The sequence below is a fragment of the Equus przewalskii genome, chromosome 3, assembly GCF_037783145.1.
Source record: "Equus przewalskii isolate Varuska chromosome 3, EquPr2, whole genome shotgun sequence".
Taxonomy (NCBI): domain Eukaryota; kingdom Metazoa; phylum Chordata; class Mammalia; order Perissodactyla; family Equidae; genus Equus; species Equus przewalskii.
Window position 1 is genome coordinate 8,127,330 of NC_091833.1, and position 72,089 is coordinate 8,199,418.

At 43.5% G+C, this 72,089-nt stretch overlaps 1 pseudogene; it reads right to left on the reverse strand.

Moving 5' to 3' along the window:
• Positions 1–21,984: 21,984 nt before the first annotated feature.
• LOC103555393 (liver carboxylesterase-like) lies at positions 21,985–57,240 on the reverse strand (annotated as a pseudogene).
• Between the last annotated feature and the right edge of the window lie 14,849 nt (positions 57,241–72,089).

A 72,089-nucleotide genomic window follows, 5' to 3' on the forward strand; every position in this document is an offset into this window, starting at 1 on the left:
GTCCCTGAGCCAGCACAAGGGGAACCAGTGAAGCAGGAAGCAAAGGCCTAGAGCTGGCTGGGGGCTAGGGCTCCCAGTGCCAGGGTTGAGAGTTCAGTCCCTGGCAAAAGGTTTTCAAGTTTTTCGATTTTACAGAATGTCCAGGTTCTGCTTAGGTCCAGCCTGAACTTAACCTCCACTTGGTGACAACAGAGGAGGTGATGAACAAGACAGACAAAGAAAGGAAAAGAAGAGATCAGACCTCGCCCTCATGGCCTCTTCCAGAGGGTTATCAAGATAAGAGTCACACAGCAAATTGAATAGAGCTCATCAGAAATTGTACCTTCCGGAGGTAAAATACCACACATCTGTAACATACGTATAGACACACACATACAACAGACAGACACAACAAAGATTTTCCTTAGATTTCTGAGTTAGGTGTTCTCATAGCAGACCGCGGTGGGAAAACTTCTTTACCCAGTTCTTTCTTTTCTTTTTTTCCTCTTTCTCTCTTTCTTTCTTTTGGCCTTAGCAATCTGGCTTGGGATCCCCCTTTGTTAAGCAATTGCGGTCACAGCATGAAGCCAACCTGAGTCCAGAGGAGAGGCTGCCCATTCGGGAACTGATCGGGCTGTTTTAAGACCGATTTCCCCGCTTCTCTTTTAATTTTGTTTTGTTATAAAGTCCAGACAACTTGTAAGGACAGAGTAATGGATCGGAAAATGTGCTGCTTATGAGTGCTACTCCCTATAGAAAGGTCGTAAACACTCTCTTACGTGCCTCGGTTTCTCCCTCTGGCAATCTGACACCGCCGTGGGGGATCGGGGTGCCTGGTGACCAGCCCTTCTGTGCACATCCCCGATGAGCCTGTAATTAATTACCGTGAATGAGAGTGGAGTTCCCTATGGGACAACTACACATCGCAAGGATTGATCCTCTGACACTCCCACTGAGGTCCTTAGTCACCAAAGGATCCCTTTTGGTAAAGGCCAGCAGGAGCTAGTGCCCCTTTCCTTCGGAGCTGAACATGTTCAGTCTCTCATTTCTCTGTCAAGCAGTTTCTTCAGACTTCATAAACACAATTCTTTCCCATTTTAAAGCCAAATTTAAAAGGTAAGCCTTCCCCATTCACTCCCAAGGTCCTCTAGGCTCCTCTGTCCTGGGAAATTCCCTCTAGGCTCCTCTGGCCTAGGAAATTCCTCCTAGGTTCCTCTTACCTATGGTATGTACCAGTACCCCCTTAACCCACCTAGTCTTAAGACCTTAACCAGCTCATATAAACTCTTGGACTGTCAACTTAAAATAAGGAGGTCCGCACTTCAGGAGAACTCACGAGGGTCAGCTGAAGAATGCAGTGATCCGGGGGGCTCAATGGGCCCCTCTTGGTAGCGAATGCTGGTTCAGTGTAGATTCCAGGTGGTCCCTGGTGGGTTTCTCTGAAATCCTGCCGAGACTACACAAAGAAATGTTGACAAAAGTAATCCATAACCAATCTATAAATGAAAATTTGGGTGAGTTTATTCTGAGCTGAAATGTGAGGACCATGGCCTGGGGCCTTTCTTCCTGAAGGAAGAAAGGGCACCAAAGGAGTGGGGTGCACAGACTGCTTATATACCCCCAAACAGGATGTTTCACATAAGATTGAAATGCCCCTTTTACAATAGTCGTGAGACTGCTCTGTCGGCACAGCGATTGATGGACACAGCAGGTAAGTCTGCTGTTCGGTGGACACAGCAGGGTGGCAGGCCTGTTGTCTCCAACTGGGTGGTCACAGGTGAGCTGGGTGGTCAAAGGTGAGCACAGCAATCAGTTCCTAGCCTAAGGAAAGTTGCTTATCCTTAAGGAAATGCCAATGTGGGGGGAAGCTGCACCTTTATCTTAAGGCCATTTGTTTTTGCCATAGTAAATGTTGAAAGCAGATATACAATGCGTGCTCAATGGCCACGGTCAGGCCCTTTTGGAAAAAACAAAGTCAGGCCGAATTAGGTTTACACCAAATGGCTTCCTCATATACTCCAATATATCCTATTGCTTGCCATTTCTATTTGTCAAACCACAGATCATAAACATAGTACACCATCGGCATTTGATTGAATCCATGGATGTGGAACCCCCGGATATGGAGGGCTGACTGTGCTTAAAAGGGGAGAGTAAAAGGTACTCTCCACTGTCCTAGCTATTGTCTTTCTAGGAATAATCCTGAATGAGCCTAGAGATGCACATGTATCAGATGCTTCACCTCAGTGCTGTTGACAGTAGTGAGAACTATGAAATAACCTAGTGACCAACAACCTTAAATGGTTAAGTAATGTATTAACTATTCCTACTATGGGATGTAATGTAGCTGTCAAAGTAGATACGTATATAATATTGTTCCTAAATGTTCAGTAAGAATTCAGTTGGCCCTTTCCTACTAAAGAAGAAGGATTGGAATTTGCATTTATTTTCACTCTCTCCCCAAATTCATCTAGAGGGACAGTAAAATAAAGTCTTTAAAGGCACAACCCCACAGGGACAAACAGAATGGAATCATTTTGGAAGGTGGAAGCTGGACAGAGCAATGACAACCGCTTTCTGAGCAGGGAAAGTAACAGTCAAGGCACAGGGAGGAGGGAACCCACACACACGGATTCAAGGCGGAGGCAGCAGAAAACTCTCTGGATTGAGAGCTGCCAGGTACCTGTGGAAACAGGTGCAGGCATTCCTCACCTATGCACACAGTGAGGGCAGCTCTCCCCTCTGAGACCCACCCCAGGCCACAGTCCCCACAGGTGCTCTGCCTCTGCCAGTCCTGGAACAGGATTGAATCCTGGGAATCTGATCATCTGATCACGGCAGAGCATCTGAAGGGCCTTGGTAAAATCAACATAATTGATTTCTGTCCAGAGATCTGAGTGTCAAAAAGAAGGTCCCTGAAGTCTAAGGACATTGCTGCAGTGACAGTGACCCTTGAAGAAGCCAGTGCCTGGTCACCTACCTAGGAGTCATGATGGTGGACAAGGTTGTTTCTGCCCTTCTATTACTAACTAACCATCAATGGTCCACGTTTCCCATTCAGTAGCTTATTTTCAGGAATGCAATTATGTAAATCAGTTGTTGCCTACATTAAAACAAAGCCAAGAAATATACAGTAAATAATAAGACACAAAGTGTAGAATTCCTTCAGAAAAAAACAAGTGTTGACAATAATAGTGAACAGCTGGAAATCCCTTACTCTGCTGAGAGGAGGAGAAACTTGTACAACCACCTTGGAAATCTTTTTGGAGTTTCTACTATAAAGTTGGCATATATAACCCTTGTGACCAGCAAACCCACTTGTAAGTAAATATCCAAGAGAAATGCATGCACGTCGTCACTCAAAGACATGTTTTAGAACATTCAAGGGACCTCGATTCATAAAAACCAGAAACTGGAAACCATCCATGTGCCCAACACTAGAAGGGATATTCACACTAATAGTGACTATTCAGCAATGATAAAGAACAAACTACACCCACATACTGTATGGATGAGCTTCATAACATGATGTTGAAAGAAAGAAGCTAGATGAAAGCTTGCATGATTCTGTTTATATGAAGTACAACACCCAGGAAACTAAAATATGCTGCTAGAGGTCAGGATCGCGGTCACCAATGTGGGTGATGGTTAGGAAGAGGGATGGTGGGCGGGGCCTGGAACTGAGCTCAGAATGCAATCTGGGATGTTCATCATATTCTGCCTCTTGATCTGCATGCTGGTACACAGCCAGGATCACTTAGTGAAAATTCAAGACAATGTAGCTATATGCATACATATATAATTTACATATACTTATGCGCTTTTGTGTGTGCTAATTATATTCACTTTAAAAATTCAAAAATTTGTACCATGTCTTAAGAAGTTATATAACAGAGGAGACAAGATCGCTACAGATAAAATTATCAAGAACTATATATATTACAGAAATAGAATAGAATGCAAATAGTCAAATGCACAATTGATTTAATCAGGACTTTATAACATGTGATACATAAATCCTACTTAAACTTACCTAAAACCTATATTGAGTACATTGAGTCTTGCATATGAAAATTCTAGGAGGTCAACAGAGCTTCAAATGTATTCTATAAGGGGCCAAGATAGATAGATGCTAGATAGATGGATACATACATACATACATAGATGATAGATACATTGATGGATCGATGGACAGATAAGATAGATGATGGATGGATGGATAGATGATCGATGGATGGATGGCTGGATGGGTGGACGGATGGATGGACAGACAGCTAGACTGGTAGACAAATTCATCTTTTATCAATCATCCCCATATAAACAAAGAATTCTGTTTCCTACATATCAAGGTTTAAAAGCTGTTCCTCTTCACCTCCAGGGTATGTCCATATCCTTGCAAAACCAGCCACACTGCCAGCTGGGCTGGCCCCCTCACCACCACTGCACACTCACGGTCATGCTGCCACCACACCTCTCCTGGCCTTTAGCCTTCTATCCAGTCTTTCACCCCAAATTGGGCCCCCACCCATCCGCAGAGAACAGCAGTGTCTTTGCTGAGGAATTCTTTTGTATTTTGACAATCAAGTGACAAAGCTAGGTTTTTCTCTCCCTGCTCCCCCTTCCCTGGGACTAACATGAGGCACACCCTTAACACAAACTTTCAGCAGAGCACAAGGGCCATGACCCAGTGGGTCTGTCTGAGCTGGGGGAAGGGAGGCTCACCCTGTAGATTTGTTACCTGGGGCTGAGCCAGGCAGGGCAGCTTCCCAGGTGCGGGGTCTCAGCCCGCCTCCCTCCCTCCCCACCTCTGCCCAGGGGAAGCCCCTGACTTGCAGCCAGGGCTACAGGCTGAGAGGGAGGAGAAGTGGGCCTCGGGGTGGGGCAGGCAAATTAGGAAAGAAAAAGACTGCTGGCCCAACCTCTGTTCTGCCTGTGAGTCTAGTCATTTCAGTCAGAATTTTCAGGTGATGGATTGTACGTTTCACCTTTCCAGATGTTACAGCGACAAGGGACAATGATGAATGGTACCATTAGTTTGTAATTTAACTCTTTTCTGTGCTTTCTTTTCCTTCCAAGTTCTACAGCATCGCATCACCAGCACCCCAGGAGCCTCAGATGGAGGGGAATTTTTGTTCTCCTTTTGTAATGGCTGCCCTCTTTTGGATGTTAGGACAATCACAGGCAAAGACTGATTCAGGTCGTCTCCAAAATTTTGTTTTGGTTGATTTAGTGATTCAGGCCCAATATTGTTTGGGAAAAGAGAAAGAAAGAAAGAAAGAATTTTGTGTAAATAAGTAAAGTGTTTAATTTACTCTATAAAAGTAATTTAATACTTTATGTTTTACAATGATGGAAAAGCAGAGTTGACTGTGAAATACATGTACCTGTCTTGCTGAGGAGGATGAAATGATGTGACCCTTAAGGGAGGTGAATGTGTAGACACAAGGAGACAATTTTAAAAGGTCACAGACTTTGTCCCAGTCCATATTCTGCAATTCCAATGCCATAAATAATTTTTTTAACTTTTTAATAAGATTATGATAGTTTACAACCTTGTGAAATTTCAGTTGTACATTATTGTTAGTCATGTTGTAGGTGCACCACTTCACCCTTTGTGCCCTCCCCCCACTGCCCCTTTCCCCTGGTAACCACCAATTACTTCTCTTTGTCTCTATGTTTAACTTCCACCTATGAGTGAAGTCATACAGAGTTCCTCTTTCTCTGTCTGCCAATGCCATAAATAATTTTTAAAAGTAAAAGTACTCATTCCCAAAGTTGCCCATCAAATTATGCCCATAAACGTCCAGGAGTAGCTGGTGGCTAAAGAGATTGTGATGGTTCTTCATCAGGCAGATACAAAACCTGATTGTTTAAATATCCTCTAGCATCGTGGAAAATGCATATGTTAATACTCAACACTTCTTAATCAGGATGTGCATTGAAAGCCTAAAACCTGAAAATGTGGATTTAAGGATCCATCCCAGAAGAGTCTGCTTCAGTTGGACTGGGTAGGGGCCTTGGCATTGGAATTTAGAAAAGTCCTCCAAGTGAATCTTCTCTCACAGCCCATAGAAAACCCTGAGTTCAAGGAAAATAAGCAGGATGCCAAGTGGCATTGGTATTTCAACTTTAACTCAATAAAACTTCTGATTTCATGTGGACAGGAACAAGGATGGAAGTGGCCCCCATAAGAGGATGACTTCAAAATATTCTCCTTCTTGCAAGACACCTCTTTAAATTAGGCCCATATTTGAGGATGCTGGGACTATGAAAAGGATATACATAATATATGTAGCATCATTTAATATGATAGAAATTTTTAAGTGAGTTGAGAGGTGTTTTCTAGCTGTTAGTTTTTCCAAATATCAACGTAGACCTTAGCCTTCTGCAGCTGCAGAGGAAACTGAATTCCCAGCTTGCCTGCACTTGGTCTGGTCTCTCTTCCTAGAGCCTTACAGTGCCTCAAGCATCCCTGATCCACCCCTCCCACAGCCACCTAAGCCAGAGACAATCAACAGCTTTGGACCATCTGCTGAGGGAGGCAGGCAGCGCGGCAGGAAGAGTCCTGCTCTGGAGAAACAAGAGACTCAAGGTCTGGTCTGGACTTGCTGCTAACTCAGTGAGTGATGCTGGGTGACTCCCTTCACCATTCCACAGATTACTGTAAAATGAGAGGTCAGGGGTCCAAACTTAAATACCTTCAGGGATCAGGTAATATCAGTGAGTGGAATAGGCAAGGCACAAGACGAAAGGGAATAGTGAGGACTGTGGAAAATTGAGAGCTCATGCCTTTGTAAAGGGGGCAGACAATATTCAGTTCCTGCAGATTGTTCCATCAGGGTCACTGAGAATAGTTGTACAACTTGTGCACTGCACAAGGGTGCTACTTCACAGAAGGTGTCGGTCACGTCATAGATGTAGATGCTCATCAATGGCAGTTTCCTGGAAGATGTCTGTAGAGGGTTTAGAGGAAAACATGCCTTCTCATTGCACAAAGGTGCTCTACAGGCTGCCAGAAACCCTGGTTACCATCCGTGAATGCAACTCCAAGGTGGTCAGAGGTTTTTTTTTTTTTTTCCTGGAAAATCTGGAAATATGGCTGCTAATGTGACATTTCCCTAATTTAAATTTAGCTGGAAACTAATTCCAAAGCATTTTTGACGTTGTGTGGGCTAAACAAAACACTCCTGTGGGCCAGATTCAGGCTATGATTGGAGATCTCTGACCCAGATGACTCCAGGAAACCCTCCTCCTCTGTGCTCCTCATGTGTAATCTTGAGGCAATCACAAAGGAAAACTAATTACCCTGGTAAGTTCTGTGGACATAACATGGATGGTATGCATGTAATAGGGATTATATAGATATAATATAGATCAAATGGATATAATAGGGATTGTATGAATACTATGGGGATTATATGTTATAATGGGAATTATATGGATATAATATGGATTATATGAATCAAATGGATTTAATATGGATGATATGGATATAATGGGGATGATTTTGATATAATAGAGATTATATGGATAGAAAAGTAAAAGTGTATCCTTTGGGTAATGGTACATACAACAAATGTGTTTCCTCAACAAGATCACCCTATTCCACTCATTGCCCAAGGCCAAGAACTAGTGCCAGGTCTCAGCATGGCCTGAACAAGGAAATTTAGTCCCTCTTTGGGAGGAAATGGTTTTCTCACTGAATTAATAGCACGATGTGGTTAATGTGTCCCGGTAGGAGCTGAGAAAAACACGTGTGGGAGTGGATCTTCACGGTGGTGGACCTGAGGCATGAGGAAGAAGATAAGACTGGGCAGGAGAGAATTGATTACTACAAGAGCACATTTTCATGACTCAGAATTTGTTCTCCTGAAAGAATGCCTTGGGCTGGTCTAATAATCCTGCAAGAATGGCTCCTTGAAGCTTAAACATGATGACAGCCTACAGTAAGTGAGATGAAGATGCCAGGATTGCCATAGAAGAGTACCGATGAAGAGATCAGAAGGTTCGGGGATGTGGGTCTGTCAGCATAAATTTATTTCCGAGAATGAGGGAGCCCACAACTTGATAATGTTTATCAGGAGTGCCCAGAAGCTTTCTTCACTAGGGCAGTAAGGAATGCACTGGGTGCAGAGGGCAGCAACATCTTTGAGAAGCCCAATGGTGACAGTTCTTGTAAGGTTAGGGATGACAATAGGCAATGCTACCAGGAAAATAGGATTCATTCAGATTCAGCAAATGTGAATGACTCTGGAATAGAAGAGGCCAGTTGGTGCTATTTAAGCCTGAGAGAGCAGGTGGAAATAATTACCTTAATGGGCAGCAAAGACAGAGCAGCAACCAGGGTTCTTTGTCCACAAGATCCATGACAGTGGATAATGGACCATGGTATTCATAGAAGTAAGATAGGTGGGCAGCCAATTTGACCATTATTCGGCTTGGAAAACCAGGAAATGTCAAGAGCTGGTGAGCAAAAGTTTGATGTCAACCATAATGAAGAAAAACCAAAATTTCTTCCCAGATCTTTCTAAACCAGTTTTCAAAACTACTGAGACCATCGATTAAAGGATGCTGGGTCCCCCAAGGAAGAACTATGCAATGCCACTACAAATATATACAATAAACATTCCCCCATTCCTTCCCTAAAGTGATTTGTAGCCACGACCAATCTAATACTGGGAAGTTCCAGATGTGTGTTCACTTGGTGCCCATTGCCTGGCATTTCTTCTTTACCAGGACCCAGGAACATACCGGAAGATGCTTCTAACAGGGCATGTAATGCTCTGCTGCAGTTGGCATGGCCTTACTCCATACTTTCAGGACTTCTACCATGATTCTCCCACTGGAGCTTGCCATAAGCTCCACACTGTATCTTATCCTGCCCCTGACATCTCGACCATCATAGGGCCTGGCAGATCCTATCACTCAGACAGCGGGACTGATTGCTCCACAGTGCCATTCCTCTTCAGACCACATTCGACTCTGACAGCCTTTCGTGTCACTTGTTATTTAGGCCTTCTTTGTCACTTGTTTCCTATAGAACCCAGGAGGCCTTGCATCCTGCTTTTTGACAAGAATTGCAAGATGCATAAGTTTGTCTGTTCCTTTAGATGGGAGATCATAGTATGTGCCTAATTACAGGATTCCTAAAACCTTCCCTGGAGTGTCTACTCCCTGAATTTCTACAGGATATTTCTCCTACCCTCTGGAGCACAAGACATCCAGAATGCTAGCTGCCTCTTCCTCCTCATGTCCACTCAGCATAAAGTTGTAAATGTAATAGGTGAGTGTGTTGTCTTGTGGGACTCCTGGGAATCTAGATGTCTTTGGACTATATTAGACAGACAGTGGGAGTCTTAGTCCTGTAAATGAATATTATCCATCCCATGTGAATGTGAATTGTTTCTGATCTCCTTTTCTAACTGGAATGAAAAGACTGCATTTGTCAAACCAGTGGCTCCCTACCTTGTAGCTGAGGCCTTATTAGCCTGCTCAAGCAAGGATACCACACCTAGCACAGCTGTCATGATCAGGGTTACCACTTGGTTAAGTCTCTGGTAGTCTATAGTTATTCTCTAGGATCCATTAATTTTATGCAGGTGTCAGATTGGTGAATTAAATGAAGATGTGAGAGGGACCACCATCCCTGCATGTTTGAGGTCCTTGATGGTGGCACTAATCTCTGCCATACCTCTCCCCCAGCATACAATATTGCTTTTTAAATTGACTATCTTGGCCATAGGGTGAGGGCCTCTTGGATTCTGGCAGTTTCAGAGGTTTTCTTTTGACCTCCCATACTTGGACAGCTCTTGCTCCATACACAAAAGACCCCACGTGGGGGATTGCTCTAATGCCAAGCATATCTTTGGGAGCATACTCAGAAGAGACATGTAAAGACCCCAAGCTGTCACATATATATAACTTACAGGCTCTTCCAAGCAAACATGAAGGCTGAGACAGAACTGTAAACTGCTAACTGTTGAAGACATACCCCAACAAAAAGAGCACATCTGCAAAATCTAGGAGCTTCTGTTGTGGTAGTCAAGGTTGTTCTTGTTGCTGTCCCAGGAATTTAAAGAAATCTCTATCAAATCACTAGCTGACCACTAAGTTAAACAAAGATTTCAGTGGCCACACAAAACAAACAATACAGACTTTACAAAATTAGTCCCTAAAAGTCACTAAAACAAACAACATCAACCACAAGCAGCCACAACAATCCCTGGGGAGGAAGATGCATGTGATTTCCAGAGTTGCCACATTATAATATTCAAAAGCACCAGTTTTCAACAAAGAAACTGTGAGGCATGCAACAAAACAAGAAAGAATGAGCCATATACGGGGAGAAAAAAGCACTAATAAAAACAGTCCTGGGGCCAGCCCCGTGGCTGAGTGGTTAAGTTCACATGCTCCACTTCAGCAGCCCAGGACTTCACCAGTTTGGATACTGGGTGCAGACCTAGTACCACTCATCAAACCATGCTAAAGTGGTGTCCCACCTAGCAGAACCAGAAGGACCCACAATTAGAATATACAACTACCTGCAGGGGGCTTTCAAGAGAAGAAGAAGAAGAAAAAAAGATTGGCAACAGATGTTATCTCAGGTGCCAATCTTTAAGGAAAAAACTGTCCCTGAGGAAGTATAGACTTTTGATTTACTAGAAAAAGACTTTAAATAATTATTTTAAACATGCCAAAGAACTAAGGGAAACTATGTAAAATAAACCATGAGAATGATATTGCATAGAATAGCAATGAAGAAATAGAAACTTTTTAAAGGAACCTGATACAAATTCTGGTATTGAAAAGTATAATAACTGAAATGAAAAATTCACTAGAGAGGTTCAACATTAGATTTCAGTAGGCAAAAGAATAAGTGAACTTGAAGATAGATCAACTGAGATTACACAATTCAAGGTGCAGAAAGAAAAGAGAATGAAAAGCATAAAGTCTACCCTGTGGGATATCATTAAGCATCCCAACAGACAAAATATAAGAGGAGTCTCAGAAAGAGAGGAGAGAGAAAAATGTAGAAAGAATAGTTAAAGAAATAATGGCCAAGAACTTCCCAAATTTGAAGGAAGACATGAATCTCCACATCTAACAAATTCAACAAGCCCCAAAAAGTACTCACTCAAAACAAACACAAAGAGAGAATACTGAAAGCAACCAGAGAGAAGCAATTTGTCACATACAACCTATCTTCAATAGGATTAATAGCTGATTTCTTATCAGATAGCATGGAGGCAGTGGAGTGACACATTCCAAGTACTAAAGGAAAAAAACCCTTGTGAGCTAAGAATTATACATGTAACAAAGTTATGCTTTAAAAATGAGGGAGAAATTAAGACATTCCAAGAAAAACAGAAACTAAGATACCTTCTCACTAGTATATCTACCCTACGAGAAATGCGATAGCCTGAAAGGAAAGGGCAATAAATAGTATCTTGAATCTACAGGAAGAAATAAAAAACACTAGTAACAGTGAGTTTAAAACTCAATATTTATGTACTTTTGGTTTGTAATGGCTCTTTTTTAATATGATTTAAAATAAAACAATCTTTCAACGTCTGCAAATCTATCAACGTGATACTCCACATTAACAAAATGAAGAATAAAAATCACATGATCTCAATAGATGCAGAGAAAGCATTTGACAAGATTCAGCATCCATTTATGATAGAAACGCTAAATAAAATGGGTATAGAAGGAAAGTACCTCAACATAATAAAGGCCATATATGACAAACCTGCAGCAAATATCATGCTCAATGGAGAAAAGCTGAAAGTTATCCCTCTAAGAACAGGAACCAGACAAGGATGCTCACTCTCACTACTCTTATTTAACATAGTATTGGAAGTCCTAGCCAGAGCAATGAGGCAAGAAAAAGAAATAAAACGGATCCACATTGGAAAAGAAGAAGTGAAACGGTCACTCTTTGCAGATGACATGATTTTATATCTAGAAAACCCTAAAGAATCCACGAAAAAACTTTTAAAAACAATAAAGGAATACAGTCAAGTCGTGGGATACAAAATCAAGGTACAATAATCAGTTGCGTTTCTATACACTAATAATGAAGTAGCAGAAAGAGAAATTAAGAATAGAATCCCATTTACAATTGCAACAAAAAGAATAAAATACCTAGGAATAAACTTAACCAAAGAGGTGAAAGATCTGTACACCGAAAACTATAAAACATTGTTGAAAGAAATCGAAGAAGACACAAAGAAATGGAAAGATATTCCATGCTCTTGGATCGGAAGAATTAAAATCGTTAAAATGTCCATACTTCCTAAAGCAATCTATAGATTCAACGCAATCCCTATCCAAGTTCCAACAACATTTCTTACAGAAATAGAACAAAGAATCCTAAAATTTATACGAAACAACAAAATACCCCAAATAGCCAAAGGATTCCTGAGAAAAAAGAACAAAGCTGGAAGTATCACACTCCCTGATTTCAAAATATACTACGCAGCCAGAGTAACCAAAACAGCATGGTAATGGCACAAAAACAGACACACAGATCAATGGAACAGAATCGAGAGCCCAGAAGTAAACCCACACATTTATGGACAGCTAATATTTGACAAGAGAGCCAAGAGCACACAATGGAATAAGGAGTGTCTCTTCAATAAATGGTGTTGGGAAAACTAGACAGCCACATGCAAAACAATGAAAGTAGACCATTCCCTTACACCATGCACAAAAATCAACTCAAAATGGATTAAAGACTTGAATGTAAGACTCGAAACCTTGAAACTTCTAGAAGAAAACATAGACAGTATGCTCTTTGACATCAGTCTTAGCAGCATATTTTCAAGTACCACTGGGCAAGGGAAACAAAAGAAAAAATGAACAAATGGGACTACATCAAACTAAAAAGCTTCTGCACAACAAAGGAAACCATCAACAAAACAAAAAGACAACCTAACAATTGGAAGAAGATATTTGCCAACCATATATCAGATAAGGGGTTAATATCAAAAATATACAAAGAACTCACACAGTTCAACGACAAAAAAAACCAACAATTCAATTAAAAAATGGGCAAAGGATCTGAACAAAGATTTCTCCAAAGAAGATACACGGATGGCTAACAGGCATATGAAAAGATGCTCAATATCATTAGCTATCAGGGAAATGCAAATCAAAACCACAATGAGGTATTACTTCACTCCAGTCAGAATGGCTATATTAACAAGACAGGAAACAACAAGTGTTGGAGAGGATGTGGAGAGAAGGGAACCCTTGTACACTGCTGGTTGGAGTGCGAACTGGTGCAGCCACTATGAAAAGTTAAGAATAGATCTACCATATGATCCAGCTATCCCACTGCTGGATATTTACCCAAAGATATTGAAAATGCAAGAGCATAAAGATACTTGCACCCCTATGTTCATTGCAACATTATAAACAATAGCCAAGACTTGGAAGACACCTAGGTCATCAAGGGACGAGTGGATAAAGAAGATGTGGTATTTATACATGATGGAATACTACTGAGCCATAAGAAATGATGAAATCTGGCCATTTGTGACAACATGGATGGATCTGAGGGTATTATGCTGAGTGAAATAAGTCAAGGGGAGAAAGGAAAATACCGTATGATCACACTCATAAGTAGAAGATAAAAACAACGACAAACAAACACATAGCATTGGAGATTGGATTGGTGGCTACCATAGGGGTTGGGGGAGGGCAAAAGGGGTGATTAGGCTCACATATGAGGGGATGGACTCTGATTAGTTTTGGGGTCGTGAACATGATGTAATCTACCCAGAATTCGAAATATATTATGATGTACATCCGAAAGCTATATAATGTTATAATCCAATGTTACACCAATTAAAAAATAAATAAATAAAAAATAAAATAAAATAAAAGAATCATAATTGGTAGTGATGGGCACAAAATGTGTAATGATGCAATTTTTGACAAAAACAAAATAAAGAGAGGTGGAGTTATATCGTAGCAAAAGCTTCATATACTATTGGAACTAAATTAGTATTAATCCAAATTAGGTCATTATAAATTAAGATAAGTGTAATTTTCAAAAGAACCAGTAAAAAAATGGAAAAACATACAGGCATACCTCACTTTATTATGCTACGTGTTATTGCACTTTACAGCTATTCTGTTTTTTACAAAAGGAGGGTTCTAGCAACCCTGCATCGAGCAAGTCTATTGGCACAATTTTTCCAACAGCATTTGCTCACATCATGTCTCTGTGTCACATTTTAGTAATTCTCAAAATATTTCATTCTTTTTCATTATTATTATATTTATTGCGGTGATCTCTGATCAGTGATACTTGATGTTACTATTGTAATTGTTTGGGGGAACCACAAAGAACACCCATATAAGATAGTAAATTTAATCAATAGACGTTGTGTGTGTTTTGGCTGCTCCATTGACCAACTGTTCCCCATCTCAATTCCTCTCCCCAGCCTCCCCAGTTCCTGAAACACAACAATATGGAGATTAGGCCAAGAAATAACCCTGCAATGGCCTCTAAGTGTTCAACTGAAAGGAAGAGTAGTATATCTCTCTCTTTAAATCACAAGCTGGAAATGACTAAGTTTAGTGAGGAAGCCGTGTTGAAAGCCGAGATAGGCTGACACTAGGGTTCCTGCACCAAATAGTTAGGCAAGTAGAGAATGCAAGGGAAAGGATCTTGAAAGAAATTAACACTGCTGCTCAAGTGAACACATGAATGAAAAGAAAGTGAAACAGCCTTATTGCAGATATGGAGAAAGTTTTAGTGGTCTGGATTGAAGATCAAACCAGCCACAACATTCCCTTAAGCCAAAACCTAATCCAGAACGAGACTCTCTAACTCTCTTCAATCCTATGAAGACTAAGAGAGGTGACGAAGCTGCAGAAGAAAAATCTGAAGATAGCAGAGATTAGTTCATCAGGTGTAAGGAAATAAGCCATCTCTATAACATAAGAGAGCAAGGGAAAGCAGCAACTGCTGATGTAGAAGCTGCAGGAAGTTATCCAGAAGACCTCGCTAAGATAAGTAATGAAAGTGGTTACACCAACCAACAGATCTTCAATGTAGATGAAACAGCCTTATATCAGAAGAAGATGCCATCTAGGACTTTCATAGCTAGAAAGAAGCCAACACCCAGCTTCAAAGCTTCAAAGGACAGGCTGACTCTCTTGTTAGAGGTTAATGCAGCTGGTGACTTCAAAAGTTTTGAAGCCAATGCTCGTTGACCATTCCAAAATCCTAGGGCCCTTAAGAATTATGCTAAACCTACTCTGCCTGTGCTCTATAAATGGAATAACAAAGTCTGTGTGACAGCACATCTGTTTACAACATGGTTGACTGACTATCTTAAGCCCAGTGTTAAGACCTACTGCTTAGAAAAAAAGATTCCTTTCAAAATATTACTGCTTGTTAACAATGTACCCAGGCACCCAAGAGCTCTGATGGAGACGTACAACGAGATTATTGTTGTTTTCAAGCCTGCTAACACAATATCCATTCTGCAGCCCGGAGATCAAGGAGTAATTTTGACCTTCAAGTCTTAAGATTTAAGAAATACACTTTGTGAGGCTACGGCTGCCATAGATAGTGATTCTTCTGATGGATTTCGGCAAAGCAAATTGAAAACCTTCTGGAAAGGATTTACCATTCTATGCGCCATTAAGAATATTCATGATTCGTGGGAAGAGGTCAAATATCAACATTAACAAGAGTTTGGAAGAAACTGATTCCAAACCTCGTGGATAACTTTCAGTTTAAGACTTCAGTGGAGGAAGTAACTGCAGATGTGGTGGAAATAGCAAAAGAACTAGAATTAGAGGTGGAGCCTGAAGATGTCATGGAACTGCTGCCATCTCATGTCAAAACTCTAACGAATGAGAAGTCGCTTCTTACGAATGAGCTAAGAAAGTGGTTTCTTGAGATGGAATCTATTCCTGATGAAGATGCTATGAAGATTGTTGAAATGGCAACGAAAGATTTAAATATTACATAAGCTTAGTTGATAAGGCAGTGGCAGAGTTTGAGAGAATTGACTCCAATTTTGAAAGAAGTTCTACTGTGGGTAAAATGCTATCAAACAGCATTGTCTACTACAGAGAAATTGTTCAGGAAGGGAAGAGTCAATCGATAAGGAAAACTTCATTGTTGTCTTATTTTAAGAAATTGCCAGTCGCCCCAACCTTCAGCAACTACAACCTTGATCAGTCAGCAGCCATCAACATTGAGGCAAGACCCACTACCAGCAATAAAATTACAACTCACTGAAGGCTCAGATGATGGTTAGCACTTTTACCAATAAAGAAAGTTTTAATTAAGATAGGTACATTGCTTTTTAGACATAACATTATTGCACAAGTATTACACTACAGTATAGTGTAAACATAACTTTTTTTATCTTCTTTTTTTTTTTTAAAGATTGGCACCTGAGGTAACAACTGTTGCCAATCTTCTTTTTTTCCCTGCTTTTTTCTCCCCAAATCCCCCCAGTACATAGCTGTATATTTAGTGGTGGCTCTTTCTAGTTGTGGCATGTGGGACGCCGCCTCAACATGACCTAATTAGTGGTGCCATGTCTGTGCCCAGGATCCAAACCCTGGTGTCTAAAGCAGAGTGCGTGAACTTGACCACTCTGTTACGGGGCCCGCCCTCCAAACATATCTTTTATATGCAATAGGAAACCAAAAAATTTCTGTGACTTGCGTTATTGAGATATCCGCTTTACTACAGTGGTCTGGAAACAAACCCACAACATCTCTGAGGTATACCTCTACAGTAAAAATAATAAGAAGGGGAAAAAATGGTACTGTAATAATATCTCACACAAAAGAAGGCTGTAATGGAATAATAGAGCATCAAAAATATACAAGACATAGAGAAAGCAAATAGCAAAATGGCAGAAGTCAAACCTTCCTTATAAATTATTATATTAAATATAAATATATTACATTAAACACATTTAAATATATATTACATTATATAAAATATTAAATTCTGCAGTTAAAAGACAGAGATCAGCACAGTAGATAAAAATACATGATCCAACTGCATGCTGTCTACAAGAGACTCACTTTATAACCAGAGATACAAATGGGTTGAAAGTGAAAGCATGGAACAAGATACTCCATGGAAACAGTAACCAAAAGAGAGCTGGAGTGATTATACTAATATCAGACAAAATGGACTTTAAGACAAAAATCGTTACAATAGACCAAGAAGGACATTCTATAATAATGAAAGGGTCCACTCACCAAGAAGATGTAACAATTATAAACGTATTTGCACCTAACAAGAGATTTCCAAAATATATGAAGCAGGAACTCACAAGATTGAAGGGAGAAATAGAGTTTTTCGAAATAACAGTTGGACACTTCAGTACCCCACTTTCAATAATGGATGGAACATCTAAACAGAATATTGACAAGGAAATAAAAGATTTGAAAACACTGTAAACTAACTACACCCCACACCTATAGCACACTCTAACCAACAACAGCAGAATACACATTCTTCTCAGTGTACAGGGGACATTCTCTAAGGTATACCGTATGTTAGGCTACGAAACAAGTCTCAATAAATTTTGAAATCTTGAGATCATACAAAGTGTATGATCTTTTCCTACCATAGTGAGGTGAAAGTAGAAATCAATAACAAAAGGAAATTCAGAAAATTGACAAATATGTGGAATCTAAAAATGACACTCTTAACGAGTACGTCAAAGAAGAAATGAAAAGAGAAGCGAGAAATACTTTGAGGTAAATGAAATGGAAACACAACATGCTACAATTATGGGGTGCAGTGGAAGCAGTGCTCAGAGGGAGATTTATGGTTGTAAACGCCTACATTAGAGAAGAAGGAAGATCTCAAGTAAATAACCAAACCTTACACTTTAAGGAACTGTAAAACAAAGAGCAAACTAAATCCAAAACAAGCAGAAGAATGAAATCCACAAATATAAGAGTGGAGATAAACAAAATAAAGAACAGAAAAACAATAAAGAGAATCAATGAAACCAAAAACTGGTTGCTTGAAAAGATTAACCAAATGGAAAAAACTTTTTTCTAGATTGACCAAGGCAAAAAGAGAAAAGATTCAAAATACTAAAATCACTAATGAAGGTGGGAACATTACTACCAAACTTACAAGATATTCTTCAGGTGGAAGAAAATAACAAGTCAAATATAATGCAAGTGTACTATGGGGTTCTAAGATGCCCAGAAGGAAAATATATGGCAAAATAACACAAAAGGGGGTAAAGAGATTGATGTTATATTAAGTTTCTTGTATTATGTAGCTAAAAATCTCAATAGAAGAGACCAAAAGACAAATCATAAAAAATACGTAATCAACCTAAAAGAAAATAGGAAAGAGGAAACAACAAAAACAACAAAAGAACTGATGGGAAAAAAATTACAAAACCAATAGCCAGAAGGTAGATTTAAGCTGACCCATATTGGTAAACACTTTTAATGAAAATGGACTAAGCACGGCAATTTATGACAAAGATTTTCAGTACATTCAGTACAAGAGATTTCAAGGTAAGAAATATTACTGGAGATTAAGAGGATCATTTTTGAGTGATGAAAAGAAAATACCATGATCAGAAAGATATAAGAATACAAGTTGTCTATGTACCCAACCAACCACAGGGCCTCAGAGCATATGGACCAAAAATTGAACAAAAGAGGAAATCAAAAATAGCTGAGAAGTTTTAACATAGTTCTAACTATAATTAATTGACTAGACAGAAAAAAATCAGTAAACATATGTATTTGAACAGCAGTACTAATCAATTTGACCTAACTGACATATATAAAGCACTACCCTAACAACTGTAGATTATACCTTCTTTTCAAGGACACATGGAACATTTACAAACATAGACCATACGCTGGGCCCTAAAATAAGTTTGCATAAATCACAAAGTATTAAAATAACACAGAGTATATTCTCTGATCACAACATAGAAATCAATGACAAATAGATCATCAGAAAATTTCCAAACACTTTGAAATTAAACAACAAACTTTCAAAGTACCCGTGGGGCAGAGGAAAAACTCACAAGGGCAATTAGACAGTGAGTTCAGGGATGGGTGAACTGCAGATAACACAAGAGGATTGACGTCACCTGCAGAGGCATGGGTACTCAGGGGACACTCCTGTTGTTGGCACTCAGAAGTGTGTTTATTAAAGTGAGTTTGTCCCTGATGAACTAATTTTCAGAAGCAAGAACCTAGGAATTGGGTGATTTGCAAAAGTATGTTCACTGAAGCAAGTTGTCATTGATCAACTGAACAAGTTCAAAACCAATTCTGGTGGCTACTTATTACCATGGGTACACAACAATAAGCCTGTTACAGGGGCCGGCCCAGTGGCGCAGCAGTTAAGTGCCCACGTTCCACTTCGGTGGCCAGTGGTTCAGATCAGGGTGTGGACATGGCACTGCTCATCAAGCCATGCTGTGGTAGGCATCCCACATATAAACTGGAGGAAGATGGGCATGGATGTTAGCTCAGGGCCAATCTTCCTCAGCAAAAAGAGGACGATTGGCAGCAGATGTAAGCTCAGGGCTAACCTTCCTCAAAAAAATAAAAAGAGCCTGTTACTAAGTTTGTGGGAACGTATTTATTTTCAATATGAAAAAATCTATTTTTTTCTACTAGTGAAAAATCAGAAAATAAAGTTTTTAAATGCTAATTATAATATCATCAAAAAACATCAAATACTCATGGATACTTTCAATGGAAGATATGAAGACCCCTGATTTAAGGACAATAAAACATTCATAGAGAAATTAAAGAAGATCCAAAGAAGTGGAAAGAGGAACCATGTTCATACATTTGAGCTCTCGTTATTGAGATATCAAATCTCCCCAAACGGATCTGCAGAATGAATTCAATCCAAATGAGAAATCCAGCAGGCTTTTCTTTTGCGATAAATTTAAACACTGACTCTAAAACTTATACGGAAACTGAAAGGACCTTGAAAAATGTCGGAGGACTTACACTACCAAATATCAACACTTACCATAAAGGTCCGTGGACACCTACCTCACCATACACAAAAATTAACTGAGGACACATCAAACTAAATGTGGAAACTAAACTATAAAGCTTTCAGAAGAAAACGTAGGAGAATATTTTCATGATATCAGGATGGACAAAGCTTTCTCAGAGAGGATACAAAAGCATTAATCAGAAAAGAAACGAATGATAAATTGGACTTCATCTAAATTGAAAACTTCTGCTTATCAAGAGACATCATTAGGAAGGCAAGAAGACAAGCCACAGACTGGGAAAAACATTCACAATATGTACATCTCACAAAGGAATCAAACATGGAATATATGAGAATTCTCACCCCAAGAATAAAAAGACAAAAACCTCATTAAAAATGGGCGAAAGACTTGAGCAGGCATTTGACAAATGAAGCTGTCCAAATTGCCAATAAGCACATGGAAGGAAGCTCAGTATCATCAGCCGTCCAGGGAACGTGACTGAAACCACAGTGAGTACCATTACACACCCACCCAAAGGGCTGAAAATAAAAAATAAAGCAACTAACTACACCACGTACTGGCACAGATGCAGAGTGTACATTGCTGGGAGGAGTTAAAATGTAAAACCACTTTGTAAAACTGGGTGCTGGCATCCAGGAGTGGTTTCTCTTGTCCTGGTCGGGCCTCAGCCTTAGGCAGACCCTGTGTCCCTTGGTCGTGGAGAGGGGGCTTTCTCAGTGGTTCTGCCTCTCCCCAGCAGTAAAAGATCTCTAGGGACAAGGAACCACGTGGGTCTCCTGTCCCTTTCACAGGAGTAGAGGGATTTTAAATTTTCCTCTTCTGCAGCCTCAATAGCTCTTCCCCGGGGCCCTGAGGGAGGCGGGTTTGCTGCCCTTGCCCCTATGGTTTAGGGAGTTTCTTCCTAAGGGAGGAGTGTCTGAGCAGCACTTCATGCCTGTACCCTTGAGGCAGGCTTTCTCTGGTCTTCCTACCTGTTCCCCATCTTTCTCAGGAGCCCCTGATGGAGGTCCATGGAGAAGAGTCTGTGTACAATCCCACGTGAGTCAGTGGCTCTGAGGACTTTATAGCCTCATACCAACCCACATTTGGCCGTTAGCACTTGACCAGGAATTTTAGAGTAGTTCTACTCACACCCACGGTGAACCCATCTTCCAACTGCAGGAGACAGGGAGTCAGCATCCACATCCCATCTCTGCTCCACAATGCCTGTCTTCCTGAGACCTCAAGCTGATTGCTCACCCGCAACCTCAGCTCTTTGAATGGTTCGGGAAAGTCATGATTTTGAGGATAGTCCAGCATTTTCTTGCGGTTAGGGTGGGAGTGTCACTCCCTAGAGCTTTCTACAACCACCAGAAGCCACAAGACACCCCAGGGATTCTGAAAGAGGCAGTTTTAGGGTGACACTTGAGGGACTCCTTCCAAGGTGGTCACTGCTTGGACCTTGAGTGGTCCAGGCTACAGAAGGGGCTCAGACAAGTTGTTGGAAGAGACGGCCTCAGTGAGTGGCCTGCGAGGATACTGTGCATGTTGAAGAAAGGATTGTGGGCCTACGGAAACGACAATAAGGTCCACAAAACATGCCACTGAGTCACCACGGCACCTCCTTCCCTCTCCTACTCCAGGTACATCATCAGTCTATGCCACCTCCACCTCCACCTCTGCATTTAGCTCCACATGGCAGAGAGGGACACTACACCCTCGTTACCCCACATCTTGTTACTGGAAGTTGTTGAGGGCCCAGAGACCCCAGCAGTTCCCAGGCCCAACCTGCTGGATTCTGTTTATCCAGAGGCCAACCTAGACTGGCCAGAGGCACCTTTCTGCTTATGGCGCCCTTTCTCTTCATCCTTCTCTCTCTAAGGAGGATGGCTTAACCTCCAGCCCAAGACACAGACTCGGACTTGGTGTCCAAAAGAACATTTATTCCCAAAATTGACCATTGATACAGAAATTCCCCCTCCCTGGCCACTACCCCCTCCTATGAGACAATTCCCCAGCCTCCACAATAAGACGCCTCTTTGGGTCATAAACATCTCTTCTAGAACAGCCCTGTGCTAGCTCCCCCAGGCCCCTGAAGCCGGCTGGGCCGCTCATTCACAGCTCAACATGTTCTGTCTCGCATCACTTCTCCACTGCCTGCTTGGCCAGGAGCTCGGTCCAGAAAGCCACTTCCTTGTCTTTCAGCTTCTGGGCTGCCTGGGTGGGGATGCCAATCTGCAGGTACCCTTCCTTCTGGTCATAGGCCAGCCAGTGGGGCAGTCCCTTGCCATTGGGGTTCCTGGGAACAGAATCAAGCAGAAATTCCCCAAAACTACTGTGTGATCTCAACAACCCTCTGAGATTTACACAGAACCCATGGTGTCATCTCCGCCAAGAGGCTCGTAAGCACAGGGAGCTCACCATCTCCTGGGAAGCCTGTCCATTTTTAGGGCGCTTTCATGTCAGAGGACACAGAGCCAGGAATTTGACAATCAAACATTAGAAACTACCACTTCCCAAAAGATATGCCTCACAGCTTCCCAACCCTGCTCCATCTTGGCCACCAGCCTCACCCATTCTGAGCAAAGTTGGCCCAGAATTTCATCACCATCTTGCTGAGTTTGATCTCCTCTTCTGAGGCACCCTCTGTGGTGAAGAAGACAAAAACATTTTGCTACTCAAAGTGTGGTTCATGAGCCTGCAGCATCACTTGAAAGCTTGTTAGTAATTGAGAATCAGAGCCCTTACTCCAAACCTGCTGAGTCAAAAGATGCATTCTAAGAAGTTTTGGGTAATTTACGAGCACATTAAGATTGAGAGTTACTAACCTAGGACTCAGCAAAGGAATGCAGTCAATTCATGAATGGGCTCCCCTCAGGGTCGCAATGCCAAATCCCAGGGTTTCCACTACAGCAACCCCACCTCCTAGGATTGCTCTTCTTTGGCTCTTGTCTCAATCTCCTTCACCCACCAACATATGTGCAAAATCTGACAAATAACGGAGCTGCAACGGCCCTAAGGATTCACCCAACCAGGAAATGCCCAGAGGCACTGGTATGTTACAAACAGGTCTGAGGGGGGTACAAGTTGCCTATAACTATTGAGAGTTAAGGTACTGAAGACATTTGGGAAAGATTTTCTTTAAAATATTACCTTCCTAAATATATTAAATTTAATAAGGTATGAGTTTTAGATAGATATATAGATGGTGGGATAGATAGACAGTTAGATACACATTTTCCCTAATTCAAGGTCAACACCCATTCTAACCTTACTCCCACTCATTCTGATATGCTTTGCTGAGTGGGAAGTGGGTGGTGGCCCTTGAGGAGGACCCTGCCAGTGACCCACCACTCGTCATATTGATGCCGAGGGATGGATTCTTATAATGATCATGAATGAGAGCACATGTCACATTAGAGCAAGAGAAAGACTGGGAACCTTCATAGTTCAACTCTGTTATGGTGAATTTCAGAGATTAAGACCTGGAGAGGAGGAATTTGTCGAAGGGCACCAAACTGAGACTTGAACCCAGATCTCCTAATCCCAAGTTCGTAGTCACCAAAGGTTCATCACCTTTTAAAAATGGGGCCCCGAAGACTGAGAAGAGCTCATCCGTGTGGTCCCCTGTCACTGCCTTGGGTCTCATGTCTGATAAGAAGCTTGGGCTATACTGAAACTCATACACGCAGGTGAGGGCTCCAGCGTCTAAGGAGACATGGATTCACGCACAGTTCATTTTACCTGAGACACACCAGGATGGTCTCCAGAGGCCCTGACCACTCAGGGAATTGGTGGCACACCTGGGTCCTGAGTACACAACAACAATAACATTAACAACAGCTGCCCATTGTGAGTGTCAGCTGTGTGCTGGACACTGTGTGGCCCTGCAGGAAAACCCTGGTTATCAGCATAATAGAGAAACAGTGTTTCAGAAAACTTCCTTGATTTGCCCAAGGGTACATAGCTGATGGAGGTGGAACTGGGTTTTGAGCCAGGTGCTTGTTGAAGGAATGAGCGAATGAAGACTGGCTGAATGAATGAATGAGTGAATCTTGAAACCCTGGGTAAATCCATTCAAAATAACTATCATTATGGGGGCACTGGGTGAAGACACATAAACCCCTTCACCTACTGATGCATTCACACTCAAGAACATCTACATACATGCAGTTGACACCACTGTATTTCATTGATAACAGGCTAGTTTTCATTCCTTTGGAGAATACCTGCAGCTCAACAAACCGCAAACTCAGCCTTTCCTTTTTCTCTGTCACCTCACATCTCTTGCCTCCTGCTCGGCCTGGTGGTGGCTGAAGAGAGATGAGGGGGTGTAGGAAGGACAAGTTGCCTCTCTGCTGCCCTCTCTCCTCCTCTCCCCTGTCTCCCCCGTCACCTCACCCTCTCCAAGCCCCAGAGATGTCAGTTTTCCTGCTGACGGCTTCACCAGAGCTGCCCATCCCTGCTCCCTCAGGGCTAACTCTTGAGCCACCGGGCCCAGGGAAGTTGGCAGTTTGCAACAATGATAATGCCCACAAGTCAGGCTGGTGGAGAAATTTTACAACTTTTTGGGTACAATATCACATCTGGAAAATGAAGACAGAAGGGAAATGAACAAAAGGATCACTTATAGCCCCACTACTCAGAGACGTCTGCTAATATTTTCACTCATATCCCTTTTATATATACAAAATTGGGGTACATTTTTTGTTATTTTCTAATGACAATAATCAGATCTTTAATTGTTAAAGATTCAACCACAAAATGATTTAACAATATACACCACCCCGACATGAGGATGTAGAATAGTTTATGTAATTGCCTCCCTCACCTCCTATAATTGCACCCTTAATTTAGCAAGAGGTGTCGTTTGGAAGAATCACAAGAAATCCAATTGTTAAATAATTGCTTCAAGGTCAAGCAGAACTCATTGAAAGGAGGGGTTTAACCTTGCCTCTGCCACTCAAAAATTTTAGATCATGTTCAGAACCCAACCACAGAAGAAAGACTGTCTGTGAACGAGAGAACTTATTTTTGGCAGGATGCTGCACCAAAAAAAAAATCTTTTTTTTTTTTTTAACATTCTGCCTTAAACCACTGTGATTTATAAAATTCCCACAATCACAACATGTCTTCAGAGGAAAGTAGGGCACAAATTTGGATAATAACAATTAGGAACAACAAGAAAAGCAGAGCCAAAGAGAGAGCTACTAATCAAAACTACGCAATTTAAAAGTGTCATGCTCTTTTTTATTATTATTTTTTATTTTTTTGGTGAGGAAGGACCTAATAAAATAATGGTAACATTATTTTATTATTTTAACTGACTATCCCAAGTGAGAGAACTAAGAAATTCACACTTTTATACACTGGAAGCCAATTTTGCCAACTGCATCAAGAACTTTAAATGCCCCTACAGTCCAGCCTAGTAATTTCACTTCTAAAAACCAATCCTAAGAAAATTATTAGAGACTTCATAAGATTTATGAACACGAGATCGAGCATAATGCTTTTTGGAGCACCAAAATATGAGCAGCAATCCTAAATAGCCAATAGGACAGGAACACTAAAGTAAATTTTAATCCATGAAATAATGGATGTTTTCAACGAGTTTTTAATGACATTGGGAAAATACCTACAATACAAGATTCTATGAACAAAAATATAGTATAAATTAATTTTTAAATTATATCTAAGACATGGAAATACTATTAGAAGAAAATATATCAAAGATTTATAGAAGATACTTCTAGGTAGAGGAGTGATGAGTAGTGCCTAGTTTCTCCTCCATGTCTTCCCGTATTTTCACAACTTTCTACAACTGTAAGAAATTGATTTTATATTCCGAAAAGTTCTGTTTTTTATCAAAGAGGGAGTGAGACAAAGACAAAAATGAGAGAACAATGTTGATAAAATCTGTGTAGACCTGGCAAAAGACCCTGAACTCTAGTCATGAAATATCAGATAAAAAACACAAGTCTGCTATAGCTGGACCAGCAGACAGTGCAGACAGGGATCCCACAAAGTAGACACATGGCAGGAGGCAAGACCAAGTTCATGAAAGAACAGATTTGACCCCAGGTGGCCCTTGCTGAAGAGTTTCCTCAGGACCCTTGGGAGGAGGAAATGGTAACCAGCACCTGTACGTTACTGTCCCGAGTGCCTGGGGACATAATAGGTAGCTGTAGCTACTTTTTATCATGCTTATTATGTCCTTAATTCACAGCCCTCCCAGCACAGTTAGAGGGAGAGGTATGGACAAGTGAACCATTTCCTGGCTTGCAGACTAGATGAAGGAGGGCTCCTAGAAAAGGAGGGGTCCTGTGAGGACCTCAGAATGGACCCAGAAGGGACACCTCCTCTCTAGGCGAGTTCATCCACCATGACCTCACATTCCACCCACAATGGCTTGGGCCAATGTAGAAGGTCCTGTGGTAGACCCAGCACACACTGGGATGGACAAAAACTAGCCACAGACATTGAGAATTCCAGGCCACCTGCCCTCTTATGTCTCATTGCTCAGTTCTTTGGGCTTTCTTGGTCCCGGACAACTCTCAGGATCCTGTGCTTGGCTTCACTGTACCCACAGCTCCACTGGTTAATAAACTAGTTTCCAGCTAGCTCTGACCTTAGAAATCTTCCAAGACACGTCCTCCAAGATTTCCCATATAGACATAACTTTAGGTGATGAGTCCCTTTAGCACATGTTGACTGTACCTCACCATACCCCCTACTTCTGGGTATGCCAGCCTGACTTCTGCGTCTGGCACCTATAGATCTTTGGCCACCAGAGACCACTCTTGCCATATGTGCAGCAGGTCAAATCATGAGGGAATTAACCTGGGAACCAATTAACCTTGGGAACTGCCTTCAACCAATGACTTATGGGAGTTGGAGGATAAATGCCCCAGCGGCCATGCTGCTGACACGAGATAACCCTGAGAATGTCTTCTGCTAGTTTCTCAGAGCTCCCCAACTCCAGTGTCCATGTGGATACTTGCTTGACAGGGCAGCATGAATTGGCTTCCTTCTCCTTCCCATGTCACTTCCATACTCCTCTACTGGTATTTTCTGGGATCACCTCCCAAATAAACTACTTGTCTTCAGATCCTTTTCTCAGAGTCAGCTTCTGGTGGAACCAAAATAGGACATTGTCCCAACCCAGGCCGTATGGAATTGATCTCAGAGGACTACCTCTTGGCGGTTTCCACTTATCTGTCTATGCTGCAAGGTGGGCAGGATAAGCAGTGAAGCTGGTGGGATCAGTGTCCCTTTGCTATCCAACCTCTAGGACTTACCTCTGTGGTAACGGGCTATGGTCACAGATGGGACACCAAACATCCCATCTCCAAGCAAGACCAGGAAGAGGTCACTCTTTTTGACAGGGTCATCAGTTCCTCCTAAATACGTCTTGGTGGCCACTGGAGTCAGTTCCTCAGGGATATTCTGAAATTGATCAAGAGTGAAAGTGACTGCCACTCACTGGTGAGTGACACAGCTTCTCTTCTTAGGTTAGTGGTGAACCTCTTGATTCCTGTGCAACCACCCTTTACCCAAAGTGGCAGGAAAAGGCAGAAAAATGGGGGTAGATCCCTCTGGCCCCAGTCTTCACTCTGTCATTTAATGGGTCTGTGATTTGAGGCAAGCCCCTCCTCTCTTTGGTCTCAGCCAGTTCCTGGGATTCCCTAGACTCTTACAACAATGGAGTAGGACTTCTACAAGAGAGACGTGGCTGTCGTCTGGTCCAGCTTGCCTTCAGAGAGTGGGTAGCCCATCATCTGTTAAAACAATGGTTAAGCAATTCTGAATTATTAGGAATTAGCAGGAAGAAACAAACGGACCAACCAACCAAATCAATGGAGTCTGAAGATCACCTTGTCATGTCTTGATGGGCATGGGTTTTGGATAAGCTGGGAAAAATCAGTGAGTCAGAAGGACTTATCATATCCAGAAACTCAAGGAGTGCAAAGAGGATAGAGCAAATGTTAAGAGAAACTGTCCCAGCTCTTTGCAGTACATATGTGCATATATATGTCAGGCTAGAGTCCCCATAATGGTCACCATGAGAGAGAGGGAAGGCTTAAGCCAGACTTGTGTGGAAGTGAAGGGCTCTGGGCAGAGGACACAGAGCTCACAAATAGCCTCCCTGTCTCAATGACTGAGGACAACCCAAATCCTGCCTTTATGGCTTTAGTCCTTCAATGTAACCTCTAAATTGTTCTGAAGTGAGAACCGCAGAACTCTGCACATAACTACTCCATCCAAACCTCTGCACTAAGGGACTTGACCAAACTCTATCAAGCCTTCTAGGAGCTCAAGGCCCTGTCTTTAGGATGACCCAGTGCCCTTTCAAACCCCTGCCTGAGAAAGCTCCCTGCTGCTAGGAGAATTTACTATTTCTTCTACCCACAGCTGCACATAGGTAGGTAGGTGTCTGAAACCCCTCCTAGAGCAGTTACTTTAAAGAATTTGCAAGTAGAAATCCTTTCTCTGATGTTTAAGATATAAATAAACTACCCCAACTGTTTCCTCAAGGACCTGAGAGCCATCTCTTTGGAACGCAGACTTCAGGAGATGACTTTTGCTCTCTCTCATTCTCTGTGGGAGGGTAAACAGCTAACCTCTTTGGGCACCTTGCTCCAACTTATGCCACTGCCTCCTGTCATAAACACAAGAGAGTTTGTTTCTCCTCTGGGTAGGCACCAATTAACTAATCCAGATAGACCACTCACATGGACAAACCCACACTTCCATCCCATAGACTTTCCCTGAGCACACTCAGCCTTTAAATAGGCTCCAGGAGTTTCCATACTGGGGAACCAGAATGCTTCCACATGTCACTGTGCTGGGCCCCAAGCTCCACAAGGACAGAAGCTCCTTTATTCGGGACCTTGTCCTATGTCTCTCTTCATCTGGCTGTTGGATATCCATATAGCATCTCAGGATGCGTGAGAGACCCACGCTGATATACATCAGAAGGTGGACGGACTTCCCTCTGGGAGGAGGTAGAGATAGGTGAAAATTCTCCTACCCCGACCCCCAAACAGCCTAGTACCTGCAAGTGGCTTTCTTCCAGCGGACGCCCCCAGAACATCACCACACACCAAGGGCAGGAGGGAGCACACACCAGAGGAGCAATGGTGGAAACAGGTGACCAGAGCCCTACCTAAGCCCCCGCAATTACATCTAAGCCCAGAGGGAAGCTCCAGAGGTACACACCTGAGGTGGCGGGGAAAACCCCTACCCACAATTAGCGGAGAGGCCCCACCTAGCATCCACAATGCCGGGAGGCTCCCGGAGAGAATCCCAAATGGCACGGCAGCCCGCCAGCTGCCGCTGCCGGCTCCACTGACCGGGCTTTCACCCAGGAGGGGCTCGGGACTACCAGAGATCTCCTGGGAGAGGACTGGGGCTGGGTGGAGCTCCAGCAGCTGGCTCCGCAGCCCGGGAGGGAAACTCCAGAGTTCTGTCCGGGCAGCAGGCAAAGTCTCTACCTGCCACTAGCGGAGAGGCCACGCCCAGCATCCACAATGCTGGGAGGGTCCCGAAGAGGAGAATCCCAGGCAGGGCAGCAGCCGGCCAGCTGCCACTGAACTCAAGGTCTCCAGCTATCCCCCAGACAGGGCAAGGGGCTCCCTGAGATCCTAGGCGAGAGGACTGGGGTGGGGTGGAGTTCCAGTGACCTGGCTCTGTGGCCCAGGAGGAAACTCTACAGTCTCACAGCAGCCTCAGCTATAGCTTCTGCACAGCACTAGTAGAGAGCACCCACCCAGCAACCACAAGGCTGGAAGACCCTGGGACAAAAGTAGCATAGCTAGATGAGCTAACCACAGACTGCAGAAGATGCCCATAGCTCTGCTGTGACCCATAGTGGACAAGTGAGATTTTGTGGGCGCCAACAGTGACAGAGCTGCAAATATAAGTGATCCTACCCCTGGCCGCTGGGAAAGCCTGTAACACCGCTGCAGACCCTAAGGAGGGAGCATGTCTAGGTGGTCTGCAACAGTAGGCACCAGCAGCCTGAAGCCCCCTTGTGATGGCCCACACAGCTGAAGAGGGAACCCACAGGATCACTGTGACTGCAAGGAGGGGCCCAGGCCCAGTTAGCAACAGCTGATAGGGTTCCTGGTTGGTGCAGTATAAACAGCTTTCCCCCCACCACACCAGTAGAAACAAGTGGAAGCAGTAACTAAACTCTATCTCTATGTGGAGGCACAAATCTACACCATCAAGCAATGTGAAAAAATATATTAAATCTCCAGAACAGAAGGAAAATGACAAACACACGGAAAACAATCCCAAAGACAATGAAATATATAACCTAAATGATGATGACTTCAAAACAGCCATCATTAAAAAACTGAATGAGTTAAAAGAGAATTCAGATAGACTACTCAACGAGTTCAGGAGCTATGTCACAAAAGAGTTCAATACTATAAAGAAGAACCAAACAGAAATACTGGAAATGAAGAACACAATAGAGGAGATTAAGAAAAATCTAGATGCGCTGAACAGTAGGGCCAATAATATGGAGGAAAGAATCAGCAATTTGGAAGATAGGAATATAGAAATGCTGCAGGCAGAGGAGAAGAGAGAACTAAGACTAAAAAGAAATGAAGAAACTCTCCGAGAATTATCTGACGCAATTAGGAGATGCAACCTAAGGATTATAGGTATACCAGAGGGAGAAGAGAGGGAGAAGGGGGCAGAAAGCCTATTCAAAGAAATAATGGCTGAGAATTTCCCAAACCTGGGGAGAGAGATGGAACTTCATGTGACAGAAGCCAATAGATCTCCAAACTTTATCAATGCAAGTAGACCAACCCCAAGGCATATAGTAGTGAAGCTAGCAAAAGTCAATGACAAGGAGAGAATACTAAGGGCAGCCAGGCAGAAGAAATTAACCTACAAAGGAACCCCCATCAGCCTATCAGCAGATTTCTCAGCAGAAACTTTACAGGCTAGAAGAGAGTGGAATGATATATTCAAAAATCTGAAGGACAAAAACCTGCAGCCGAGAATTCTCTACCCAGCGAAAATATCCTTCAAATACGATGGAGAAATAAAAACTTTCCCAGATAAACAAAAATTAAGGGAGTTCATTGCCACAAAACCTCCTCTTCAAGAAATGCTCAGGAAAACCATCATTCCTGAAAAATCAAAAAAAGGAAAGGGGCTACAAAACCAAGAGCAAAAGAGATAAGTAGAAGGACAACAACAGAGAGTAGCAGCTCTCCATCAGAACAGACTAAACCATGGGACGAGAAACAAAGGAAATTGAAGAGAACCGGAAAACAAGACATAAAATGGCAGCGGTAGGCCCCCACATTTCAATAATCACTCTAAATGTAAATGGGTTGAACTCTCCAATCAAAAGACACAGAGTGGCAGGATGGATCAAAGAACAAGACCCAACAATATGCTGCCTCCAGGAAACACACCTCAGCCCCAAAGACAAACACAGACTCAGAGTGAAGGGATGGAAGACAATACTCCAAGCTAATAATGAACAAAAGAAAGCAGGTGTCACTATACTAATATCAGACAAAGTCGGCTTCAAAGCAAAACAGATAAAGAAAGACAAAGAGGGACAGTATATAATGATAAAAGGGACTCTCCACCAAGAAGACATAACACTTATAAATATATACGCACCCAACACAGGAGCACCGACATTTGTAAAGCAACTCTTAACAGAACTAAAAGAAGACATCAACAACAATACAATAATAGTAGGGGACCTCAACACCCTATTAACACCAACGGATAGAACATCCAGACAGAAAATCAACAGGGAAATTATAGAATTAAATGAAAAATTAGACCAGATGGACTTAATAGATATATATAGAACACTTCATCCAAAAACAGCAGGCTACACATTCTTCTCAAGTGCGCATGGAACATTCTCAAGAATAGACCATATTTTGGGAAACAAAGCAAGCATCAATAAATACAAGAGAGTTGAAATAATATCAAGCATGTTTTCTGATCATAATGCTATGAAACTAGAAATCAACTACAAGAATAAAGCAGAGAAAGGTGCAAAAATGTGGAGACTAAACAACACACTACTGAACAAACAATGGATTATTGAAGAAATTAAAGAAGAAATCAAATATTATCTGGAGACAAATGAAAATGAGAACACGTCATAGCAAATCATTTGGGATGCAGCAAAAGCAGTCCTAAGAGGGAAATTCATTGCAATACAGGCTCACCTCACTAACCAAGAAAAAGCTCACATAAGCAATCTCAAACAACACCTAACAGAATTAGAAAAAGAAGAACAAACAAAGCCCAGAGTCAGTAGAAGGAGAGAAATAATAAAAATAAGAGCAGAAATAAATGATATTGAAACAAAAAAGACAGTAGAAAGGATCAATGAAACAAAGAGTTGGTTCTTCGAAAAAATTAACAAAATCGACACACCCTTAGCCAGACTCACCAAGAAAAGAAGAAAGAAATCTCAAATAAATAAAATTAGGAATGAGAGAGGAGAAATCACAACAGATACCAAAGAAATACAAGGGATCATAAGAGAATACTATGAAAAACTATATGCCAACAGATTGAACAACCTAGAAGAAATGGACAAATTCCTGGACTCTTACAACCTCCCCAAACTGAATCAGGAAGAAATGGAGAATCTGAATAGGCCAATCACAAGTAAAGAAATAGAAACAGTAATCAAAAACCTCCCCAAAAATAAGAGTCCAGGACCAGGCGGCTTCTCTGGAGAATTCTACCAGACATTCAAAGAAGATTTAATATCTATCCTTCTCAAACTATTCCAGAAAATTGAGGAAGATGGAGTACTCCATAACATATTCTATGAAGCCAACATCACTCTGATCGCCAAACCTGACAAGGACAACACAAAGAAGGAGAACCACAGGCCAATATCACTGAGGAACATAGATGCAAAAATCCTCAACAAAATTCTGGCAAACCGAATACAGCAATACAGCAAAAAGATTATACACCATGATCAAGTGGGATTTATACCAGGGACACAGGGACAGTGCAACATCCGCAAGTCAATCAACGTGATACACTACATTAACAAAATGAGAAACAAAAACCACATGATCATCTCAATAGATGCAGAGAAAGCATTCGACAAGATCCAACACCCATTTATGATAAAAACCCTCAATAAAATGGGTATAGAAGGAAAATACCTCAACATAATAAAGGCCATATATGACAAACCCACAGCCAACATCATACTCAACGGACAAAAACTGAAAGCCATCCCTCTGAGGACAGGAACAAGACAAGGGTGCCCACTTTCACCACTCCTATTCAACATAGTACTGAAGGTGTTGGCCAGAGCAATTCAGCAGGAAAAAGAAATAAAAGGAATCCAAATAGGCAATGAAGAAGTAAAACTCTCGCTGTTTGCAGACAACATGATCTTATATATAGAAAAACCCAAAGAATCCATAGGAAAACTATTAGAAACAATCAACAGCTACAGCAAAGTTGCAGGGTATAAAATCAACATACATAAATCAGTAGCATTTCTATACTCTAACAATGAACCAACAGAAAAAGAACTCAAGAACTCAATCCCATTCACAATCGCAATGAAAAGAATAAAATACCTTGGGATAAATTTAACCAAGGAAGTGAAAGATTTATACAATGAAAACTACAAGACTTTCTTGAAAGAAATTGACGACGACATAAAGAGATGGAAAGACATTCCATGCACATGGATTGGAAGAATAAACATAGTTAAATTGTCCACACTGCCTAAAGCAATCTACAGATTCAACGCTATCCCAATCAGAATCCCAAGAACATTCTTCACAGAAATTGAACAAAGAATCCTCAAATTCATATGGGGCAGCAAAAGACTGCGAATTGCTAAAGCAATCCTGAGTAAGAAAAACAAAGCCAGAGGCATCACAATCCCCGACTTCAAAACATACTACAAAGCTACAGTGATCAAAACAGCATGGTACTGGTACAAAAACAGGTGCACAGATCAATGGAACAGAATTGAAAGCCCAGAGATAAAACCACACACCTATGGACAGCTAATCTTTGACAAAAGAGCTGAGGGCCTACAATGGAGAAAAGAAAGTCTCTTCAACAAATGGTGCTGGGAAAACTGGACAGCCACATGTAAAAGAATGAAAATTGACCATTCTTTTTCACCATTCACAAAAATAAACTCAAAATGGATCAAAGACCTAAAGATTAGGCCTGAAAAAATAAGTCTTCTAGAAGAGAATATAGGCAGTACACTCTTTGATATCAGTTTCAAAAGAATCTTTTCGGACACTATAACTCCTCAGATGAGGGAAACAATAGAAAGAATAAACAAATGGGACTTCATCAGACTAAAGAGTTTCTTCAAGGCAAGGGAAAACAGGATTGAAACAAAAAAACAGCCCACTAACTGGGAAAAAATATTTACAAGCTACTTATCCGACAAAGGATTAATCTCCATAATATACAAAGAACTCACACAGCTTAACAACAAAAAAACAAACAACCCGATCAAACAATGGGCAGAGGACATGAACAGACATTTCTCCAAAGAAGATATAAGTATGGCCAATAGACACATGAAAAGATGTTCATCATCACTAATCATCAGGGAAATGCAAATCAAAACTACACTAAGATATCACCTTACACCCGTTAGATTGGCAAAAATATCCAAAACCAAAAGTGACAAATGTTGGAGAGGTTGTGGAGAAAAAGGAACCCTCATACACTGTTGGTGGGAATGCAAACTAGTGCAGCCACTATGGAAAACAGTATGGAGATTTCTCAAAAAGTTAAAAATAGAAATACCCTATGACCCAGCCATCCCACTACTGGGTATCTATCCTAAGAACCTGAAATCAGCAATCCCAAGAGTCCCATGCACCCCGATGTTCATCGCAGCATTATTTACAATAGCCAATATGTAGAACCAACCTACATGCCCAGAAACTGACGACTGGATAAAGAAGATACGGTATATATGCACAATGGAATACTACTCAGCCATAAAAAAGGACCAAATTGTTCCATTCACATCAACATGGATGGACATTGAGGGTATTATGTTAAGTGAAATAAGCCAGACAGAGAAAGATGAACTCTATATGACTCCACTTATAGGTGGAAGTTAACATATAGACAAGGAGAACCGATCGGTGGTTACCAGGGCAAATGGGGGGTGGGGGGGAGGGCACAAAGGGTGAAGTGGTGTGCCCACAACATTACTAACAATAATGTACAACTGAAATCTCACAAGGTTGTAATCTGTCATAATCTTAATAAAAAAAAATAGGCTCCAGCCTTTAGCTTCAGGGACTCCAGCTCGGTTCACGCTGGACTCTTTTCCTGGTGGTATAAATGAATAAAACCTGTCCTCACCTCTTCAGCTACTGGTGGCTTTGTTTATCTTTAACAGAAGGGAAAGATCTTCCTAGCTTTTAGCAGTCAATTTTAACAAAAGAGGCAGCAAGCTCCCCCTGAAACTTCCCATTTAAATGATTGGGAGTGCGTGTGGGATTTATGGAGAAACCATGAAAGCACCAAGCCCAAGGGGAGAGGCTGCAGGGCCCCAGCCTCACACTCCTTCAGCCCCGAGCTCCTTCCCTTTCCAGGTCTCGGTTTTCTCATCTTTCTTGTGATTGTCTCTACAGGCCCTCCCAGCATTGACATTTCTGCATTCTTAGATTGGAGCGCAATCAGAGAGGCTTTGGGGAGAGAGGTCCCCAAGGCTGCACACTCAGGTGGCAGTTGGGCCATTGCTGAGAAGGTTTCCACGGAGATATCAACTTGTGTGAAAAGGACTGCGGTCCTGGACCCCGAGGAGGGTCTGGAGAAGATGGAGCTCCCATGACCTGAGATGGGAGAGGTGATGTGAAGGGCAGGGGAGGTGAGTCTGAGAGACCAGCACATTCTCACCATTGGAATAATCCAGCCAAACTCTTGCTTGTTGATTCCGATGATGTAGGGAACAGTGTTGAACGTCTTTTCAGCCAGAATCTCCTCAGGCATCTTTGGCAGCAGCACTCCATCAACCACAGTGGGCAGGAAGGGATGGCTCTGGGGAAGAGGGAGCATAGCGTCTGTGCTTCCTCTCTCAAGGAAACACCTGCCTCCGCATCTCCACCTGGCTGAGCACAAGGCCAGCACCACAGAGCTGCATGCCCATGACAGTGAACACAGAACTGAGAGTCGCGTCAAAGGAGGCTAAGTCTGTGTGACCCCAGAGGGCAGCACTTCGACCAGGGGCTAGAGGTGGTAAGGTGATGGAGGCAAGTCTCTCACAAATGGGAACATACATGCATATATATCCATATTTACATATACTAATAAGCATATATTTAAGTATTCAGATGTATACACACACATACATATTTATATATATTTCAATTTGAAGTATATGTATATCTATGTGTGTATCTCTCATATAGCCAGCCCTCATTATAATATGCTCTTTATCATCATCATCTCATGAATCCACAACTGTAGCCATTTTTCCACAGCTTCATCACACCCTACGGATGTTACTCTAGCCTTTCCAGAGAAGCCTGACAGCAAATTTCCTCCTCCTTTTTCTGGGTGGGCTGCAGGGTTGATCCATTAACACTGAACGCACAGCTGACAGCGCTGTGACCCACGCCTGAACGAAGCTCATCAAACACACGCACTTTCTCCCATGTTGGGGCACATATCACCCCCTTCTTGTGCTGAGAAAAACTAGACAGCATGTCACCACTATGCTTGGGGGAGATTTTCAACAGAGAAACCACCAATAGTAAGCAGAAAAATCTGAAAAACATGGCACTAAATAGACCATGAAAAAGACACTTGTGAACACTATGAAAGATGAAACAAGAAGACACAGTGTTGCCTTGTTGGATATCAGATGGGAATATACGTGTCATCACATGACTCACACTTTCGGCCCCTCTGTGCATGTCCGTGAATGACCACAAAAGTGCCCGGAGTCTTGATTTCATGTAACAAATACATTTCAGTGGTAGTGAATTCACAAAAACAGAATTCACGATTAATGACAACTGACAGTATCTCTCTGTCTATATTTAAACATGAGCTATTCTTGATGAGTGGTTTGCTTCAAGGAGGCCGTGAGCTCCTCATCACCCAAGGTGCCTAAATTAAGACTTGACTCCCTATCAGAGAGGAATAGCAGGAGAAAAAGAATCAGGGATGGGCTCACGTTGTGTGGATAAATGTCTTAATTTTAGGTTTTACTGTTGATGGGAAATATTTGCATGACCACAGATCCTGCAAAGCCTGACTCACACGTCAGCACCTGGAAAGCTGGTTGTGGGTACAGTTATATTTCATAGTTGGTCACAGCAGTTACTAAGAGCGTGGGTTGTGGAGCCAGACTATCTGGATTTGAAACCCGGCTCTGCCAATTACTAGCTGGTCCCTTGGGAAAGCGATTTCACCTGTTTGTGCCTCACTTTCCTCATCTATAAGACAATTTCTTTTGGGGCTTAGATGGCTGAAGCCAAGCAGAATGCTCAGCACAGTCCCTGGTACCTGGAAAGGGCTGGGTAAACATTAGATATTATTCATGAGCAGCGTTGTTCCATATCCCTCGCATAGACCCCAGCCCCTTGTGCCATATTTCCAGCTCCACATACTTGTGTCATATTCCCCCCTGGATGGCAGGTGAAACTGGACAACCCCCAGGCTTTGAGACCCTGTGATTCCCAGGACCTGTGTCTGCTCCACAAGGGCCAATGACGATGAGCCAGTTCTGGCTGCAGAGGAGAAGTTGTGCCAAGTGATCTGACTCAGCAGGTCAAGGGCCCACATCCTAATGCAATATGGCTGAAAATAGGGCCAAGGATCTGGGTGCCACACTGCTCTCTTCTAAAGGCTGTGCAGTTCAGAAAGGGCTGTTGTGGGAAGCCACCTAAAGGAGCAACTCCTTCTGGGAGGAAGACACACGGCAGCCCACATGGGGGAGGTGCCTGCCATCTGCAGTGGGCCTGAGGAATGAACAGTATTCCAAACAATGGGAATGGCGTGAGCACAGTGACAGAGGTGTCACTGTGTAGCACTAATCCCAGGAACCTCAGACCCCAGGAGCCCTGGGCTTGGAGGAAGGCTATGGGGCATGGACAGAGAGAGAGCAGATGGTGCAGCACACTTTCTGCACCATGTTCGGCACAGAGCAGGGGCTCAGATATGCTTTGCAGGATAACTCCATGGAGGTGAGGGGACTTGTCTCGTAGGAGGGTCAGACTTTTAAGAAGGGGCGACATGCCCTGACCTGTGTCTTCAAGGGTAAGTCTGGCTGCACCGTGGGGCATGGGACTAGGAGGGAGCATAGAGGTGGAAGATAGTGAAATTCCAGGAGACAGGCAACGAAGGCCCAATTGAAGCAGCATCTAGTGGGGGCTGATGGACACCAGCAACAGTGGGAAGGGCAGTGATCACCACTGTCCAGAGTGGCTGCGGGTGGCTGCCCTGTGTGGGGCTCCTGCATCCCCTGGCTCAGGTCAGAAACCCAGGGTCCTGCTTCATTCCTTTTCTTTCTCTTATGCTCTACATCCTGTCCATTAGCAAATCCTGTCAGCTGTTTCTTCAAAAGTTCCAGACCAGGCCCCCCCAGCTGCTGTCCTCGCATCTGCTTTGCCCCTTCCCCACCTTCCTTTTAACACAGCCATCAGTGAGCCCTTTGTAACATCCAAGGTCACTCACTCCTCTGTTCAGGACCCTCCCAAGACTTCCCATCACACTTGGAATCAAAATCCAAGTCCTTGAAAGGACCGCCCCCCACCTCCCATTCCCTTTTCAGCCTCAGACCTATTCCTCTCTCCCTCCACTCCAGCTACACTGGCCTCCTGCCTCAGGGCCTTTGCAGCTGCTCTTCCTTCTGCCTGGAACACTCCTGACAGCTGGCAAGTCCTCCAACACTTGGCTCAAATGTCACCTTCTCATGGAGCATTCCAAACTCTGCCATGTAAATTCAGATCACTGGCAAACTCCAGCCCCATTTCCCAATTACTTTTCCACCCTAATGCTGACCATCATCACACACAGTATTGTTTTATTTGTCTATTTATTGACTCTTCCCTCACTAGAGGGGGGCAGGGATTCCCTGTTTTGCCTGTTTCGCTGCTATATACTCACCTCCTGAATCAGGTCCTGGCACATGGTAAGTGCTAACTAAATCTTTGCTGAATGACTGAATGAATCTCATTTAATCCTCACTACACCTCTTAAGGTGTTACTATCCCAAGGGACAGAGTAGAGAGGACAGAATAGTAAGATGGTAATGTCATTGGAACCTGGAAACCTTGGAAGGTAGGGGAAGAGGATGAAGAAGATGGGACGGATGCTGTTGGAGTTTCCTGCATGGCTGGGAGGAGGGTGGAGTCCTCAGGACTGAGATTCTTGGCTCCCTTCCTGACGGCCCTGCAGACAGTGCAGCTGGCACAGCTAACCAGCCCCGCAGCCTCCCATGAGAAGATCTGGGCTCCTCAGTGAAGGTTCCTAAAGAAATCTCTTCTCCAGTTATCTCCATCTCCCCATAGTGGAAGTCCCTAGTCCAGCCTTCTCTTTTGGGGGCATTTTTGGGATCAGGAAGTGGAAACAAGAAGGGGGATAGGTTGAAGAGTTGATGACTGGGAGCACTGGGCTGGCAGTCAGGGGAACGGGTTCCAGTCCTACTTCTGGCCCTCATGGCTGTGTTATCCAGGCAGTCACTGTCCCTCTCTGGGCCTTGGCAGTGTGAACACAGGGAGTTACTATGAGTCCACAGGGAGAATTCTTTCATTCATATTTAACTGGAGCTTAAAGGTCTCAAGACTTAAAACCTGTAATCAAGAAACCAAAGGTCCTTACCTCTCTGGGGTCTCCATGGAAATCAACGGTGAAAAATTTCTGTGAAGACGAAGTCAGAGGATGTCCGTCAGAAGGCTTCCTGGGAAAAAGCTGGACCCTGGCTGCCCTGGGCATGAGCACAGGGTGTAGGTGTAGGACAGGGGAGGTGGCTCTGGAGAGGATGTCTGTGGTGGTGCCTGCCCCCCCCCATCCATTTCCCCTTCTTGTTTCCCCAGGCAACAGCACCCTCTTTGTCTTTTGGGGGACCTCCTTCTTCCCCACTCTCAGTCCATGAATTCAAGCATCTATATGTCACCTGGGGTGCCCCATCTCCCTGACCACAGACAGTAGTTCAGGAAGGGACACATGCCTATGTCAGTTCAATAGAATTTACCCCATAAACTTTGCTGGCACTATTTGGAAAGAGGGTCTCTAGGCAGATAGAATGTAAGTCTAGAGTGCTGCTGTTCTCTGTATCTTCCCCAGGGGACAGATACAATCTTAAAAATATATTTGTATGCTGCTGGATCCAGCCATGTCTGAAGCCATCTACCTCTGAGCTGGAGTTTAGTGGTCAGTTAGTCACCTGAAGATTCTATTACAACACAATCCTTTTTCTGCTCCAGGCAATTTGAGATGAGATTTCTCATCTTGCATTTCAAAGTCCTGACTCCTACATGCTCACAGAAATTAACCCCACCCTACACTTCTCTTTGTTGTGTTTTCGCCTAGACTGCACTGATTGTAACATTACACTGTAGTTAACAGGTCTGATCAGTATGCAGCAAATGACCAGTAAGGTCTGTCTCCTATGGGTTGTAGCCGTAGCAGCTGTATGTATGAGTTTATGTCTGTAAGAGGGTAGGGTGGATAATCATGGAAACACTCCCGCATGATCTCAGAAAATCTCAGAAGGATAACATGGACCCGTAGGTTCTATGGGTTTTCCAAAAGTCACCAAATCTCCCCTTAGAGGATACTTTTGAGCCCCGTGGAGAACTCTTGAAATAAATTTTCCTCTTTCCAGGCATCAGAAAAGAGTTGTGTTTTGGTTCTTTGAACACTTTGGTCACCTTATTTGAGCGTGAGAAACAAAGATTCAAGCCCCAAGGCCTCACGGGCGTCAACCATGGAAATGGAGCAGAGCGCAGTGCTAGAGGACTGTTCCTGGGGGTCCAGGAGAATCCTCAGGAGCCCTGGGTCCAGACAGAGAATGTAGGGGCTCAGGCTACTCCTGGGCTCACATTAACACCCTTCCCCTACAAAGTGAACGGTTGTCTTTGGCCCTAGATGCTTTATTCTCTAGGTGTCTGCCCCTGTGATGGCCCATTGCCATAGCTATCCATCAATCCTCATTCTCTGTGAAGTATCCCTGCTGACTATAATAAGTGTATCTCTTCTCTCTACTCCCACCAAATTTAACCCAGGAAACATATGGAGTGGTTCTCCTTGGGTAGTTCTTTTTGAGCAGGGACTCTATCTGATTCATGTCTATGTCACCTGCCATTTTACCACCTGCCCCCACACACCTAGCTTGGATGGATGTATGGATGGATGGATGGAGTTGGTCAATACATGGAGTATGGGTGAACTGGATGAATAAGTGGATGGTTGGATGAAAACTAGCTTATAGGTGATAGATGGATCATTGATTTTAGAAGGATGAATGATGGAGTGAAGATATATGGTGGCTGCATAATGCATGGATGATTGATAATGGCTGAATGAATGTAATGGATAGATTGATATTAGATTGATGAAAGGATATCGATGAATTGGATAGATTGGTGGGTGGATAGCTGGATAATAAGATGATGAAAGGATGGAGGAATGGATGGATGGTTGGTTGAATGGATGAACGGGTGAATGTATACTTATCCTAGAATCACAATAGAGGCAGAGTCCCAGAAAATCTAGAAAATTGGGTCACAACTGGGTTATAATTGAAGCAGTTCCTAAATTAGCCAAGATAAATTTGGACAACCTTCCCAAAAATCTTTGTTCTTAAAATCCTCATCCCTAAAATTCAAGATGGTAGTTACCTCTGGGAATATGTAACATTTAATTTCTTAAAAATATATCTGAAAACAAGACGGCAAAATAGTAAGTTTTAATAGAGCTGAGGAATAATTACACAATTGTTCATTGTTATTTTTAGGCTTTGCTAATTTTTGACATATTTCTTAACAAAAAAGAGATTTCCCATTCAGATACCAAGGCTGACACTGCTCCTGAGGCAAGACATAGTCCCAGGCAGCTTTTCCAGGGCAAGGAGACAGCTGAAGTTGGGGCCAAGTTGACAGGGTACGGGGCTTGTGTGGCCACGAGAATAGATGCACCTACCATCTTCAGTGACGTCTCCAAGAGCTCGTCCTCTGTCTTCTGGCGTAGGCAGTGAACAATGACATCCGAGCTCGAACTTTTACACCCAGCATACAGAGCAATTTGCTGCAGAGATCACAGGCAACAGCAGAATTCAGAGCCATGTCCCTTCCCTTGGTCAATGAAGGGGTGTTCCATGCCAACCTCAATTTCTAAAGGCAGCAGGGGTGGCATAAAATGCTCTAGACCAGTAGGTGTGTGTCCTGGTCCCAGTCATGCCACTTACACAGCCTCTATCTCTGTTACCTTGTCTCTTAGAACGGGCACAATGATCTCAGAGCTGAACATCGAAGGAGAGGCTGCAAGAGTGGGGCTAAGAGCAGGGAGTCCAGAATCACTCTGTCCTGTTTCAGATCTCAGCTCATTCACTTACTAGTCATTTGGCCTTGGGCAAGTCCCTTACAAAGTGACCAGAGGAGAAGATGCAGATGGAGAGAAGGCAGGTTCCATGATGGTGGGGCCGTGGATTGTGTGCATGACTCCCCAGAGCCAAGAACAGTGTCTGGCACAGATTCAGTGCTCAGAATGTAATTGTTGAATAAATAGAAAGATACAGAGGGAAGTAGAGATTGAGAGAGAGCAAGAGGGAAAGAGCAAGAATAAGAGTCTTAGATTCCCTTCATTTTGCCGATTTCTGGTTCCCAATTGATAGTGAAATCGAGCCCCATCTCTGGCACTTCTCACCTAAATCTCCCCTTCTCAACTTAAGCCTGGTCAAGTGGGCTTCTTTTATAAATATCCAGAGAATTCCGAAAAATATTCTCAAAAATTCTAAAAATTCCTGGTGTCTTCCTTTTTTCTCCTCCTACTCACCAGTCCCTTTCAGTCTGGCTGCTGCCCCCACTGCTCCATGAAACCAGCTCTCACAGCCCTACATAAACGCCCCACATCACCGACTCCAGTGGGCTCTCCTCAGCAGAGCCTCCTGTGGCTCACTCTTCCTTGGCTTCCTAACAGACTCCAGATAAAGACAAAGTCCTCACCAGGGTCCTGTGCAGCCCCCGCAATGTCCCCATCCTCAGCTCACTCCACGTTCCCTCTGCTCCTTCTGCTCTGGCCACATCAGCCTTTCTCTCTCTTGCCAACTCTCTACTTCTTCCTGCTCTAGGACATTTGCATGCCGTTTCCTCTTTCTAGAATATTCTTTTCTCACCAAGTTAATTACCGTTCATCCTTCTTATCTTAACTCATTGATCATTTTTTCAGGAAGCCTTTCATGATACCCTCCCGCAACTCACTGGACTAACTGCTCCTTTGGATCCTGTTGTGACGTCAGCTCTCTCTGCTTTATTGCCTTGTCAGAGTTGACATTTTATAAGTTTAGAATTTGTGTGATTATGTAGTCATTAATCTGTCGCCTCCATTAGAATGGAAGCCTCATGAGGTTGCTAGATGTCTGGCTATAGCAAAATTATTTGTTGAGTGAATGAATGAATTCTCTAGAAAGCACTCCCAGGCACAGGCCCTCAGAGAGGACCCACTCAGGCTCATATGCTGCAAGTGGGTTCACCAGAACTCAGACCCTGAGAGACACAACACACAGCAACAGTCCACTGCCCACTGTCCAGCCCGGCACCCCACCTTGGCACACTTTGCGAAGTGTGGTCCGTGGACAGTGCCCTGAGCTGGCAGTCCAGTATCGTGAGCTTGAGTCCCAGCTCTGCCCCCATCACTCTCTGACCTTGGCCAGCTGCTTCCACTCTCTGTCCGAGTCTGCTCAGCTGGATAACTGGGAGGTTGGCTGAGGTGTCTCTTCAACCTTCCTACCCAGCCATTCTCACTTCTGTGATGCTTTGAGGGTCTCATCTGGATCCCATGGCAAGAAAGACCCCTGAAGACTCCAGGAGAGCAGACCTCAGGGTACAGGGGTGTCCCAGTGTGAGACCCACCTGAGCTGCGGCCTTTGAGTCCTCCTTGGCCAGGGCGGTAGTAAGGGCCACGCCACTCTCAGAGATGGCCCGGTGGAAGAGGTTCTTGGCCAGTGGAGATAACACCTGGGAGGAAAGTGGAGATGAAGAGAGTTTATGCTTATGGAAAGGGGTCTTCAGGAGACACCCCCATCCACAGCTCTGCCCTGGCCCTTCCCCTGGAGACTGTGTGGCTCAGTGGACATGACATATCCTTGCCTGGCCTGGCCTGTTCCCCAGGTTGACACTGGGACCCGGCTTCTCCAAGAAAACTCCCTCAGCTGGAGGGAGCCAGGAGCACAGAGTGTGGGACAGAACGGGAAGTAGTGGCACATGGTGATTATAACAATCAAACATATCTGAAAGACTCTTGGAAAGTCCTAGCATCACTTTAAAGACACAGTTCTGATTCCGTATTTCCATTACTCAGAATATATCCTAAGAAAAATAATCATGGAGACACACAATTATTTCTAAGAATGCTTATGCTGTTTATAAGAGTAAAAATTGGAGATAATCTAAGGACCCAATATTATGAGATTGGGTAAATAAGCTATCTTTCATTCTTACCACGGAATACGACACGACTTTTAAAATAAAATTATAGAAGAATACTTAATGATTAGGGAAATATTTATGTTGTATTATAATGTTGAGGAAGGTTTTTTTGTTTAAAAATATCCTAGGTAGATAAACAGAGAGAGAGAGACAGATAGAGAGATGATAGAAGATAGATTAATAGATAGATAAATATATAGATGATGATAGATCAAAGATAGACAAATATAGATGATGATTGATAGAAAGATAGATAGGGTGAGTCATGTCAAAAGTCATGTCATACATGTCAAAATGTCATGGGTATTCCTTGATAATTAAATTATGGATGGCTCTTTTCCTTTCTAGGGTTATCTATACTTTTCCTTTTTCTCCATTTTGTAAAACATTTCCCTCTGCATATTCAACAATAAAACCAATACGTGTTTTAATAGTACAGTAATAGTGCTGACCCTCTGCTCAACAGTGAGGCAGCTGGAGGGTTCCTTACAGCTTCCAGGACCTCTAACCTGGTTTTCTATCTTTGCTTCCCTCAGTGTCTCCCTCAGCCCCCTTCCCCACAGCAGGCTCCCAGGTCATGTCTGCGTGCCACATCCCCTCTCACATCCCTCCCCATCCCACCTTCTGGCCCCTCTTCCCTTTCACTCACCTTCCCCAGCCCAGTTCCATCCCGCATCCCAGAGACTGCTGCCCTCCCTCTTGGGCATGGACAAGGCATCAGACCACTTCAGAGGAGGCCTCTGAACGGTTCTTAGTGCTCATGGCCCCCTGACACATTTGGCTTCAAACCAAATGATGACACTCTGCCCAACTCTCAGGGTTGATTCTTGTTACTCATAAATGATACCAACCCCTATTTCCAAGAGAAGGGAGGTGAGCCCTGATGTCAAAATGATTGGGAAGGAGAGAGAGAGCTCACCAAGTGAGAAGAGAAGAACATCATTATTGCACCTGCAGCGGGAGATTCTTATGGCCTCAGGACACTAACCTGAGCTCTGAGCTTCCTGGGGGCCAAGGAGAGGTTGGCCATTAGTCTTCTCCCATCTGATGCTGTGCAGGGTGGGTTCAGTCTTGAATCCAGGTCTTGTCAATAAAGGGACTCCTGGCTACACTGGCTAGTCTCTAAAGGGTCCCATCAGGGCCAGGAACAGGGCCAGGAACACTTACAAGAACAGAGACACTTTCACCTCCAGCTGACTGTCCAAAGACGGTCACGGAGCCTGGGTCCCCTCCAAAGTTGGCAATGTTCTCCTGGACCCAGCGCAGTGCGGCCACCTGGTCCAAGTGACCCCAGTTTCCCAGGCTGTGTTCGTCCCCTGTGCTGTCAGTAAGAGAACAGGGTGGGGTGGGAGAAGAGATGTCATGGCAGGGCTCTCAGGACCACAGATGGGGCTGTGGGCTCTAGGAAAGCCTTCTGGAATAAGATGGGGCTTCCACAACCCTAACCGAAGGCTCTTCATCTGCCTTTCTCTCCTGTAGTATTGTTCTGTTGTGGGCTCTACATTCCTTCATCCAGCGGCTATTTATGGAGCATCTACCATGTGCCAACACTGTTCTAAGAGCCAGGAGCTCATCTGAGAACAAAACAGGCAAACCTCTGACTACACAGAGCTCACACTACAGGTCATAAACAAATAAAGAGAGAAGTATACAATCTATGTCAGGAAGTGAAAGTGCTTTCAGGAGAAATAAAATCTGGTAAGGGAAATGGCAGAGGTGGGGCAGTGGGATCCTATTTCAGATCACATGACCAGGGAAGGCCTCTGGAGGCTGTGGCATTTGAGTAGATACCTGAATGAATGAGAACATGAGCCTTGCAAATATCCAAAGAAGAGAATTCCAGGTGGAAGAAACAGCAAATGCAAAGGTCCCAGGGTCCAGTGAATAAAGAGTGACTGTAAGACACCCAGCTACAGAGGGCACTGTGGGCCTTGGTAAGGACATCGAAGTCAATGTAAGTAAGGGGGGAAGTCACTGCTGGGGAAAGTCATGACTCCGTTTATGTCTTAAATGATCACTCTGGCTACTGTGCAGATCAGACAGAGTATAAAAGTAGCAGGATTATAAAAGAGGAGGTTGTTACAATAATCCAGGTGAAAGGCACAGAGGGCTTAGATTAGGGTGGGTGCAAGGAGATGAGAAGTGTCGGGATTCTGAATGAATCTTAACGGTGTACCCAAGAGGATTTTCTGGTCCACTGGATGTGGATGTGAGATAAAGGGAAGAGTCAAGGCAGACCACAAGGCCTTTATCCTGAGCAAGCAGGATGGTAATGTGAGTTGGAGCAGGAGGTGCTGTGGGGAAAGTAAGAGTGTTTGGGGGGAGGGACAGTGGGAGTCAAGGGTTAAGTTTATCCAAGTGAAGTGGGAGGTGCCCTTTAGACGTCCAGTGGAGACAGCAGGAGGTAGAAGGAGGTAGTCAATGATGTGCATCTGGGTTTCAAAGAAGTTGGGCTAAAAGTTGGGACAGTGAAAGTGTCCCTGAGGTCACTCAGGGCACCAATACAAATGCAGAGGGAGACAAGCACAGAGGCTCTAGGACAAGGAGGAAAACAGTGCAGTGAAGGGGCTGAGAAGGATCAGTCTGTGAGGTAGGAGGTGGCCAGGAGCCAAGAGAAGGAAGCATTTCATAAAGGAGTGAGCAACTGTGTATGGATGCTGCCAAGATCGTTTGCGAACTTTTGCCAAGGGTGGGCCAAGAGCCAGTGGTCATTGGTTACCTGGATCAGAACGGTGATGGCATTGTCGGGGTGAATACTTGGCTGTCACAAGTTTGAGGATAGACTGGGAAGAGAGGAAGCATGAAGGTGTAAAGTAGCAGTTTTACTATAATGGGGAGCAGAGAGAAGGACCTTGGGTGAAAGGGATGAGGAGTCTTAATAAAGGCAATACATCCTGCGACATGACTCACTGAAATAACCTTCCTGAAGCTCAACAGGTCTTTCTAGGATGAAGTCCATCCCTCCCCTAGGCTTCCCATCAGCCACCTCAGGGTCACAGGTTCTGGGTCAGCACATTCTGAAAAGGTTCATAGTAAGTGTGTCCTACAGGAAACCTGGTTCTGGTTCCGTGTTGATGCAACGGAGAAAACTCTAGCCTTGTCTCACTCATGTGCCAAATGCAGAAAGAAATGGGATGAATCAACCCAAACTTCCTCCTGGGAAGTTGTCCACTGGGCTTACATGCTGGACGATCACCCAGCTCCAACCACCCATTCCTTCACCCACAAGCATTCATTGAGCTCCCACCATGAGTCTGTTCGTGCCTACCTTTCCCATGAGGTAAGATGTGTAAGCCTCTAACTGCTGTGCTGCATGCTAACTGTCACTTTAGAGGCTGCAATGTGCTGGGGCAGCACAGGTGAAAAGGAGATGAGCATTTCTGAGGAGGTAACACTTGGGTCAGGCCCTGCATAATAAATAGGAGTATGTCAGCTAGAACAGGCATTCCAGGCAGAGGGAACATTACATTCAAAAGATCAGAAGCAAGGGGACCAGTGTGCCTGGGGAATGAGGAGGTAGGTGGAGCGAAATTATGAAAGGACTTGCAGGCCTTACTAGGGAATTTAGCAAAGATCCCCCTGAGCACTGACATGACAAGAGCTGAGTCCTAGCACCCTTGCTCTGGGCACCAATGTGGAGTGAGGAGAGTCCAATATCTTACCTGAAGAATCCCCAGATGCCCAGGCGGTACTGAATGGTCACCACCACCACGTTTTCAAGGGCAGAGAGGGGCAGCCCATCATAGGTTGATGCTCCACCTACAACCAGACCACCTTTGTGGATCCACACCATCACCTGGACAGGGAGGAAGCAAGAACACTGGTTATAAGCAGCAGAGTTGAGAAGGACCTCAACAGGCCGTCTGCTTTGGTCGCCTACCTCTTAGCAATGACTCAAGGAGCCCTGAAGTCCAGCAGTCCCCAGCCACGTTGGAGCAGGCAGTTGCTCTCCTCCCCCACTCTCCCAGCTGGGGCCCAGGCCACCACCCCACTCAATGCATCCTCGTTGCCCCTGCCTGTCTCCCCAGCCTCAGTGCCTCCTCCTTCCAGGGCTCTTCCTGCTGAGACCACCATCATGGGAACAGCCAAGGCTCAGAGTGACATCTCCCCAGCACTCCCATCATCCTCATGCCTGGACCCCTCACCCAGCTCAATATACTCTGCGTGTGGCAGCCCTTGTACTTCAGCTTCATCTTAGTTACCTCTTATGTGGTGAATTAAACTTCTTTCATGCGTGAATGATTATCTCAAGAGGCACACATGCCCCCAGTGGTATGTCTTCCTGATACGACTTCCCTCTGCCCCCTCCCGATTCCTCTGCATCCCCAAATCCCACCGATACTCCAAAGCCCAGCCTAAAAGCCACCTCCTCCAAGAAGTCCTCAATCATTTGACTAAACTGATCTGAGAACCTACTATCTGCCGGGACTGTGATAAGAATTGAGGATCAGTGTGCATACAACAATTCAGGACTCAAGGCTCCATTTAAAGAGCATTTAAAGAGCTCACGTGGCAAGGAAGTGAGAGTGGTTAAAATAATAATATTGTAATAATTTTCCTAATCTCTTTACTTCTTGTGAGGAACATTGGCCCTGAGCTAACATCTGTGCCAATCTTCTTCCATTTTTTGTAGGATGCTGCCACAGCATGCCTGACAAGTGGTGCTAGGTCCAGGCCCAGGATTGGAACCTGTGAACCCTGAGCCGCCAAAGAGGAGCATGGGAACTTAACCACCACACCACCGGGCCAGCCCCTGTAACAATTCTGTTAATAAAACAACTCATAGCACAAACTATGTGCCAAGTACTCTTTAAGCATTTAAAATTAAACCATCCAATAGCTAGGCACTGCTATTGTCCCATTTAACCGACAGGGAAACTGAGGCACTTAACCTGCCCAAGGTCACGCAGCTAATAAGTGGTGGAAGCAGGACTTGAACCCAGGCGGTCTGGCTCCAGATCCACATGATGGGCCACCCAGCACACTGCATCTAATGTCAAGGGTGCAGTAGGTCGGCTGTTAGGGAAGGAGGAAGATCTTGCCTTCAACTCTAAGTGACGTGTCAGGAGAACTGTCCTGGCTTCCAGGCACTGAGAGAAAGCCTGATCATCATCATTGAATCCTCACACATGATTATTCTCCTTTTGAGGAAACAGAGCCAGGTGTCTCAGCGAGTAAAAGGCAGAATCAGGATTTCAGCGGAGACTCTAGTTCCAGAAACTGTGTCCAAAACTAGAGGTCTCCTGCCTGCAGGGTCCCAGAGCCCCTGTTCCTCCCACACCTCCGATCCCCACCTGCCTCCAGGTAGAGCGGCTGAGTCTGAGTCATCTCTGAGTGAAGGCTGAGCCGAGGTCGGGGCAGCAGAGATCGACTGAAGTTAGTCTCCGTCTGTGCAGCCCAGACACTAAGACCCTCGAGAGCAGGGGCTGCTTGGTAATGCTTTGATGTCCCTCCTTTCTCCTAACCCCCAAATCTAGCTCTTCATATGGAGCACTGAGTACAAAACAGAAGAATGAAAGAATGGGTGAACCTTTGTCCCCACCACATGCAGTGCCACTTCTAGTCACAAGTTCACAGATGCCCTCCTCCACTCCTGGGCATCATGTCAGGTGTGCCTTGGGAGATGGCTGGGTGCTCACACCCCTCACTTCTCCAACCTAGGGATCCCCTCCTTTTCCAGAAGAACCTTCCCCAACCTCTAGCTTGAGTCTGAAAAGCCTTGACCAGTGGTTCCCACCACTTACCGGCAGCCTGCTTTTCTTTGTCAAGTCGGCGGGAGTGTAAATATTTAGGTAAAGACAGTCTTCGGAAAACTTGAGAGCAATCTCCTCCTTTCTGTTGGTAATGATGTCAGAGACCATCTGCCCCACCACTGCATACTGGGAGCATCTGGGAGGAGTGGGGAGAAAGAAGTCCTGAGCCAGTCAGAGCTAAGCAAGGAGAAGTCTCCTGCGGTCAGTCTGGGCCTTGGACTGGGAGGGTTACACCTGTAACAGAGGTGTTCTTAGCAGACTGGAGACACTGGAATGGGCAGGAAAGCATCTGAGAATCTGGGTGGGGGACTCTGGGATTCACAAAGGTCTTCCAGACCAGCATATGGTGAGGAGGCCTGGCGCCTGTCCCCTTCCCAGATCCTTTGGGATGCCCTGGGTCAAGAATAGGAGGCTGACTCTACACCTGGGAGAGGACCATTTCCTGCATGCCCTTGACTCAGCCTGGCTCCCAACTGGCCTCCATACGTTGGGATGCATGGCGACCATGCATCTCCACCAGGTAAACCAAGTGTTCTAGTCCATAGCACACTTCCATAAAGCATGAGAAGTCACTCAAATGGCAGATATTTAATGTGAGAAGCAATTCAGGGGTGTAATATTTGTGGGGCCACACCGAGAGAACTGTGTTCTAGTCCTGCCTCAGTCACTAATTTGCTGGGTCCACTTGGGTGAACTCCTTTCCTGCTCTGGGCCTAAATCTGAAAGGCCTAGGTGAGAGGAGTGATTTCTACAAGGGTCTTACAGCCCTGATATGCCGAGATTCTACCATCAACTGATCCCAGGGAAGCGCTATTGGCTGACTTAATAACAGATCTTAAAGATCCAACAGAGAATATACTTGGTAACGTTTATTGAGTGCTCCCAGCATGCCAGCCTCTTTTAGCTCTTTTTAAGTCCTCCTCTGTACTAACTCATTTAATCTTCACATCAGCCCCATAACATAAGTTCTATTATTATCCCCACTTTACAGTGGGGAACACTGAGGCACAGTGATGTTAGAGAACCTTCCCAAGGTCACACAGCCAGGAAGATCCATACTATGGAGTGTTTATGTTTCCAAGGATATTATAAGCAATGTGTCCTGATCTCAATGTACCCAGAAGGCAGGCATCACTGCCCCCAGTATGTAGATGAGGAAACTGAGGCACTAAAGTGCTTGGATGGCACAGCTGTCAAGTGGCACTGTCAGAGCCCATAAAGATGACTTCCTGATTTCCATTCTGGGGGAACTTTGCCCAGATTACCAAGAGCAAGGGGCATAATATTCATAAAACAAGAAATTAAAAAGTCAAAGAAGGGAAAAACACTTCAACATCACTAGGATTCAGGGGCCGGCCCGGTGGTGCAGTGGTTAAGTTCACACGTTCCGCTTCTTGGTGTCTCAGGGTTCATTGGTTCGGATCCTGGGTGCAGACATGGCACCGCTTGGCACGCCATGCTGTGGTAGGCGTCTCAAGTATAAAGTAGAGGAAGATGAGCACAATGTTAGCTCAGAGCCAGGCCTCCTCAGCAAATAGAGGAGGACTGGCAGTCGCTAGCTCAGGGCTAATCTTCCTCAAAAAAAAAAAAAAATCACTAGGATTCAAACAAAACCAGTATTAATTACATGGCACTGAATGAACTGAGGAAGGTGATTACCACTTTTTATGACTTTTTGTTTGAAACATTGCTGGTTCCTTAATGTTTTGTTTTTCCAGATTTAAGGAAAGCTTTTCTCTTAAGCTATCTATGACTTATAGCAATTTGGTAAAGTATACCTTTGTGAACAAAGATGAGACATTTACTTTCTCCCTACTTGATCACTCCAGAATTCAGGAACTCTTGAACATTCTTTTCATGACAATAGAGTTAGTTAATTGCATAAGTTCAGTAAGAATCTGTTCTCCTTATAACAGAATACAATTGGAAACACTGGCTTTACTACCAAGGCATTGACTGAAATGTCAAATTTCAGAGAGATGTCCATAGGCTCAGCTATGACCAGACATCTTTATGCAACTTCCTGGAAAATCTGGCCTGGTACCTTGCTTGTAGGATTCTCAGCAGCCTTACCAGATGAGTAAAGAAGGTCACGTCCTAGCAGGCCCAGGAAGCTCAGGATATTTTCAGGGACCTTGAGAAGAGAGGAACTCACCCAAACTACAGGTATTGCAGGTAAACTGTGATGACAAGTCTTTGGTTTGGCTTCCTGACCACAGAGGCTACATAAGATTACTAAACAAGCCACTTGGCATAAGAAAGGGACTCCCTCAATGCGGTCTTTCTTTAACTTGTTTCATTTTGATTGGTGTCGGTCTTGGGAACCATGGCTCTGAAATGCTTTCCAGATATTGAGAATTATCCTGCCTACAATAATCGCAGAAGTCTCCCTGCTGTCCTGTATTCTCTAAAAAGCTTTAAATGCATGTTTGCAGCCACTAACCACCAAACAAATGATTTCCTGACACTTGAAAGTCAGAAAAGGAATGAAGAGAATGACCAACTGGGAACCTAAAGTCAGGACCTGTGAATATCACAGAGATTCAGCAAAAAATGTCATGACCTATGAATACCACACAGAGGATCAGAAAAAGTGTGAGAACTTCATACCGGTAGTGGAGAGTGGCACCAATGCCTTATGTTTTGATCACAATTCCCAGCCAAGCTCTGAGGCTGATCAAAAGGAGGGAATTGTTAAAGAGAGACAAGAGGCACAATTGGAGTCACACGTGCTAAGTCCATGTCACCAAACTCAGATTTAATGCCTAACAATGACAGTTTCAACATCTCCTACAAGTGAAATCTTAAACAAGTCAATCTGGAATTACCAGGTCAGCACTAACGAGGTAATTTCCCTGACCAACCCTAGCCTTCCCCTAAATGAAGTGGCCTTGCTACCAATAGTTTTTTTCGGTGACTTTTTTGTCCCTCTCCCTTCTGCCTATAAGTCTTTCATTTTGTCCAGCCCTTTGGAGCCCCTTTCTATCTGCTAGAAGGGATGCTGCCCAATTCATGAATCACTGAGTAAATCCAACTAAGATCTTTAAAACTGACTCAGTGAATTTTGTTTTTGAACAAACGCAAAAGGATGAAGTTCAGAGAGCTTCCAGGGTGGTGAACAACCATGCTTTCACATGCCATTGTGCTGAGCCCCAAACTCCACAAGGATGGAAGCTCCTTTCTTCAAGACCTTGCCCTATGGATCTCTTAATCTGGCTACTGATTCATATCCTTCAATATCCTTTGTAATAAACTGGTCATCTACTGAGTAAACTAGTTTCCTGAGTTCTGTGAGCCGCCTGAGAAAATTAGTGGAACCCAAGGAGGGGGTCAAGGGAAATTTTTATTTATAACCGGTCAGTCAGTCACACAAGTAACAAGTTGGACTTAGAATTGGTATACAAAGCTGAGGGCAGTGTTACATGACTGAGCCCTTAACCTCTAAAATCTGATGCTGTCTCGGGATGGATTATGTCAGAATTAGTTGAATTGTAAGATACCCAGTTGGTGTCAGAGAATTGTTTGTTAGTGTGGAAAACAAACATGCACAAATGCGTAGGGTGCAGAATCTTATGTGGTTCTCTTTTTAAGGGAGAAAATATGCAATGATCAAAAACTGGAAAAGCACAATCTAAAATATAAACAGCAGTTCTCTCCAGGGGGTAGAATCGCATATGATTTTCAGTCTCTTAAGTTTACTTACCTGTATTTCCTCACTTTTCCGTAGTAAGTATCTATTACACTTGCAATCAGGAAGTAAAAACAGTGAATCTTATTTTTAAAAGAAAGGAAAAAAAGAAGGAGAGAAAGATAGAGAAGAGGAAAAAAGAAAAGAAGGGAGCACGAGGAAGGACCCGGGAAATTTCCAGAAATGCCGTCCTGAGAAGTATAAGGTCTGAATGGATGCACGAAAGCCTCCTAGGTGCCCTCTGGGGCGGCTGAAAGGCTGGGTGGCCAGGGTTACTGAACACACCAACCAATGCTCTGCTCATGAGTAGGTGGCTAGACGCACCTGGAAGTTGAGAACTTGCCTAGCCAACAACCCAAAGCACTCCCCACCTACACACCTCCTGGCTCACCCTACTCGCAAACTATGGCAAACTGCAAGACAGAAGAATAAATAGAGTCATTACTACTGATCCCCCCAACTGCTCAACTTGTTATTTTTTTTCCAAGGCACTGACCGTTTTCTACCATATGACATAATTCACTTGTCAATTTGCATGTTGTTTATTATCTGTCTCCCCTCCTAGAATGCAAACTCCATGAAGATGGGATCTTGGTTCTGTTCACTAGAGGATCCCAGGAATGCAGAACATGCCTGGCACACAGTAGGTACTCAATAACCATGTGTTGAATACAGGGCTCTAGAATGGTGTGAGAGTTCTGGAATGTCTCTAAGGATCTACGATATCTTGAGGATTCCAGAACAAAGTGTGAGGCACCTGGAGGATGGCCTTGGCTCCTTCCTGTGTTACTTTGAGGTGCACACCCACTGAAAGATGCCAAAGCCCCCGGCTTACATGGGAGGGTAGGAGGTGGTGTTCTTCACGAAGGGCCATGGATCTGCAGGCTGCAGCGGAGCAAACCTCAGGGATCCCAGGGGGGGCTTGGCAAAAGGGACCCCCAGGAAAACGGCCACGGGCTGTGCAAATCCTTCCAGGCTGACATGCTTCCCCAGGACCTTGCCCTGCGCGGTGTCCACCACAGGTGGCGAGAATGGGTGCCCTGCTGGACAGCAAGAGGAAATGAGACAGGTTAGCAGTGAAAGGTTTGACCTGGATTCCAGGGGTCTTGCCACTCTCAGCATGCAACCTTGAATGACCCACCTCAACTCTCTAGGCCTCAGTCTCTTCTTATGTAAAAGGGAGAGGAGGTTAACTGTGCTTCCTAACTCCCAGGACTGTCTTAAGGAGAAAATTGGACATGGAGGTAAAATAGCATCAAGTGAGAAGGAAATGCAAGAAGGAGAGCTGCTGGGAGTGAAGCAGACATTGGGGTTGCACTCTCAGGAGCCCTGGAGACAGTTATCCACTAGGATCCTGGCGCTGAGCTGTGTGCTGGAAGGGAGGATGGACAAGAGGCAGCCCATCTTCTCAGAAGCTCTGAACTTTCTAGGGAGAATGAGCCACAAACATACTTGACCGTGCTGCTGGGAAGAAAGTGGTCAGTGTCCTGAGAGAGGGACCAGTAAGGTCCTAACATCTATTGCCAGACTCCTCTCTCTACTTTTTTTTTCCTCTCTCTAAAACTGCAGTACATAGTTGTAAATTCTAGTTGTAAGTCCTTCTAGTGCTTCTGTGTGAGCCATCACCGCAGCATGGTTACTGAAGTGGTGTGGTTCCACACACGACTGATCCCTCCTAATTTTTACTCTGCCCTTAGACACAGTTCCAGGCCTCTCATGGTGTCACACCACCACAAAAGAAGATAAAGTCCACGTGGGGCCTGGGCTGTCAGGACACAGATGGCCAGAGCACAGGCTCTGGATTCAGGAGACACAGATAGATTCCAGAGTGTGATTTTCCAGTTGTCCTTGGACAAGTACATCTCCCTGTCTGAGTCTCAGTTTCTCCATCTATGAAATGGCACAGATGTATTCCGAGGACCTTGCTGCACCCTTGTATTAACTGTGTCTTTTAGTTTCTCTGATCAGATGCTGAGACACTGGGGGCCTTGCTGACTCTGGAGGGACCAACCCTCCCAGAGTCGGCCATTCCTAGAGGCAGGAATCAGCTGGTCCTTTCCAGCATGCCAGAGCCCGTACCCCGATCCACTTTTTCACAGGGCTCTTACACGCCAAGCCACTGTCATCCTTCCATAATCACTCCAGGGTGAGGTACCTGGCAACTGTGGAGGGCACCCACTCCCCAGAGCAGTGTGTTTAGTTTGCATATCTTATACCCGCTTATCCTGCCCTACCTCTTCACTGTCCCACTTAATCCTGCTTACCCTGTATCAACCCCTTCCTTCCCACAGTAACCAGGATGTCCCCAATTCCTCATCCTCCCTCTGCTTCCTGACCCACCCGGACTCACCTTGTGGCCCACCAGGGTGGTGACGTGCTGCCTCACCTTGGGAACTGTTAGTTGCACACTATCTTTTCAATGGCAGTTGGCTCCTGAGCTGATGGTCATACTATACCTCAAATCCCTATTAATACACTATATTTTAAAACAACCCCTTTATTTACGATTTTTTTTTTTTTTGCACTTTCTCCATACCAGGAACTATGCTCTTTAGAAACAATCACCCATTTCATTCTCACAATAGCCCAATGAGGTAGGTACTGTCCTCATCCACATTCGAGAGAGGGGGAAACTGATGCACAGAAAAATGAACTACCTTGCCTAAGGACACACAGCTGGTAAGTGCTGAGCTGGGATTCGAACGCGAGAATTCTAGCTCCAGAGTGAATACTTTTAAAATTCTGCTAAGCTGCTCTCCATGATTTGGCCATATGCAGACTAACAATCAGGAAAAAATAAACTGCAATGTCCAAAGTCCTCACCTGTGAGACATGAGGTTAGCTGGTGCCCTCCTGGACATGGCGCGGGCAGCTCCGGTCTCTGGTGTTAATGGTGCCCTGCGTCTCTGTCAAGCCCTGGGCTGGGGAGGCTCTGATGCTCCAAGTCTGGATGGAGGGCGCGCGCTGCTGCGGAACAACACCTGTCATGCGCCATAAACATCTCCCCCACCTCGTCCTAGGACAAGGATTTCCAAAAGTGATCCCCTCCCCTCGCTATTTGTATTTCAGAAAGACTCACCCCAAGCTGTGGAAGGGGCAAGGGAGACCAGGACCAGAGCCAAGAGCCACATCGTGGAAGGACAGCAGGTTCTGGGCCTGTGGCTCCTTGCGCCAATCTGAGGAGCTGGGTCTTTCCGCCCCAGAGCCCCAGACCCCGCCCTCACATCTCCCTCACCCACCCACCGCCCTATAGCCTAATCGGGAGATAACAGAAAAGCTCCCTCCCTTCCGAAGATCACCTGGGTGTTGGCACCTCCAAGCCACACCCACCGAGAATTATCCTCTTGGATGTACACGTGCTGGACTAAACTCTCCAATTATAGATAGCCACAGACTTTTTAAACAATCTGCTAAACAAAGATTGCTCCCTTCTGGGACTCTAACCTTAGTGCACTGGGAGCTTCCCAAAGGGAGACACAAGCAGATAGATGCTTTTTGGCAAGGTGAGGCTTTCTTGGCGTCCTCAGAATAAGCTTGAAAACTTTTAGAGCAACTCCCAGCCCCACAGCTGCTCAGCTGGGGAACTGAGGACAAATCTCTTCTTTTCCCTGGGTTTCTATTTCATAGAGCTCTATGCTGCCAAGTTTGGAAGCTTCTTAAATTTCATCCAGGCTCCCTTCTGCTGCCTAAATTAACTTTACAATATTCCCGCCAAGTGACTCAGATTCCTGTTGCACACCTCCAGGGTCAGTGAACTCACTACCTTTTCAGACAGGAATCTTGGGATAGAATTTTCTTACAGTAATGAAGTCCAGCTCTCTATAATCGTGGTGCCCAGAAATCATTTGGGTTCTCTGCCTCTCACACCGTTTCCAAAAGCTGTGAGTAATTTCCTCTTGGTTCTGAGCTCGGCTCTCTTTGCATCGAGCTTCACATCTAATTGGCTTTCTAGTCCAGGGCTTAGTGGATCAGCTTGAGCTGGCAGGCTGATCCTGAGTCCTGGAACTGAGTCCCTAGCACTGGGTTATTCTGCAGTCCCCATTTGTTGAACTCTTCTGGATAGTCGATGATCCCAGTCCAGGGCTCAGTGAGTCATCTTGAGTTGGCAGATTGTGCCACCCAGAACCCAAGGGTCTAGACCTTGATTAAGGCCACAGTCTTCACTGGTTGGTGTCTGCCACTTCAGTTCCTAGTTCCATATTGAGAACTACTGGTGGGGTGCGCCTAAGGCCTCTTCTTTTTTTGGCCAGTCTTCAGGAAGATCTCTTTTGTTCACTGCTTATGTGTTAATATGCACATACTTCTTTGTCTTTTTTTGTATAGTAAAAGGCTATTGCTAATGGGAATCTTGGAGGCCAAAAGCCACAAAATTGGTGGGCATGGGTCAAGCACTTCAAAGCTCTTAGAGCACTCACCACCTAACTCTAAGACTCCCTTGTGAGGATAAGTCGGTCACGAATAGGTTAGATTGATGCTGTGTCACCTGCTGGCCTCAAGCAAATTTCTGTGCAATGAGGTATGGTGTAAAACCTCACACAGTCTCCAACGCAGGGGCACATCACTCAGGTATTAATTTTGGCTCTGAGGGACGCAAGCTTTAGTTAAATAAATAGGATCTTTAAGTTTTTTAATTTTTTTTTCTTTTTCTCCCCCAAGCTCCCCAGTACATAGTTGTATATTCTTCGTTGTGGGTCCTTCTAGTTGTGGCATGTGGGACGCCGCCTCAGCGTGGCTTGATGAGCAGTGGCATGTCTGCGCCCAGGATTCGAACCAACGAGACACTGGGCCGCCTGCAGCGGAGTGCGCGAACTTAGCCACTCGGCCACCGGGCAAGCCCCAGGATCTTTAAGTTTTAAACAATTGAGTACACCACCTTCCAGCACAACCGCTGATTTTATGTCTATGAACTGTGTTCCCAGAAGCTGGAGATATCTACAAAAATGGCAAAATATTACTAAGCTTGTTTTATGTCCAGAGAACTTGGCTTAATAACTGTCACATTGGGGGCCCCAACAGATGGCCAGAAAGAAGTGTGGATTGCACCTCATCTGTGGCTGGATATCTCGAGACAGAAATGTGGGTTGAACTTCATTTGCAGCTGGCATCCTACCAAATTGCTGCCAGCCCTTAACCTAAAATCACAATGACCATTATGAGGAATTTTGCAATTAGACAGCATTGTTCACTTAAGTGAATTTAAAAGCAAGTGCTCTCAAATCAAAAGACGAAATGGGATAACTATTTTAATTGATATGCAGAAGCGTCCAAAAGGCTTCAAGATCCCAAAGTAACTTCATTGAAAGATTCATTGCAAAACGCTAAGGAAAAGTTAAAGACACAAGAGGTACATAAAACAAAAGACTAAGACAGGCAAGATTCCTATGGCTTCCGTCTATCCTCCTTTCACTGAGCACTCTACTACTGATAGTCCCCAAGCCTCTGTCCGAACTGTCTTTCCACCCTGAAGAGACTGTACGACCATAAACAGAAGTCCACCAAGTTAGTGGCCTGACAAACACGCTCATATCTACCCTCATAAGAGGGCCCCCTTAAGGATGCTTCCCAGAGTTGATGGAACTCTTACGGATTTCTGGTAAACTGCTACATTATTCCTTTAAACGGCCAAGAGAAACTAAAATTGAAATTACGCAAAATTTGCTAAATTCTAGTAGATACTAGAGCCTACAGAAGGGATCCTGGGAAAACTGACAGAAGCCAGCAAAGGGTGAGAATTCTTACCAGGGTCAGCTCTCCTGAATCTCTTTCGGCAGTGCCCAGTTGAGAGAGAAAAATAAAATTTCATGTTGCACCTACTTGCCCAGATCCTGACCCATTGGTTCTTTTGTATCCTCTTTAGGGATGCCCTTTGGGTCCATGGGGGTTGATCAATACTGCCAAAATACTTACTGTTTGTTCCAGCTGAAAACTGGCAAGATATTTGAAAGGATTTTTCAAGTATTTCTAATGTCAAAAGTTGACCAAAACTAAAGTTGATATTCAGAGACTGATAGAAACTTTGCCTAGGACTCATCCCCGACACTAAATGTACCAACAGGAAGAGAACAACATTCCAAAAGCAAAGTTCTAAATCCAGAACATGAAAATCTTCTGATTTCCATCCTGCTTGGAAATAGTCTTTCAGATAATAAAAGAAAGAGCAATGTGGAGATAGCATGGTCGCACAGGCCGATTAGGCCCTTGATATGTTTTCAGCTGCAACCCAGTTCCTTGAAGAACTAAAAGCACCCGTCCTTCTCTTACAAATCTTTGCAAAACCAGAAATGCAGCTCTAGGAGCAATTCAAAGTCTACCTATCCTTTTTACCAATCCCAAAAACTCCCCGATTTCTCTCAAGAGGCTTGCAAATAGTATGAAAATTCTAACCTCAGAAAACAAACATCCTTCTTGGAGGAAGTTGCATTCTTTTCCTTTGCCTTTGAGATAGAAATATGCTACCTGGTCTTCTCCAGGAACACTATCTAGGTCATGTTTTTGAAATGCAAACTTCAAGGAGGAAATTCTTATCAGAAGAAAAACAAAATAGGGAAAGATTATTTGCAACTTAGGCAAATGAAAAATCTTAATCATCTTCTCCACAAATATTTGTAAAAAGCTTTAGCCATTTGAGCAGGTAACCTAAATTTATTCCATCTGCCAGAAACAAAATTTGGATCCAACTTCTTTCATAACTAGTGAGTTTGGTATTATCATACGTGTATCATGGATAAGACTTTCAGACAAAAGCTGTAAGATCTCTGTTTATGTTTGTCTGAATGTTTATATATGTCTATGTATGTATGTTATAGACGTATGATATTTTTCTACCTCCAGATGGTATTCCTAAAATTAACTTGTAAACTAGCTCTACTTAATTGGTTAAACACAAACTAGTGCTAAATTAAGTATTCCTAATATTCACAGAAATATAATAGGAATTAACCCAAAGGCTTTTCAGGTTCATGTGATCTGGGAATATATCGGATATTAAAGCTAGTTTAAGTTTGTTGGTTTAATTAAACTAGATATGTCTTCAGAGTTATAAGGATTAAATATAATGCACACATAAACTTTTTCTCTACCTGGGTTTACTAGTCAAAAATCTCACAGTATGTCCGTTACAAAATTCGTCACCAAGAAAAATAACAGAATGATGGCTTACTTTGTCTAATATCTCAAGAATTTTTCGTGGTTAGTCTACACATAATTTCGGGGAGCAATGATTTATATACTTATAAGTGAGATAAGAGTTTTTAGGAGAACTTCTCAGCAATACTTATATTATATGGTATGTCTACTTAAATAGTTTCCCCAAATCTTTTTGGTTACTTGACTTCTCATTGCTCCTGTAGTACACTGGCAGTGTGTGCTTATGGATGTGCTTGAAGGCCCTGGGTGCTTCCGCTGCCAGATCACAAAGGGTTTCAATTTGTAGCCTGCAACATTGCCCTCAAGCAAGACTATTATCCTTTCCTAAAAGCCTTGAAATCTGGCATTGACTTGGCCTCCTTATGGATGACAGCCCTTTCAGGTATTCCTTTCCAGACTAGGGAGCTTTCATCCATATTGAATATTTGCTATGGCAAGTAATTTTCCTCCACAATCACCTTATCTGGAATTTCCAAAAATTATTCAGCTGCCTTCACATCAGCACTTGCAGACTCACCACTCACTTTCACATTTTGTGAGGAATACCAATCCTTGAGTTGTTTAAACCACTCAGAGCTAGCAGTAAATTTAATATGCATCAGCTCCAGCCTTTTCCTTCAAGAGCTGAATAAATTTATGCTTTGGCTGTGATCGTCATGGCACTGAGAGAGGGACGCTTCTGTATCTGGTTTTCAACTCAGGTAGAAGTTTCTCCATGATGGATATAGGCCCTTCTTGAAATTGTGTTAGTCGTATTGCCTTCAATGTAGCAGATCCTTTAACAGCTTCCCGTCACTTTGTTCTTGTTCTTCAAGACCATAGCTATGGTGGAATGGGGCATGCCTGACTGGAGAACAATAACCATCACTAATTTTCCAACATTCTAGTCCATAATTACTTTTAAAGTTTTTTTCGGGTCAATCACTTGATAGGACCTCTTACTTGAAATGTTATCTATGGATTTTGTATGCCTAGGGCGTCTTGATAAACAAGAAAACACTAGACTAAATCAAAAACAAGAGGATAGATGCAAACGAGAGATGTGGTAAACACAAGATCATGAAGTGGCTGCTGACATAATACAGCATACTGTTTTATAGCAAATTTCTCTATAAGCAGAAAGAATACACTCTAAAATAATGAGAAAAAGTATAGAAGAATAAATTCATAAACTAGTCACAGTCATTTATTTTTATTCTCAAGTATTGTGTACTATATATAATTGTATGGGCTATCCATTTATATGACTGGCAGCACAAGAGGCTTGTGTACACCAGCATCACCACAAACACATGAGTAGTGCGTTGTGCTATGACATTACATTGACTATGATGTCACTGGCAATAGTTATTTTTCAGTTACATTATACCCATATGTAATCACCATCATATATGCCATCTGTTATTGAATAAAATGTTGTGATGCAGCACAAAACAGTATTAATAAATTTGCCAATCTAATGCATGCTGGCAGAACAGACAATCTACAATTGTTTACTCCTTAATTTTCACTGGAAATTAAGGCTTTTAAGGAATAAGAATTGTAATATATGTCATTAAACATACTAGAAATAATAAGGGAAACATCACTGCATGCAAAGAAGGTAAGATGTGTGTTTTCAGTAAGAGAAGGTATGAGGAAGGGAGATACATTTTTCTTGAGGTAAAAGAAAGTAATTTTGCCCTAAATTGAGGATGGTTATTTCAAAATGAGGAAAAAGAAAAAGTATATATAGGACAAAATTATAGAAGTTTTGTGCAAAAGTAATCTTGGGAAAAGAATGATAGGTATGGTCAAGCTGGCTAAGATTGGAATATATCTAAGTTTTTAAAAAGATGAGTGAATGAATTTTAATATCAAAAGTACACTGAACAAGATTAGAATTGGTCTTCTCTCTGATAAAAGAACAAAGTTTTCTAGGACTATTGGTCTGCTCCTGATAAGAGATTGAGAAAGGTTTTCGTTTCCCTTTTAAATTAAACTGCCTAGGAAACAAAGATTCTGGGTTTTATCAAAGGAATTTCCTGTGTTTTATCTTGTCTATATCAGGTATTTGATTGATTAAGAAACTGAGTCTCCTCTATTAATAGAGCTAAGTATTTTAAAAACTATTTAACTTTCTGTTTTTGCCTACAAAGTCTTTAATTGTTACCATGGTTAAACAGATAACTAAGTATGCTTTCACAGTGACTTATGAGCCTATTTGACCAAGTGTTTTAAATTTTTTTGATATTTTTGACCAACTTCAGAAAAATCAAATTCTAAATGATGTCTTTTTGAACTGAAAAAGATTTGAGATTTTTCCAGAGGGCCCCTGGAACATCTCAAAGGATTTGTTTTCTCTCCTTATGAAGAAAAAGAGACATTAAACTAATTAGACTTATTTGACATATTAAATTGCATGGCAAGCATTATCAAATAAGAAGTAGTAACTACATTATATTTATATGAGTACATGTTATTAATATAAATGTTCTAAAAATTGTATGAAATTCCTGGAAATCTGATATGTCCTGGTATAATGTTATCAGTCATAATTCCAGTTATCTTAAAATAAAGCATGTCACAGAAATAACCACATTTCCTTATCAAGTGAGCTCTCATCTGATCTTTAACAGTGGGCATTTTTTAGGTCTGTTGTTACTTACAGACAGCTATTGTTTTACTCTCATGTTTTGGCAAAAACGAGACTCATGGAAAGGAACTTACCAAGTGCTCCTGACCACGGACACCGCTGCAAACAAGAAAGCATTGAACCTCAGGTACCCATCTCACACCTCGAGAAGGCTCCACCTGATATCAGTCCTGTGCAAACACTAGAGACCTCCAAATCACCCTGGTTAAGGAAAGATGTAGCTGACATCAAGGTATACTGCTTTCACCCAAGACAATGAATCAAGACTTCTTACTTTATCTAAGCATGAAACCCTTTCTTCTTGTCTTTCTTTCCTTTACTCGGCCATTGGCTGGAAAGATAACACCATCATCCGTATCTCCACTGCCATTGCAAGGGAGATGACCTTTCAGACTGCTGGACTGGTCATCAAAAACTCCAATCTGTCCATGACATTTGCACTGCCACATTCTTATCAGTATCCAAATCAGATCTACCCACAACCACGAAAACATCTCATCACCAGTACCTAAATCGACAGGGAATTTAGAAAAACATTTTCTTGCAGGTTAGGAGATTTACTTCCTGAATGCACTGAAAACCCAACTGACCTTCGGTTTGAACAGGCAAATGCAACAATCTCTGCAAATGGAATCCTTAACAGTGCCACCTTAGTGGGGATGGTTTGGCCCTGACAGGATTTATTTTTGTGGGAGTTATCATTCTCCTTGGTCCTCTGAAAGGACAGCTGATGCATAACCAGACAATGCCTCTTAGGTTATCTAACTGTGCCCCCAACTGTTTACCAACCAACTAAAGACACCTCATTGGTCAACTCCCCTGCGTTTATGTCGTTAAGATAAGAAAGACCTACCAGGAAGCATTCATGCTTTGACATTCACTTCCTTTGGTAGGGCCCTACTTCTCTGCTTAGGAGTGAGTACAAAGGAGGCTACGATCAGAAACCTTAAGTCTTGAAAATATTGCAGAATCTGCCACTCAAGAAATAGCTATACAAAAAAAATCCCTAGATTCTCTGGCCAAGATTGTTCTTGATAACAGAATAGCCTTGATTATTTTTAAACTGAACAAGGAGGTGTCTGTGCTGTGAACACCATCACTTGCTGCCCCTGGATTAACACTTTGGGGAAGTTGAAACAGCTACATAACATTAGTGAACAAGGCAATTGGCGTAAGAAAGCAATTCCTCCAATGGGGTCTTTCTTTGATTTATTTGATTTTGATTGGTTTGGGCCTTGGGGACCATGGCATCGAAGTGCACTCCACCATTGGGCAGGATGCTGCTTATGATGAACATAATAGTATTAGTATCCCTGGTGCACTGTGTTTCTCAAAGCATTAAATGCACGTTTGCAGCTTCTCACCACCAGGCAAGTGATCTCCCTAAGACTGGAACATCAGGAAAAAAAATGAAAAGAATGACCCACTTGAAAAAAATGTGAGCCCAAAGTCGTGACCTGTAAATACTACAGACATCCAGCAAAAAGAGGTCATGACCTGTAACTACCCCACAGGGAACTTCAAAAATGGGAGAACTTCAGAGCAGCAGCTGGGAGTCGTGCAAGTCTGTTAAATCTGATCACATCTCTCAGCTGAGAGTCTGGTCAGAAGCAGAGATTGTTAAACAGGACACAACTGGCCCAAAATGAAATCACCTGGGCTAAGCCCAACTCACCAATCAACCAAGACTTAATACCTAACAATTAGAGTTACAACCTCTCCCAAAAGCGGAATCTTACACCAGTCAATCAGGAAATACAAGGTCAGCACTAGTGAGTTCATCCGCCTGAAAGGCCCCTGCCTTCCCCTAAAGGAAGGTGACCTTTCCCCAAAAAGTCCTCTCTTTGCTAGTAACTTCCTTTTCCCACCTTTTTCTGCCTATACAAGTCTTTCCATTTTGTACGGCTCTTCAGAGCTACTTTCTATCTGCCAGATGGGATGCTGCCCAATTATAAATTGCTGAATAAAGCCAATAAGAACTGCAGAATGAACTCAGTTCAAGTTTGTTATTTAAAAGCTGAAACAAAGCTTCTGGAGACGCAGATTCAAAAAGGGATGCTCATTTGCACTACTTCTAGACAACGTGGCAGGCCAGAGAGGGAGCCCAGTGGTGGGGTGAAGACTCTGTGACAGCATTAGAGTCAGTCCCCAGAGCTCATTGCTTCTGTAAAGACTGACCCAGCCTGTGTTCCTCCCTTACTTTTATCCAGGAAAGAAACCCGGGTCATAAAGCACACCGCAATGGAGAGCACCCCTGTCTCTATCCACAGGGGACAATCTGGGTGGTTCCCATAGCAGACCACAAGGCTGTTTCTAATCACTTAGCGCGCGCGCGCGGGACACACACACACACACACACACACACACACACACACACACACACACACACACACACACACCTGTTAAGGCATAACAATCATGCCTTTACCCTGGGCAGCTGACCTTTGCAACTTGGGAACACAGCCCTGCCTCTTAGCCTATGAAGATTCTAGGGTGCTGACTTAGCAAAATATAAAAGTCAGGGATGAATTATTTTCCCAACTCCAATGTTCAATCACATCTCTCCTTGTGATACCAACCAATCCTACAAACAGAGGGGGCCGCTCCCAGACCTTGCTGTCTGGCTGAAGCCTGGAAGCCGATTCCTGGCTCATGATGACTTTACAGAAGTGATGGGAGAGGTTGATGTCTGTGAAGCCTAAAGCCAGAGCTCAGTTTTACTTAACATGTGTAATCTCCCTGCCTCACATTAGCTGTAAGCGAATCAGCTCTTCTTGTTTCAGCGGAAGGTGACTGGGATTACCTTTTTTGCCTCGGGGAACTCCAGAAGTTATCCCAGGTGGAACTGCATGGTCTGAAGACTAAAATCCTAGGAACTGGCCTTAACTCCTAAGTGATTGGACAGGTCTTAGGAGAGAAGACACCTCTGGAGGCTCCAAATTAGCTCCCCAAACCTCTCCATCTCCATCAATTCATTCAGTAGGTATCTGGAGAACAAGCACTGAACTAGCATGAGCCCTTGTCCTACTGGGCCCTTCACTTGACTTTGTCTGTTAACCATGGGATTAATCAGGCAGAGCCTTCATGGTGGAGAGCAATGCACTGAGAGACCAGAGGTCAGGGAACCCCACTGGGTGATATCTGGGGTTCCTTTCTGGGAATGGGGAGGTGAGAAGTGGGGGAGGCTACGGGTTGGTGATCTCTCATGCAAAGTCCACCCTTGATCAACATTCTGTGAAACTAGAATTCTATGATATTTTCCAGTGCAACCCAGACATAAGCAGTGTTTTTGGAACCTCAGTTATTCTCATACTAACATGTTTTTTACCGTATCAGCATACCATCTGTACTATTATTAGCAGTTTTTCTTAAATGAGTTCATTCTTTGTACTTTTATACACTCATTCACAAAGGAAATTTTACTGGGCCAGCCCCACGGTCAAGGGATTACATTTGTGCGCTCCACTTCGGTGGCCCAGGGATTCACTGGTTTGGATCCCGGGCCCAGACATGGCACCACTCATCAGGCCACCCTGAGACAGCATCTCACATAGCACAACCAGAAGGGCCTACAACTGGAATGTACAACTATGTACTGGGGGGCTTTGGGGAGACACAAAAGAAAAAAAAAATGATTGGCAACAGATGTTAGCTCAGGTGCCAATCTTTAAAAACAAAAATTGCGCATTGAGATCATGCTAACATGATAAAAAAAAAAAAAAAGAAAGAAAATTTCACACTATTTCCATAAAAGGAAGACTGATATAACTTACTGTGAATTAAAGGTAAGCGTGGAAAATGTGTCATCGTATATTTAAAAACTAAAAGGATAGTAAAAATAAAAAGTGAAGAAAGAAACATAATTACCCCTCTAACTGATTTACAAAAGCATATAACCAAAACTAAGTTGCTCAATGGGAAAAGAGGACCATTGATGTCACTTTGTAACATAAGGGCAGGGGTAACGTTGTCCACCATCGTGACTGCCAGTTAAGTGACCAGACATTGCCTTTGTTGAGAGTCATTGTTACTGTAGCCCTTTTCTCGAACTTCAAAGACCTTCTTCCTTCCGATACTCAGATCAATGAGCAGAAATCTCATTATATTCACCCCTCCCAAGACCCTTGATGCTGGGCTGTAATTAGGGGTTCAGACCCCCTGGGATCCATCTGGTCGTAGGACTGAGTAAGGGAGATCACCTGTGGGAAGTTTTGGCCTGGGGGTGAGTCCTGGAGGGGAGCACTGCCCCATGGGCAGAAGTGGTCATCCTGCGGGCACTAACAACTGGCAGTCATGTCATCTGCATCAGGTGATCCCATGGGACTGCCTAGTCTGGCTCCTGCTGAGTAAGAATGTACTGTGAGAGTAGGGTAAACTGTGGGAGCAAATGGGCCCAGAATTTCAGGGACCTGTTTCCTGCTGATGTAAAGAACTGCAGTGCTGTCAGGTCAACAAAGCGGCTGTCCTCCACACGGTCATTCAGGGACCTAACCAGGAGGTGGTGTAAAGGGCCAGATGGTAAATATTTTAGGCTTTAAGAGTCATATGGTCTCTGTGGCACCTCCTCAACTCTGCTGTCATAGCAAAGGCAGCATAGACAATACCTAGGCAAGTGGGCATGGCTGTGTTTTAATATAATTTTATTTTAAAATCAAGTGGTGGGCCAGATATGGCTCATAGGACAGAACTTGTAGATCACTGATCTAAACCACGTGGCTTTGCCATCTTTAACTCATGGTTTCTAATGTTGTTATGGGTGTTGATTCCAGTCAACTGAAGAGGGGAGGAGCATGAAGAAGTGAACACGGTGCAGGAGGGTGCATTTGGGGTCAGACCTGGATGTGGCCCTCCTTACTACCGCTCACATTCCACTGGTAAGAGTTTAGCCACCTGGCCAATCTAATTGCAAGGAAGGCTGGGAAACGTGGTGTTGTGCGCCAAAGAAGGCAGGACAGACTTTAATGGACAGCTAGCAATTCTCATCACAAAGAACCCATTAAATCCTGGATTTGATAGGAGGGATTTTTTCTAATACACAGCAATGCAAATGCATAACCACTACATGAATGCTTGAAAGTTTGTTTGCATGCCATCTAAAATGATCTTGCACAACTCTGAGAATAAGTTTACTACACTTTGGTAAACACTGAGCTTTTGTATTTCTTTGATTTAAATTCCAAGAGCCTGATGGTAAACCCAGTCCCTATTTGCTAGGTCTACTCTCTAAAGGTTTCTTTCAGCCTTTTATGAGTAAAGAACATAAATGGGTGGATCAGAAAGACAGGTAAACATCTAGTCCCAGAAAAGTTAAGATTTAATTACATTCTGGAAAGGGCTCAGCAAACTCAAATTATTATTACAGACATCTGGGGGAATACAGTGACCTCAACTAGAGAAGGCTTTATGTGTTTTCTTATCCTGAAAGTTTATGTATATAATGCCCCATATTCCCTGTGATGTCTCCTGATTGTATTGGGCATTAACAGGGGAGTGAGATTTGGAGGAGCAGGCAACAGAGAACATTAGCAGTGGTGCAAGGTGGGTTGGGGGCTTTTTGGGGAGGTCACTGGGGCTGGATGAGTGAATAAGGAGCAAGGGCTTGAATGCTAACCTAAGGAAAGCTGACTTTCACCCTGGGCAATGGGGAGCTATTGAAAGGCTTTAATCCAGGGATTGACAAGATAAAAAGGGCGTTTCTGAAATTAGAACGTGGCAGAAGCAGGCAAACCACTGGAGAGGCCAAGAGGGTCACTCTGAAAAGGAACCTCCCACACACTCGATGGAAGGGTGGAAGGTGAGCTCTTCTTTCCAAAGATAGCTAAGCTGTTTGCGTGCAAGAACTTAGCCTTTTGGACTCCCCGAGGCCTCAGCAAGAATAATGACACAATTATTTTTTCTTTGGGCTCCAAAATACTAGACTGCACAAAGTTTTGCCAGACCCTATTGTCTATGATGCTGGCCCTTAGTTCTCACTTTCGAAGGTCACAGAAGCCACGGAGAAGTTGTAACCCTCTGAGATCCCCCAAATGATTGTCTGTTCTGTCCTAGTCGTCCTTCTATGGAAGCAGGTCAGGAGCACATTGGGGGCGGGCACAAGAGTGTGTGTGGGAGGATGAGTCAGTCCACGGTCCTCCATCCCATCACCAGGTTCCAAGGGCCTTTCAAGCTATGCACATGTAAAATGTCATTTCAACATCCCAATAAGAATGAACAGTGAGAGGCTGAAATCAAAACCAGATGCTCAAAGTGCCTATCCAATTGGAAAGGATCCGTACAATTATTATTTTAGTGGTCATGCCAAGTATTGGCAAGAGTATGGAAACACAGGAACTTTCACCACTGATGCGGAGATAAACTGCTACAAGTTGTGTGGGGGCAATTTGGCAAAATCAAACCAAAAACTTAAGAAGGGCATCTCTGTTGTCCTATCTATTCATCTCCAGGAACAATTCTGGAAGATGTATGTGCCAGATGGCTCACCTCAGTGATATTGACAGTGGTAAAAGCTATGAAAAACCTCAGTGACTGGCAACAGTAAATGGTTAAAGAATTTATTAAGTATTCCTACTATGGGATGTTATACAGTTGTCAAAAATGAAGAAATATAGATAATATTGTTTTTTAATGTTCATTAAAAAACAGAATTTGCCACTTCCTATTAAAGAAGGATTAGACATTTTCATCATTTCTACTCGCTCCCCAAGTTATTCTAAAAGAGCAGTAAAATAAAGTCTTTAAAGACACAAGCCCACATGGACAAACAGAATGTAAGCGTTTTGGAAGCTGGGAGATGCACAGAGTAATGACAACTGCTCTTCGAGCAAAGTGAAAGTCAAAGAAGAGGGGGGATGGAGGGCCCAGACACAGGGATTCAAAATGAAGGCAGGACCCGTGAAAGCGGGGTGCAGATATCCCCATCTATGCACATGGGGAGTGCAACTCTCCCGTCTGAGATTTGCCCCAAGGCCAATTTGCCTACAGATGCTCTGCCTCTGCCAGTCCATGAATTGGACTGAATCCAGGGAATCTCATCCCCTGATTACAACAGAGCATCAGAAGGGCCTTGGCATTGTCAACGTGATGTGATTTCTGTCCAGAGATCTGAGTGTCTAAAAGTTCCCTGAAGTTCAAGGAAATGGCTGCAGTGACAGTGACACTTGAAGCCAATGCGTGGTCACCTACCTAGTGGCCATGATGGTGGACAAGGTTGTTCTTGCATTTATATTAGTCACTGGCCACCAATGGTCCACTTTTCCCATTGAGTAACTTATTTTCTGGAATGCAATTTTGTAAATCAATTGTTGCATGTAGTAACACTAAGCAAAGAAATATACAGTAATGAGGACACAGGGTCAAAGGTGGCAGCATTGGAAGACTCTGCAATCATCTCCTTCCACAGACACATTGAACCTCCACCTACACATAGAGCAATTCTTCCTGAAGAAGAACTGAGGTCTGATTGAACAGCTTCTTCACAACAAGCAGCAGAGGAACCACACAGAGACGGGTAGGAGAGACGGAGACATGGCGTCAGTGGGAACCCCGCCCCTGATGCCGTGATCTGCAGCAGGGAGGAATATCACTGAGGGCCCCGTGCCCAAACTCAAACATAACACTGAAAAAAATCAAAACACAAAGGAACAGGTGAAGAGAAGAAAGAAACAGAGAAGAACTACAAAAACAACCAGAAACAACTAACAAAATGGCAGTAAGTACATATCCATCAACAATTACTTAAAATGTGAATGGACAAAATGCTCCAATCAAAAGACACAGGGTATATATATATACATATATATATATATATATATATATGTATATATATACATGTACACTTTTTTGTTTGTGTATTATATCCACTAAAAGCTCAAAGACTTGTACCTGTACCATATCTTAAGAACTTATTATTTAATAGAGGAGAGAAGATTGTTATAGATAAAATTACCAAGGACTATATAAATTATAGAAGTAGAATAGATGTAAATAGTCAAACGTGCAATTATTTCCATCAGGACTCTATTGTATGTACGAACAAGAATCCTACCTAAACTTACCTAAAGTACATCTTTAATACATTGGCTCTTGTATATGAAAAGTCTAGGAGGTAAAGAGAGTTTCGAGTGTAATTGTATCAAGGGGCCCAGATAGAGAGAGAGATAATAGGTAGATATAGATAGGTAGGTGGATAGATAGAGATAGATGATAGATACATGG